The 72,089-nt window shown below is 28.8% G+C and overlaps 1 protein-coding gene across 10 annotated transcripts; it reads left to right on the top strand.

The window, feature by feature from the left end:
* The first annotated feature begins 20,943 nt into the window (after window positions 1-20,943).
* Window positions 20,944-56,063, top strand: LOC147800859 (serine/threonine-protein kinase mig-15-like). 10 transcript variants are annotated; one of them, XM_087156310.1, is made up of 8 exons: window positions 21,000-21,212; window positions 22,253-22,359; window positions 24,252-24,502; window positions 35,152-35,230; window positions 38,167-38,267; window positions 39,674-39,765; window positions 45,340-45,522; window positions 55,497-56,063. In XM_087156310.1, the coding sequence occupies exons 3-5, from the start codon at window positions 24,341-24,343 to the stop codon at window positions 38,211-38,213; spliced, it is 288 nt and encodes a 95-aa protein (XP_087012436.1). In that variant the 5' UTR covers window positions 21,000-21,212; window positions 22,253-22,359; window positions 24,252-24,340; the 3' UTR covers window positions 38,214-38,267; window positions 39,674-39,765; window positions 45,340-45,522; window positions 55,497-56,063. The 10 variants fall into 10 exon arrangements, with proteins under 10 accessions (XP_087012432.1, XP_087012430.1, XP_087012436.1 ...); XM_087156311.1 differs by having other exon boundaries at window positions 21,000-21,709; XM_087156306.1 differs by lacking the exons at window positions 21,000-21,212; window positions 38,167-38,267 and adding an exon at window positions 20,944-20,968.
* Window positions 56,064-72,089: the final 16,026 nt, after the last annotated feature.

Below are 72,089 nucleotides of genomic sequence, written 5' to 3'. Positions count from 1 at the left end.
AAATATCAGAGTGAAGAGTTCCCTAAAACATAAAAAGAATAAATTAATTTTATTTTTTTTAAAATATTTTGTTTTTATTTTCTATATTCGTAGGCCAGCTGTCTCAAAAATACCTGATAATACATATATGATATGAGAAAGATTAAAAATTCTGAAAAAAACTGGTATTTAATGTAAGTTATTGCCTATTTGGGTAAAAGGAATTGCTCTTCTATTGCTAATAATTATTATTAATCATTTGACGGTCATTTTAACGATTTTTTTATATTCTTTTGGTTCTCAAGAGAACTTTGGTATTAATTTCAAGTCATTAGATAGGTGTGAAAATTTCTAAAAATATATACATACGCTTAAAAATATTTATTAGACATCTTTAAAAAAAAATTTATCTTGTCAGTGTCACCATAAATTATTAGCACAGGGTGTCGCTCAAATCGATAATGACACAAATATGATATGAGAAGGGCGAGGAAAATTCTTTCTTGCCTACTTTTTAAGTACACTATTGTCTATTTCAGTTATAGACATTGCTCTCCTTTGCTTTCTAATTAATATTAAAGACTGCGTCTGAGGGGATCATTTGGCGGATACTTAAATGATTTTTGATAATATTTAGGCTAACGCGAGAAATTTGTTATAAATTTTAAGTTATTGCACAGGTGTCAAAATTTCTAAATATATATACATATGCAGGAAAATATTTATTTGACATCTTTAAAAAAAATTTTCTTGTCAGTGTCACTCTAGATTATTAGCACAGGTGTCGCGAAAATCGGTAGTGATGCAAATATGATATGAGTAGGGTTGAGAAAATTATTTTTGGCCTACTTTTAAGGTACACTAATGTCTATTTCTGTTACAGACAATGTTCTAAGTTGCTTTCTAATTAATATTAAATGCCGCATTTGAGGGGGTCATTTGGCGGACACTTTAATGATTTTTTATAATTCTCCGGTTCACAAAAGAACTTTGTTATTAATTTCATGTCTTTGAATAGGTGTCAAATTTTCAAAAAATAAATACATATACTATAAAATATTGATTAATAATCATTAAACATTTTTTTTAATTTGTCCCAGCAATACAGATTATTTCCGTTACAGGCAATATTCTCCTTTGCTTTCTAATCAATATTGAATGTTGCATTAGGTGGACACTTTAATGATTTTTTATAAATTTTTGGTTCAGCGAAGAGCTTTGGTTATAATTTCAAGTCTTACCAAAGGTGTCAAAGTTTCTAAAAATATATACATATACTAAGAAATATTGTTATACAACTTTAAAGTTATTTTTTATTTGTCCATGTGAACCTACATTATTAGCACAGATGTCGCCAAAATCGATAGTAATGCAAACATGATAGGAGTAGGGTTGAGAAAAATTCTCTTTTGCCTACTTTTAAAGTTCACTGCCGTCTATTTCCGTTACAGGCAATGTTCTCCTTTGCTTTCTAATTAATATAAATTCTGAATTCAGGGTGTCATTAGGACGACATTTTAATGATTTTTTTATAATTTTTTGGTTGAGAAAAGAACTTTGGTTATAATTTCAAGTCTTTCCAAAGGTGTCAAAGTTTCTAAAAATATATACATATGCTACGAAATATTGATTAAACATCTTAAAATGTTTTTCTTATTTGTCCATGTGAACCTAGATTATTAGCACAGATGTCGCCAAAATCGATAGTAATGCAAATATGATAGGAGTAAGGTTGGGAAAATTCTCTTTTGCCTACTCTTAACACTAGATTGCCTAAGGAAGTCATTTTGACTGCTTTTAATTTCAATTGGAAAAACAATGATGTCTATAATAACACAATTTCCTAGAATTTTGTGACTTTTTGTACAACATATTTTTTTTTTACTGTTAATATTTACTAATGGCTTGTTAATTAACTGTAAATAATATAAAAAATGTTAAAAATTAATTTTAAACAAATTTATTTACGCATTCATAATCCTGTCTTTTTGACTGCTTTTAGGCAATATAGGTATATACTAATTTTCCGTCTTTCTAGTGTTAAGGTTCACTGCCGTCTATTTCAGTTACAGGCAATATTCTCCTTTGCTTTCAAATCAATAATAAATGCTGCATTTGAGAGGGTCATTAGGTGGACACTTTAATGATTTTTTACAATTTTTTGGTTCAGCGAAGAGCTTTGGTTATAATTTCAAGTCTTACCACAGGTGTCAAAGTTCCTAAAAATATATACATATGGTAATAAATATTGTTAAACATCTTTAAAAATTTTTTTTATTGGTCCGTCTCAACCTAGATAAATAGCTTAGGCAGGGCCGGCTTATGCATGTCGCGGCCCCTAGACAATGCTCGTCTCGCCACCCCCCCCCCTACCGTCTTCTAACTTCCTAATATATTTTTTCGCTAACACAACACTTTATTCATAATTACGCTGTTTTTTACTACATAGGTATATTATCACATTATTTAATAAAAATATTGAATCAAACGAAAAGAATATAAGTAATTAATATATGCATTTAAAAAAAATCATACAATAAGCTTAAATATTAACTCTTCTAACTTTTTTTGTTACAAAATCGTTCAAGACATCCTGAAAGTTAACCTTTTCCAATACATCACTGTTTATAATTACTGTTTAAGAAACATAGTCAATTTTTTTCTCTGTAGCACTGGGCCCCTGAACGTGGCGGGGCCCCTAGGCAGTTGCCTACAGTGCCTAATGGATAAAACGGCCCTGAGCTTAGGTGTTGCTAAAATCGATAGTGATGCAAATATGATATGAGTAGGGTTGAGAATATTCTCCTTGGCCTACTCGTAAGGTTAACTGCCGTCTATTTCCGTTACAGGCAATATTCTCCTTTGCTTTCAAATCAATAATAAATGCTGCATTTGAGGGGGTCATTTCGTGGACACTTTAACGATTTTTTATAATTTTTTGGTTCAGAAAAGAACTTTGGTCATAATTTCAAGTCTTTCCAAAGGTGTCAAAGTTTCTATAAATATATACATATGCTAAGAAATATTGATTAAACATCTTCAAAAAAAATTTTTATTTGTCCGTGTCAACCAAGATTAATAGCACAGGTGTCGCTAAAATCGATAGTGATGCAAATATGACATGAGTAGGATTGAGAAAATTCTCGTTAGCCTACTTTTAAGGATCAGTATCGTCTATTTCCGTTATAGGCAATGTTCTCCTTTGCTTTCTAATTAATATTATATACTGCATTTGAGGGGATCATTTGGTGGCCAATTTAATGATTTTTTATAATTTTTTGGTTCAGCAAAGATCTTTGGTTATGATTTCAAGTCTTTCGAAAGGTGTCAAAGTTTCTAAACATGCTAAGAAATATGCTAAGAAATATTGATTAAGCATGTGTAAGAGTTTTTTTTTTATTTGTCCGTGCGAACCTAGATTATTAGCAGAGGTGTCGCTAAATTCGATAGTGATGCAAATGTGATAAGAGTTGAGAAAATTCTCTTTTGCCTACTTTTAAGGTTCACTGCCGTCTATTTCCGTTAAAGGCAAGGTTCTCCTTTGCTTTCTAATCAATATTAAATGCTGCATTAGGTGGACACTTTAATGATTTTTTATAATTTTTTGGTTCAGTGAAGAGCTTTGGGTATACTTTCATGTCATTTCAAAGGTGTCAAAGTTTCTAAAAATATATATATATGCTAAAAAATATTTATTAAACATGTTTAAAATTTTTTTAATTGTCCGTGCGAACCTAGATTATTAGCACAGATGTCGCTAAAATCGATAGTGATGCAAATATGATAAGAGTTGACAAAATTCTCTTCTGCCTACTTTAAAGTTTCTCTGCCGTCTATTTCCGTTAAAGGCAAAATGTTCTCCTTTGCTTTCTAATTAAAATTACATATTGCATTTGAGGGGTCATTTGATGGACAGTTTAACGATTTTTTATAATTTTTAGGTTCAGAAAAGGGCTTTGGTTATAATTTCTAGTCTTTCCAAAGGTGTCAAAGTTTCTAAAAATATATACTCATGCTAAGAAATATTGCTAAACAACTTTAAAAAATATTTTTTTTGTCCATGTGAACCTAGATTAATAGCACCGATGTCGCTAAAATCAATAGTGATGCAAATATGTTAAGATTAGGGTTGAGAAAAATTCTCTTTTGCCTACTTTTACGGTTCACTGTCGTCTACTTTCGTTACAGGCAATGTTCTCCTTTGCTTTCTAATTAAAATTACATACTGCATTTGAGGGGGTCATTTGGTGGACAGTTTAATGACTTTTTATAATATTTTGGATCAGAAAAGAATTTTGATTACGATTTCAAGTCTTTCCATAAGTGTCAAAATTTCTAAAAATATATACTCATGCTAAGTATATTGATTACACTTCTTTAACAAAATTTTTTTATTTGTCCGCGTCAGCCTGGAATAATAGCACAGGTGTCGCTAAAATCGCTAGAGATGCAAATATTATATGAGTAGGGTTGAAAATATTTTCTTTGGCCTACTTTTATGGATCACTATCGTCTATTTCCGTTATAGGCAATGTTCTCCTTTGCTTTCTAATCTACTTAATACTAAATATTGCTTTGAGGATGTCATTTGGTGGACACTTAAATGATTTTTTATAATTTTATAGTTCAGCGAAGAGCTTTGGTTATAATTTCAAGTCTTTCCAAAGGTGTCAAAGTTCCTAAAAATACATACATATGCTAAGAAATATAGTTAAAAAACCTAAAAATTTTTTTTGTCCGTGTCAGCCTAGAATAATAGCACAGGTGTCGTTAAAATCGCTAGTGATGCAAATATTATATGAGTAGGGTTGAGAATATTCTCTTTGGCCTACTTTTAAGGATCACTATCGTCTATTTCCGTTACAGGCAATGTTCTCCTTTGCTTTCTAATCTACTTAATATTAAATACTGCTTTGAGGATGTCATTTGGTGGACACTTTAATGATTTTTTATAATTTTATAGTTCAGCGAAGAGCTTTGGTTATAATTTCAAGTCTTTCCAAAGGAGTCTAAGTTTCTAAAAATACATACATATGCTAAGAAATATAGTTAAAAAAACTAAAAATTGTTTTTGTCCGTGTCAGCCTAGAATAATAGCACAGGTGTCGCTAAAATCGATAGTGATGCAAATATGATATGAGTAGGGGTGAGAATATTGTCTTTGGCCTACTTTTAAGGATCACTATCGTCTATTTCCGTTATAGGCAATGTTCTCCTTCGCTTTTTAATCTACTTAATATTAAATACTGCTTTGAGGATTCAGATAAAATTCAGAGACAAACTGTTGTACTAATTAAATCTCTCTCTCTCTCTCTCTCTCTCTCTCTCTCTCTCTCTCTCTCTCTCCTGCAGAGGATGGCATGTCATCGGAATTGTGATGGCATGTCATCGGATCATCCTCCGGGATGTTTCCCAGACCGTCGCCAGTAGCTCATTGTGCAGCTCTAGTGCGACGTAAATTAACAACAACAATATAACTATTTAAATTGATTATTTTCTAAAATTTTCGAAACTTTAAATTATTTTTTAAAGTGAGTAAGTACATTTAACATTTTACTAGAGTTGAATTTTTTTTAATACAATATGCATTAAATCTTAAATGAAATGTTCTGTTAGCAAATGCTTTTTCTGTTCAAACGATAACTTTATTTGATCCTTATTTTGATCTTTTTTGAAATTTACAGTTTAAAACTTTTGTGAAAATTGTAGTTAAAATTTGTAGTTATCGTTAAAAACAAAGCAGAAATTTAAGTTCAAAAATTGATCTTTCATGGAATTTCCGGCAAGTTAATAGTTACTGAGTATCAGTATAGAATTTTTGCAAAATTAACGCAAATTTATACAAACTGATCTTCTAATCTAAGCAAATCTGTAAGAATATTCCTCAATAATTTAGTTTTATAAAAAAAATATATCTACGCATGCCAACTATTACGCTTTTTGCAAAATATTTTATAGAGCGGTGAACATCTAAAAACCAAATTTTTCATCATTTAATCAACATAAAATCAACATTTTAAGTGCTGCATATGATTTTCTCATTTACATGTATTTTTGCGGAAAATAAGAATAAAAAAATAAATAAAAAATAATGTATTCAAACATAAATAAAACTACCACTAGAATAAATTTTTACAAAAAGCGTAGGAAGATAGTAGCCCTGTTCATATAGTGACCTTTTATTGTTTTCTTGTTCGGTAATTAGAATGCATCCGAAAATCATATTTCTATCTGTTTAATTAATAAATAATTAAATCTTAGTTTAAGCTTTTTTTCTATCAGTGTAGTATCAAAACTTAACATATCTTTCTTACAGTTTCCTAAATTTAGTTTTTTTTAAGCCCCACTTATTTTCTGTATGGAATTTTCGCAATCTTTATAAAATCCGAAATTTAGATATTAATCTATTTAGACGTTGAAGAGTCGAAAAGTAATAACATATGAATTTTAGTTGAATCAAATTTTTATTAGAAGCTATGAAATATTTGAGGTCCACTTTTTTATTAGTACTCTGAGATCCACTTTTCTTCGAAGAAGAAAAAGATCTCAAAGTAAGTATCGAATTTTTTACGTTAAAAAAGTGAAGGTAAATTTCGCCTTTTCATAAGCTTCTTACAGACGCGATTCAGTAGATCAGCTTGCGAAGGAACAGAGGGCGCACCGTTCTACCCTAAAGTGCTCGACTTCAAATATAGGCTATCAAAAAGAGAGTCGTCTTTTCTGCATAGGATCAAAATTGTGGTTATTTTTCCTAGAATGTTGGCCATTGTGAAGCAACTAAATAAAGTTTTTTTTTTACATTTAAACTTGGATAGTTGGCGTGCGTTTCTACAAAAAATTTTAATAAAAGCCTTAAATGAGATTGCATTTAAATCGTGAATTTTCACTTCAATTGTGAAATTCCAGAATTGAAAACAGTTGAAATAATGGGAAAGCTTAAAAGAGACTCCAATGAATACATTTCTCAAAGGAGTGGGAAAATAGAATTGCGATAAAGCAAACTTTTAAACTGACCTCGCATTTTTATCACTTTTTGCAGGAAAAAAGCTTGTAGAACTGTTTCATCGTTATGTTTGATTTCAGTGGTTTGTTTCAGCGCAACCAAATTCATTCCCCTAAGTTAATTAAAGAAAGATAATGAAAATGAATAGAAAGTTTCATTTGTAATAATTTTCTCAATTCCAATATATTCACCAATGAATTCCTTTGAATATTTAGGTATATAATATGTTTAGGTAAACTCATACAAGAAATTTAAATTTTTCTCTTTTTCTGCAACGGTTTTTCGTAATTTAAATAGAATAATCTCTAAAGCACCTTGCTTGGAAATTTCGATTAAAGTATAAAAATCCAATCATGACTATAAATATAATTTCTATAAATTTGATTTTAGTTTTTATTTCTATGAAATCCTCATATAAATGAAGTGAACAACATGAGACGAGCCTTTTTAAATCCAGTAGCCCATAGTCAAGCACACGTGATTTCACTTTGGAAAGTTCTATTTAAATTTTCATAATGGCTGTTGAAGTTTCGTTTAATCTCTCACAGGCGTTGACATTCAATCTTTTGATTTATTACTATTCTATCCGGTTTAATTAAGCATGAAAATATCTGCACGTTTTTGGCTTTTTTGACAGAATATCGCTGATGAATAACTGAGCTCTGGGGTTTTGTTTATGTATTTTGATGGAATGGAAAAGAATGGGATGCTTATTGCTTTTTTGGGGTGTAGATTTGGGATTTGCTAAGTAGTATTTTGGGTTCGAATCCCAGTCGATACGAATTCCGCATCCGGATTGCACCGACCACAGTGCTTACGTAAAATATCCTCAGTGGTAGACGGATCATGGGTTAGAGTCCCCTTTCCGTCAGGCTAACCTTGGGAGGTTCTCATGGTCTCCATGTACCGCAAATGTGGGTTAGCTCCACCAAAGTGTCCTCTAAGAAGGCATATTTCTCCCAAAACTTGATCCAGGAGTTCCCTTGTCTTCTGGATTGGGTTTAAAAGGACAAGGCTACGGAGTTGCACATCAGTAGTCGTAAACCCATAAAATTGGATCAGCTGTTTAACGACGGTTATAAAAGTAGTATTTTGCATGTTTTGGGTCAGTATGGCAGTTTCGTTTTCTTTCTTTTGCGAACATTTTAATACAGCAGATGATTTGAGATGAATTTTTAAATAAAATTAGGTTTAACGTTTAAAAAAAAACGAAAACTAGATTTGTCAGGTATATTTTTCGAGTTTAGGCAAAGTGCTTCTTCCTTCTCCATTCGCTAAGGAAAAATAGGAAATAAAATTTCAATTATTTCACAGAGTTCAATATTCATATCTTTTTGCTTAATTTTTCTATTCTAGAAAAAAAATTAAAATAACATGTTTTTGATATTTTTTTTAACGAAACTTTATTATTTTTCAGAGAAATTCACTTTTTTATGATAATTTTTTCTCTCAAATCGATGAAGATAGTTTTGTTTTAATTTCATCAAACAGAGAGTTCTGAATTTTCTGGAATTGAGAATTTTATAAATTTCTGAAGATATTTAACCTCTATATAATAAACGTCGTAGAGTTGTACAAAACTAATGCTTTATGGAGAATTCATTATAAGTCTAACTCTTTAATATTTATAATCATCACTAATAAATACCAATGTTAAAGCTATTAGCTAAATAAACTAAATAACGAATAAGTTATTTAAGTTATATCTAGTAACTAAAAATATGCAATAAAAATGCAGTAAATCAAATTCCTATTTAAGTTACTACTATTTGTAAACTGAAATTGTTTTTACAAAAGAAATTTTTAAAAAAAATCGATTAATTCAAGCAATAAGTAATATTAAAAAATAATGATAAATAAGAATTCATAATATTGTAGACAGAAAAAATAATTGTGGAATGGATAAACTAGAAAGAAAAAGAATTATTGTGAAAATCTTCTTGAATTAAACCCAGTGTTTCGTTGATAAGTAAGTAATATACCTCTAGGAAGCAGTATCATTAACGATGATTTTACTACTATTCAAATTGCTCCTTCAATTCACAAAATTGACTTTTATTATTTTAAGGGAAAAACATTCTTAAGGTGTACTTCTAATATATAAGTAGCCTTGTACTTTTGAACCCAATCCAGAAAGAAAGGAAACTCCTTGATCCTTCGTGGGGGACGTTTTGTTGAAATTAGCTCACATTTGAGTTACAGAGTGGAAAACCACGAAAACCTCTCACGATTAGCCTGACTGCTAGGGGACTCTAACCCATGATCCGTCTACCACTGAGGGTATTTCACTTCAGCGCTGTGGTTTGTGTGAGTTGATGCGTATCGACTAGCCCTCGCTGGTATTCGAATCACCTCATTTTGAGTCGAGCACTCTATCCTCTTATGTGCGGCAATTTTGTTTTATAATCATCGTTGAACAGCCGACCCAATTTTGATTTACGACTACTTATTTTCAACTTCATAGAGTTGCAATTTTATACCTAGTCTCGAAGACACGGGAACTGCGGGATAAAGTATTGGGAGGAATTCGCTTTAATGTAGGACTCATCGATAGAACTAATCCCAATTTTACTTTACATGAGGAGAAAAACTACCACGGTTAGCCCGATGGCAAAGGGACTTTAACCCACGAACTGAAGATACTCTAAGTTAGCACTGTGGTCGGTGCCAGCTGGGTGAAAAATTCGTATCGATCCGATATCGCTTGGATTCGAACTCGTTTTACTTCATTGGAAAACGACGACGCATCGGGTCCATGAGGCAGCAATTGATGATTTCTCATATTCCTGATAATGTCTGTCGAGTACTTTCAATCAAGTCTTAAAGCGTTTGTACAGTAAGGAATGTGCCTTCAACTATTATCAAAACTGATGGAATGTTTTAGAGACCTATCAAACCTCAAAATGAACCAAAACTGGAGAGGATCGAAGCAATTTTATAACAAACTGTAAAAAAACGGCGAAGTAAATTCTGTAAAGTAACAAACTTCGTAGGGTTAAGTAACAAGCCTTGAAAATAGAAGCCTATTTTTGAAACATGTCGACGGTTATTTTCAGTCTGTATATTTTCTAAAGAGAATAAAGTTTTTTTATTCATATATATTTCCGTTTTAGTTTATTTAATCATAATAAAGTTGTATTTATAGTTATTATAGTTTTCTATAATATTTGTAGAAGGACAATTCCATATGTGACGGAATGACATTTTGACTTGCATGATGACAATTAATTGAAGTTTCTATGCATCTAATTTCAAATAAACATGATTTTTTCTCATGCATATCATTATTATTGGTATAATGTGATTCATAAACTAAAAAAAAAGAATTTTGTATTTTTTTTATTTTTAATTTTATGAACTTTTTACTTGTGTGACGGAATGACATTTTGGCAACCAAGCTTTCGGCATGCCGCTTAGAACTGGTAGTTTTTGTGAATTTTGTAACTATTATTTTCCTGAACTATTTTTTACTTTTAGTATAATGTGTGTAGCAATGTAAAATGTGAATTTGGAAAATTAATCTCAGGTTGGCTAGCAGTTATTAACATCTATTTGCTGTGACGGAATGACCGTGACGGAATGACAAAAAGTTTAGTGGAAGAAAGTCTTCATTTAAAATTTTTTTTATTAATATGTAAATGATAAACAGAATGTAACAGATAAACAGAATTAATATTTACGTAAGAATCAGTTAAAATTTCAACAATTTGAAAATTGGGTTGCTTTAGAAGAGGTTTTATATCTAACTTGCCAATGTCACATCTTATCTTCGTTCTCAGGAAATTTATGCATAAATCAATTTTTGTCCCATGTTCTTTAAATACTTTAACATATAAATCGTCTTTGTTTATCAAAGTAATTTGCGCTGCATATAAATGTGCCTTCTTTTTTTTTCGCAGTATGGGACAATGATTAAAGAGCCGACCGCATACTCCTCAATCATATTTTCCATTTCCTCTTCAAAACAGTGGCTTTTCAAATCATACACTTGGTTTTGGTTAAAATTAGAAAGCATTCCAATTTTGATGATTCGCTTCTCAACTACATGAGCATCTAGTGCAGGTCTCTTGTTCCTGGCAATACTAATGTAGCAAGTGTCTAGCTGAAGTCATTCTCTTTTGCCCTCTCTTACATAGAATAGCTGGACAAAAACAAAACTTCAACGATTTGTTGCTTCGACTTTATGAAATCATAAAATTCTTTTACATATTATGTGCCGTTTTACAGCAGCCAACATCTTGTTTGGCCTTTTAGAGCAACATCACAATTACATGGTATTTATAGGTGCATGTGCTGTGAGGTATTAATGAAAAACACTTAACAAAAATGAGAATAAGAACGAAAATGAGATAAGACACACAATCATGCTTCACGATCAATATATGCTTCTTTATGAAAAGCCTCTTTTAAGGCCATAAGTATATATTGCATCTGCACTCTTCGTTACTCTGTCAGAGTTTGTATTATGAATGAATCCTTCATACTTGGGGGCTTGTAACTAACATCATCTTGACAGTAAAATTTTTTTAACCAAATTAAACAGCTCATCAACATTACTTTTCTCACTTAGTTTCTTTTGAGTTCGATGTTAAATACTTCTCACATAAAGACTGAATTAATTTTTTTACCTCTATTGGTGATTTTGGAAGTGAGTGTACAATTTTTTTTATGGTGAGTGTACAATTTTTTTTTTATGGCTTTACCAAGACTCTGCAGGAATTTGTATAGGGAATTTAAATTATTTGTATGTGAAGAGATTGGTAGAATTTCATTTTTTCTTTGTTTACACAATCTCTGCACAACAGCGTTTGCACTTCTGAGTATTTTAAGTCCAACTTTTGTCGTGGAAGCTTTCTTCTCTGCCTTTCTTTCTCTGTTTTTTTTTCTTCATCATATCATGGGGATCTTGGTCTTTTTCAACATTTTATCTGTCTTTCAACAGCTGTTTTAGCCATTAGGTTAATTGAAAAAAAAAATAATTCCCTAGTTTTTGACTAAGCTTCTCAAGGACTTGTTTTGTCATTCCATCGCCGAAGATGTGTCATTCCGTCACGCTAATTATTGGAAGTTAATAATCAAATGCATAGAATTTTACAATTCCTCATTGATTCTTATGCCACATCTGCTTTATATTCCAAAATATACACATTTTCATTCAAAAACGCAGTTGCTATTTAAAAAAATATACTAAAACATGTGACGGAATGACACAAAAAAAAGTTACTTTTATTTAATATATTAAACTTAAAATGACTTAAAGGCTATGTTTTAAATGTTTAAATTTTGTACTATATGCATATTTTTATCAAAATATAGCAAAAGAAAGATACATTTCTTTTATTTTATAAGTATTTTTCAAGAAAACAATTTGAGCACAAATGTGAAGAATTCACTTGTCAGCCATGTGATTACTTTAGAATGCTGCCAGATTCAAAAAACTTAAAATTATCAAAAATTAAACAGTAATATGTAGACTTTGGCTATTTTTGAACATATTTTTAAAATTAAAATTAAAATTCATAAAAAAAAAATTTCACTTAAAAGTTAACACTTTCGTGGAATTGCCCAGAAATGAATTTCATGAAGAAGATAGCTGCTTCCTGTCTGACAGGATTCAGGTAAATGTTCGATTATAAATTCATTTATTTATTGTTCGTTCAATTCTTCAATAAATGTATTCATACAAATGGAATGCAGTAAAAGAAAGTAGCTCTACGAAGGAGAATTTAGAAGGGAAGAAATTTAATTTCTACAAACCTTTATAAAGTATTAAAAAGCTAGTAAATTATTTTTCAGATAAGAATATATATTTTTCATAGATGATAACAAAGGACAATTCTTTCTGCGTGTTATACATAAAATAATATGAAAGAGAGTATTTAAAGATGAGGCAATTTTCGGCATCACGAGAAGGATAAAGTAAAATTTCTTGTAAAAAGAGTTGTAAAAATGTATTGAAATTAATTTTTTTAATGTGATGACGTTTTGCTGAATAATTTTTAAAATCATTTTCCTTTCAATGTCGGTTTATATTCTTGGTTATGTTATGTATATAAGGGGCATTCAAATGAAACCTGGTGACTAGTGTAAAGTAACGATTTCATTAACTTACAAGTGTAGTTATGCACAGTACACATACTCAAAAATAGTCGCCAAAACTGTTGGCACACATTTATCCCATTGCGACACTAGCTGGTCTATTCCATCTTTGAAGAAGCTAGTAGGCTGCTGTCGGATCCAGGCCTGGACCCAGTCACACACTTCGTCGTCCGTTGTGAATTGATATCCTTGAATAGCTTGTTTTAGAGGTCCGAAAACGTGAAAGGTGAAAGGTCTGGCCAGTACGGTGGATGTTCCAGCGTTTCCCACCGAAACTCGTTGTTCCTGCTTACTCGCCTGCATGTTCCGTAGCGCACGATAACTTGTTATAATATTGATTTTAGATAAATAATAAGCAGCCATTGTGTAAGCATCTAATAACTTGTTTCTAACAATTAAAGTTTTTGAGTAAAAGCTGAACACACTTAAAAACAATATTGAGTCTTCCCGATGAAATTATGAATCATATGAAAAGCTATGAAAGTAAAATTGGTTATTTAAATTCAATAAATAAAAAAAACTATAGAATATAAACTATTGATTTCATTTTATTTCTGGAGTATTTTTTTAATGGAGACAGTTGTGTAGATGTTTTAATGCTAGATATTTTGTTATCTGAGCAATTTTAAAATATTGCTTATTTTTGCTATTTCAAATTTGTATCAAAACAGTGAAAAACTCGCTACGTATTTTTAAATTCCAGTTTTTATCCTATTATCTCATTTGATTTGTGATCTAAAAATCTTCTTTCTAAATAATAAGGAAAAGAGGAAGAAAAATTCTTTCGAAAATGTCATTTAAAGCATTTCAAAAAGTGAAGTATTTTAAAAAGTTATATATATTAAAAAGAGGATCTGGAATTACAAACATCTCGATAAATTACGACTGCTTTTTTTACGATATTTCTTCAATGATTCATTTATTGTACAATTTCACAACTGTCTTCCCCTTTAGTAATAAATTTCTTGAAACTGGTAACTTAGTGTAATATTATATTATTCCATTGTAAAAGGTAAAGCTAGGAGAGAAAGAATATTAATACTATTCCAGTAGTTTCACAACAGAACTCTTTCATTTAATGAGCAAATTGATTGTTCAGATATAAAGCTATTTTAATTTATTTTACTAAAATCTCTGACAGATCTACGAACTACTTTTAAATGAAACTATTTCTGAGAAGCTTCGCCAACAAACCTACGCTTTTTTTTTTCTCTCTAAAAGCGATTAGTGTTTAAACAAAAAGACTACATAATCACAAAATAGGAGATAGTCGTCTGTTACTTAGAAGACTATTTAATTTTAAGAGTTAACTTTTTCTGCTTTTTTGACTTTTTGTTGGAAAAATTTTTTTACTCAAATCTTACACTTCTATAATGTTTTAATTGCAATCAAAATTAAATCCTTTTCCAGTTTTATGCTGCCGAAATCCTTTTATAGCTTGCTCATAGCTTTCCTTACTCTTGAATTTAATTAGTTTTATACCTAAAGTTCATGACAAACTGGATCATAAATAATTGTTATTCATTTAAATTTAAGTTTTGAATCCTGGGCTATTTTTAATTTCTTTTTATTTAGAAAATAAACTTTTTTTGTTCAGCTGTTTTTGTACACGATTGTATGATAAGTTCTTACTGCTGATTGCACATGCTGGTGATTGTATGAACTGGTGATTGTATACAAGTGATATACTCAGAAGTGTCAAACATTTCGAGTTTTCCATGATTATTATTGTTTTATATTGAAAATTAAGTAACAAAAATTGCAGTTTTTGACAATTTCGTAACAATCTCTTTCTGTATGACAGCACATAATGTTTTGCTAACTTACTATTATTTTTAATTAAATAATACTTTAATGATTTATAAAACCTTCAAAAGGATGATTTCATTCACTGATGTTGTAAATTGTTTCGTAATTTGGTATCTTTACATAAGTGTTACTTATTTTATTCAATAGTAAATTAATGCATAATTTAATTTATTTTATATATTTATATCGAATTAAAGAATAAATACACTTTAAATGTGAGTAAATTTAAATTTCATAAAGGCTGACATATATATATTTCTGTTACGGTTTTTCTGATAAATGATAGCGAGATTGGAAAGTTCATAAGTCTGTATACTGATGGTAACTGATTTTATAATGGAATTTAGATTATAAACTGTATTTTTGACTTGTAAATAACAAAAAAACTTTAATTTTCACTTTAGGATAGAGTAGACTCCCAATTGAAAATTATTCTTAGTTGATTTTGACTCATTTTAAATAAATATTAAATAAATATTAAATAAATATAAAATTAATGATTTAAAATAGTTTAATTAATATATCCGTAAATACACCCATAGAATTCTTTATATATAAATAATTTATTGCACAAATAAATTTCTTGATAAAACTTTAAAAAACAATGCATTTAAAAAAAAAATTGTACAAATTGAAAATTTTAATTACAGAAACATTTATTAAGATATTTTAAGAGAAATGCTGACAACCTATTATGATTTTGTTCAAATGCTTCAATTTTTATATTCAGTTCATAGTTAAAGATAATTATTTTGGATTGCCTGCTGTAACCTGAATTTGTATGTTTTTCTAATATATTTTTATACTTTAAAATTTGAAAATATCGAATTATTTTAATTTGTGTCAAAAGTTTTGTCATTGTCCATTTAATAAAATGATAATGTTTGATTAAAAAATGATTCCTTCTTGTTTGTTATATAGTGCGGTGTCTTTATTTTCGAAGCTCAGTGGATTCATACTCAGAAACTATAGTAGACACTAGCCCGATTCAGAAATTAATGTAATGCCTAATTTAAATAACGACGTAAAATAACAATTGAGGAAACTTTAAAAAAATAACCGGAATATGCGTTACACGCAAAGGGAAACCGCTAAGACGATGTGCTCTATGACTTTCAACTTTTGCTGGATGAAATACTCAATTAGACTCAATTTTTGAAATAAGGTAAAAAAAAATACTTTTTTAATGGCTACACGAATAATTAAAAGTAGAAGAATAACAAAAAGAGTCAAATAATGGGACAACCTAGAACTTTATGAAACCAATTATGAGTTATCTACGCTAACCAAAGTCTTTTTAAACAATGGACTGTTCCGTCATATCAGTTTTAGAATGTTTGTAAAAAATGATAAGAATAAAAGTGACAATCAATGTGAAAAATCTTGTGTGCCGAATCATTATCGAGAATTAAAGCAAAGGTGCCTTGAAATCAATAAAAAGCAATCGGGATGCAGCTGAAATACAATTACTCACACTGGGCATCGTTTTCCTCATTTTGTATGTAAGTTCTAATAAATATATCCGGAACGCGTGCGATTTCCCAAAAAATAAATTTTAGAAATTTCATTTTAAATCAATGTAAAAGCAAAGTATTTTCTTGATATAGCATTGTGAAAGATATTAAGGACAAACTAATATCTCATTTATAAATACATCAGCGTTACAATTGATAATAAATAAGTTGTTTTATGTAATACTAATTCTCACAGAACAGAATTACATCCCTAGTGACGATTTTCCCCCTGCTCCATGAAACCCAACTGCAGTTGGGTTAAATACTGGCTTAACTTGTGATCCTATGAAAACATGCAATATTGGTCCAAGAATGGCCTATATAGAACCTATATTGTCTGTTGTTGCCTTTAATTCAAGGGCTGGGATTGTTCTTGTTTTCCATTTGACCCATTTATGGCCAAGAATTCGACTTCTGCAACACCCATACGTCACACCCATTTATAAGGTGGAACCATTCTTCCATCCACCCAATCATTCATCGACTGATCGTAATTTTGACCTGAATCAGAGAACGATCAATCCCCAATTCAGTACCACAAGAGACATAATTTGTTATGGTAATATGAAGGATTTTGTAAAACGAAAGATTTAATGTGCACCAGTTACCATTTATTACACAGGGAGTCTTCGGCCGGTAGGATTCGAATTCCCGTTCCCACGAGCGGAAGTCCAGCGCTCTGCTCGGCCTGATGCCTATATTAGCTAAATAATGCATGCAAAATATTAGGTGAATCTGACAATTCTATATAGGCCGATATTCGTAGCAAGGTGGCTGTAAAAAAAATCGAGTGAATCGGAGCCAAGATAATATTGGTCCAATAATTTCCAAGTTATTTTGCTACTAGGGATGGTCCAGTTAAAGTGTACCATTTTTATTTTGATAAGGAGTATTTTAGCACTGGTAGATAATTTTAAAAATCTGCTACATCAACATTTAAAATATGCTTATGTAAGAATAAGACAATAATTACAATTACAGTAATCTCCCTAAAAATTAAAAAGGGTAGTGTGACAAAAAAAGAGCACCTTCAAAGGGCATTAATCTTGCAAATTATCATTTCAATCATATTTAGCTAGCAATAACAATTATATTTATCTAATTGTATTTAGATCGGTTGTACTTAGTTAGACTAGAGCCTCTCAAAACAGAATCAAAAATATTCAAATATGAGAAATAATATTTTATGCACATTAACTTCTAGTTGAAAATAATTTGCAGTAAGTTATTGTATTCTGAAGCTACTTCAATCTCTTTTCTTATAATATACGATTCCTGGCCAAACTATTGGACGCACTCTAAGATTCTATGTAAAATATTAATCATCAGATGATACTAAACAATTTTATTGTTTTTACGGGACTAAAACCCGTTTGCACTTGTTTACGTCAGTGTATCCATTGGTTAAATTAGGCGATATATAGCGCAAATTGAACGATTGGATAAATTAGACGATATATTAGATAAATATAGAATATTTATTACATCAGGTATTATATAAGTATATTAAAATAATTATACGAAATTATGTAGTATAAGTACTATAATAAATATATTATAAGTATAAGTATATTATAATAAATATACGCACTGTAATTTTTTAATAATTACATATTTTCCACGAGTTCATAGGCAATATTTTTGTATTTAAACATTCATGTAATGGGTTTTTATTCAGGAGATTTTCTATAAACTTCCTATTTATATTCATTTTTAACGTATTACAACATTAACCAATTGATACACGAACATAAACAAATGCAAATCGGCTTTAGTCACATAAAAACAATAAAGCTGTATAGTATCACTTGATAATTAAGATTTTACATAGAACCTTATAGTGAGTTTAATAATTTGTGAGACAAATCACATAAAAGTATCAATGTGACTTTAGTAACACAACGATGTGAAAGGGATCCCATGTGACTTTAAAGGTAACAAATTTGCGACAACGTTTCTCATTGACTTTAGTCCTAGTTATGTATGGTTGTGACTGCAAAGTATCAGTAATTAAATAGCCACTGAGGTCTCTTATGAGATGTCGCAAAATAAAATAACACCAAAGTCACATTAAGACCTATTAGGAGTAGTATAAAGCGGTTATTTAGTGTGACTTTGACTACTGTAACAGTTTTTGACTTTATTGTGACGTCACTCTGACAGTCTGTGCTATCTGGGCACTCACATAAGCATATATATATATATATATATAATATTTTAGTATCATAATTTGGAATTAAAATGCGGCTTGGACGAACAAGAATAGTTATGTTTAAAATTACCAGTGACGGGGATATACTTTATTCCTTCAATAACTTACGTAAGCCTGCATTTATCACTCTTTACTTCTGTACTTAAACAATAAGGGCAGAGAGCTTTAAGAATTTTTAATTTCTTCGTGTGGTTTTGCGTAGATCATCTTAAATACCTCATAAAAGTGATGACCCTATGATAGCACACGTTTTAATCAATAACAATGGTTTTCATAAATGAAATATCGTATTTTCGATATTCTGCCCGAACCACATAACGCAGAAATGCGGTGATTGTACACTGTGTCACCACAGTATCCGCATATCTTACTTTCCCCTACCCCCGTAATTATAATAATATACAGTTATGAGTTATAGATACTCCTTAATTGCGGCTTGAATAAAAATAGTGGACTTGTTGCTAGTCACATTTTTACCATAGCGACGAAGGAAGTAAATGTGACCTTGAATCCACAATTTTAACTACAAGAGAGGACCCAAAATCGGATATAAAATAAAATTACAAGAGAGGGCTAGGATAGCCTAGTTCGTAGAGCTGACTCCTGTTGTAGTAAATAGTGACTGATGAACGATAAATCTGTCAGATCACAAAGTCCTCCATGTTCCCATAACAAATCAATACCTCTGGGGGTACTGATCCAGGAGCTCTCTTGTCTTCTGGATTGTGATCAAAATTACAAGGATAAAGAATTGAACATTGGTAATCGAAACCCAGAATTAGGTCGGCTGTTCAACGACGATCATAAAATAAAAATGATAGTATTGAGCAGTGGTGGGTCAGGGGATAGAGAGCTCGCCTCCCGATCAGCTAAACCTGGTAGGATACAATGGCTGGTCGATACGAATTCCGCACCCGGCTCTCGCCGACCACAGTGCTGATATCCTCAGTAAAATATCCTCAGTGGTAGACGGATCATGGGTTAAAGTCCCATTGCCGTCAGACTAACCGAGATAGGTTTTTCGTCGTTTTCCTCTCCAATGTTACGCAAATGTGGGATAGCTGCACCAAAGAGTTCTCTACGAAAGCACATTTCTCTCAAAACCTGATCCAGGAAGTTTCCTTGTTTTCTAGATTATGTCCAAAACCCCTAATTTGGATTAACCCTAAATTGGATCGGCTGTTCAAGTGAAGGTTATAAAGGGAATTTACAAGGATTATAGATGAGAGATAATTATGCACTCTTATTAGTAGAATACTTAGAGCAGATAACTAAAAAAGGGGCTTTTAGTATTAGATTAGCAATTTTTATTATCAGATGAATGCTGATAACGTTTCAAAGACGATAATCAAAGGTGATATCTTAGCAACTAATATTTTTCTGGGAATCGGCGAAAATTTTATTTCAGTCAAAATTGTTTACGAGTTGCTTAGGAAAATTGGAGTTATATTCGAACATTTGAACTATCAACTCCACTGCAATTTAGGCATTAAAAGATTTCTGTACAGTGATCTGTAGCCGAATAATTGCCAAGTCTTGGCAACTTCTGGGCAGAGGGCAGCGAGAAACCAAAAGAAATGTCCCAGAAATAAACCTACTCGAAATTTAAATCTTGCAGCCAATTCCGGGAAAACATCTACACGTTTTTTAAATTTTTTTTTTTATTTTTCCTGTTGAAAATCAATTTGGTGCCACTGCGATTGTAGTTGGCGTGTCAGATCACATTACGGTAGTATCCCTTTTAACAGAGAAGGACGCCACTTAATAATATCCAGGGTTTTCGCGTTCACTGTATAATAAAAAATATATACCAGGTTGTTGTAGTAGTTCATTTTACGTCGCACAATGGGCTATTGGCGACTGTCTGGGAAACATCCCTGAGGATGATCCGAAGACATGCCATCACAATTTCGATCCTCTGCAGAGGGGATGGCACCCCCGCTTCGGTAGCCCGATGACCTGCACTCAAAGTCGAACACTTTACGGTGGAACAGTTTAACGACAGGACCAATACCGCACACCCTCGGTCCCTACGCAGACTGATCCAAGTGGTCACCCACCCGCGCACTGACCGCAACCAGTGATGCCTGACTTCGGTTATCTGCTGGGAACCGTGTCTTTACGATCCGTTCATTGCGGGACTTATATATACCAGGAAATAGGAATATTTGGAATAAAATCCGGTAAAAGTGGGATTCGACAAGCTACCTCTTCGCTTAGAATGGAATAAAGCGATTTATTCTTATTTCTGCTTCCTTTCAAGATGTTTACTTAATAGTTTGCTGCGCGGTTTTATCTTACCCCTTATAAAATTTGAATTCCAAGGAAAACTAAAAACGTCATAGAAAACAAGTAAGCTAAAAGCGTAAAAATATTTTCTCACATTCTTTGGAAATTGGTTTTAAACCAATACTTTATCTTTACCATTTAAATTTGCTATTAGTTTGGATTTTTAAATTAAAGAATTCAATTAAAATAGAAATGTATTTTTTTAATAGTATCCCCTACCTATTTCAGGGTGCACAATCTTTTTTTAAATTCACGGCTACTTGTATTTCTGGTTAACTAATGAAAGTTCGCATGTTCGAGTATTTAGGCATGTTGACGACATTTATTGTAATTTTTATATAAATAATATTGTTTTTGGCACTAAATTCTTCACATGAGTTGACTTAGTTACATATTTGCATATTATTTGGCTGCCTCTTTTGCTTGATCTATTGAATGTGCCTTGTGAATGAATAAATTTAACTGAATTGTAATTGCCCTGTTAATGTTAATTTGTGTGGAAGTTCTGCTGTTTGTTCTGTTGAATGTGCCTTTTGAATGAATCGTAACTGGTGTGAAAGCCCTTGTGCCTGTTCTGCTCGATGTTCCTTGTAGATGAATTGTTGAAGTTGAATTATTATTACACCAATGAATTTATTTGCTTGTTTATGCAATTATGTAAACACGTCAATTAAATCCAACGAAATTAGTTATAAGCGTTTTCAATTTATTATTAAATTTGATATATTATTTCGAGTAGCCGTTTTAATTTAAATCGTCATACTAACTGTTTGATTACTTTTAAGGAGGAGTCTGTAGTAAAAGGTATGTGTACAAAAATTGTATATGGATATCATCAGATCGAAAAACTTATGGATTTGTGTTTTTTTTTAGGTGGATTCTGCACTTGTTATTTTTGAGCTAGTTTTAGTTTCAAATTTATTATAAATGTCCATCCAAATTTATTATAAATGTCTCATGGACCCTTAAGGGGTCCATGAACCACAGGTTAAGAAACCCTGTTCTAGACCTCAAAACTACTCTAGTTTATTTTCCGTCTGGGGTCCTCATGATAGCAACAGTTCTTTTGTCTCCAGTCATTATTTCTAAAATAATAAATACAAGTAGTATTCAAATTCATTATTCATTTAAAGACGACTGCTAACTAAAAGCAGTGCAGCAAATTTGTAATACCAGTTTCTTCTAAATGATTATAAAATCTCTAAAATTTACTTTTTCTAGAATGTTATATAAATGACTTGAGAATTGGTATGAAATTTACACTTTTATAAAATCCTCGGATTGTTATTTTCATGTTGGTAACTGTGCCTATTTATGCACTTAATTTAAAATGTTTTTTCTTTCCAGATGACAAAAATATTGAACATCTTTTTGGAGGCTGAGATTACAAATATAAAAAAATTGATGGTGGTATCACTGGTAGTCAAAAACAAATCAGATTAGCTGATTTGATGGTTAGTTATTATTTAAACTACCTTTCTATTTTTAAAATTTTCTATCTTTGCATTGCATTTAAAAAAAAAAAAATTTTCTTCACTTCCAAAATTACTTTGCTATTACACATTGCTAACCTTTTTACATTTCTTTTTTAGTGCAATAATGTATCATTTTATTTAACATTAATTTTATGCATTGTTTATCATTTTAATGCAGTATTGTTATATGTACTAAGTATTTATAGTTATTTAAAGTATTTATTCAGAAAATGATATATAAGTTTCAAGTTTATTTGTGAAAATTAAAAATAATATTATCCTCAAAACTATAAGTAAGACAAATCTTGTTTAATAGAGTAGCACTTAAATAGAGTAGCAGATAGCTCTTAGGGAACAGTTTTAGTAGTCATTTTTGTTACTGTCAGTTGTTTTAAGGATGTCAAATTTTTGTGGCATGGTTTGTTACTCTAATTCATGTATTAACAATTTTAAAAAAATTACATAATATTACTTGTATTCCTAGCTGAAAAAATGCTATTTGTTTGGAATAAAGAGTGTTCCAAAAGTCACCCAATGTTTGAGCTTTATGTCATTTGATTAATAAAATGCGGATATTGAAATTAAAATGCCAGTGTTGTGGGAAGTTCTGGGTTTAGACTATTAAAATTTCACACGCGCTATCACACATGCAATTCTAGGTTGTTTTTTTGTTGGTTTTTTTTTTAAATCACAATTTTTGATTTAAAACTTGTGTTTTCAATTAAAATTATTTCCTGCTTGAATTATGGAACACACCGTAGTAAAACAGTATTACTCTTGTAATAGCAATAAAATCTGCATAAACGTGTAACTCGATAACAAAGCATTTAAAAAACTCTTAGAACTGTGAATGATTAGTTTTCTTACCTGTTCAAGGGGAACTGAATTTTTTGTTCACATTTAAAGTACATTTTAATCCAAGGGCAATGAAATTCAAGTACATCTTAAAAGATGTTTCATGTTAAAAATACTTCAAAGTATTATGTGCGTATTCAATTGTGCAGAGAATAAAAAATTAGTTCATGTTAAACAGGGTGCGTAGCATTTTTAAAAAGTGCTTAAAGTTGCTTAGTTTTTTGTTTGCGTTTTTTAAATGCCCTTAAAGGTGGTTTTTTTTTTACTTCGGGTTTGTAAAAAGTGCTTAATTTTCTATATTTTAAAATGAGATTTTTCTTTTCTTTGCCTTGTCGATTCTTGTTCTAAATTACAAAAAAAGACACGATTTTTAAATTTTTTAAATTGAATTTTTTAAATTAATTTTGATTCTTTTGAATTTTATTATGTTTATAAAGTAAGAACTTTAAACAATAGAAAAAAATATTTTTATTACTGCAAAGATCCTAATTAGAGTGCTTAAAAAGTATATAAAAGGTACTTATTTTTTGTTGAAAAATCTGGCTAAACACCCTGTTAAAAAAATTATGTTAAACATGTTCATGTTAACCAGGTACCACTGTGTATTTATAAGTGTGTTTTTTCTTTAAAAAAAACAGCTTGCAGTGTTTATATTTAGATTATTCATTTTAATGACTCAAACAGTGATGAATTCTTGTAAAGTATCTACTTTTGACAAAAGTATGATTTCTTTGTTTAGTGATAACATTTAAAACTTCATTTTGAATTTTATATTTACATCAATTCTAATATGTATAACCTTAAACGTAAATCCATTTCAAAGCATAACAAATATTATTTATAAACCTGTTTGTAGGTTTTTCATTAGACTACTTATCACAGCATTGTAATGATGATTAATTCTAATTAAGAGTTCTTACCAGAATTTGATTTCTTTATTTTATAATTTTAAGAACTTTATGAGTAATATATCACTACTATACCAAAGAGTGACTGTTTTTATAATTTTTTCCCAGTCGAATTTGAAAGAATAAAGCTCCTTTTGATCGCCTTGAAAGAAAGCATAGAAATTTATTAATGGGCACCAATACCGTATCACAAATTCATGGCCTTCAAGTCTTTTGCAGACTTAGCTCACTGGCCTGCTCTAATAGATATGATGATTGAAGAGGGTGTTTGGCTCAAAGTAGTGTACTGTTCTACTGAAGGTTTTCATGCTCTAGATTTGGATTCTGGTGCAGTCTACGATATTTATATACCCGCTCATGTGAGTAAATTATTTTGATATCCTTCTGAGTTTTAATGAATTTTTTTGTAACTGATGTTTGAGTTTTCTGTGGATCTCTAAACTATGATCTGGTGATAGATCTTCATATCTGACTCGCTACCGTTTAATATGATTCTATGGTATTTATTTGAATTGAAGCTGTACTCCAAATTTTGAACACAGATTTGTGAAAAATAAAAAGTAGCGTAAAAAGGTTTATTGATAACAGATATTTCTGAAATTAATAATAGGAAGTAATAATAAGTGAATGATTGATTAAATTAATTGTTCACTTCTTAAATTTTCACAATAAAAAGCTTTTGAATAGATTAAATACACACATGAAACTATAATTGTTCTAACTGTATCATGCTCCGAAAATGATTGGTCACTCCCACTGTTGCAACTGACTTTGGAATTGGTGCTGGTGTTGCTGTTTTCCTACAAAGAGTTGTCTATTATGAAATCCTATGCATTTGTTATGCAGGCAATCATGTTCAGGGTGGATTGAACACTAAAGATATACCTATGGAACGTGACTAGTGCAGTGACCAGAATGGATCGTGACATTTTTCCATTTGAAAGGGGTAACTAAATTTCTCCCATTCAACAAATATTTACACCTTCGACTCTAAGCTGCATTCGATTTTCAGTATCATTGAAAAGGAAAGGGTGGCTTATATTGCTATAAATATGGTATTTTAAAAATTGCAACTTTAGTAAACTTAAGAAAATAATAATCCAAAGAAACACAATGACTAATATGTTGGTTAAATAAAAAGAAGTTTTTTTTTCTAAGTTAATAACATATAATAGATTTAAAAGTAACAAAAGTTTTCTCTTTGCTTTATTTAGGACTTGTTTTATTGATGTTAAATTTAGTTCTCAAGCATGTAGTTATCAAGACTTCATTGAATTGTGTGTTGTTTGTCTTTGCTTTCTTAGTAGTTTACCTTATTCTTTTTCTGATGTAACTAGAGTAAAAGTATAGTTAAGTGAGTAAAGTTTGTACTCTTTTTGTTAGAGTACTAGACTACATGCTATTTTTACTAGACTAATAGTTTTAATATAATATTTAGCCACAGGAATCTGTTTCTGTGTTCTTGAAGATCACTTTAGTTCATATCTTGACATTTTGTGGCTGATTGTCATGATGTACATAATAATGTGGAAGATATTTATTATAAATTATGCGAAATTAGTCTTAAAAACTTACAATAAGTGGCATACTGCAACGCAAATATCCCTCACTCCATGGTTTGTTTGAAAATTTGTGCATAGTTTAAAATTACAGAGTTATAAGAGATAAGCTGACACACATGCTCTACAACTTTAATGCTTAGCAAAATATCAGTACCAGACTTTCAAATGAGTTTGAAAACTTTATTGCCTGTAATATAATAACAAATTTTCAAAGTGAAGACCTTTGCATTTAATGCAGAGTTGTATGCAGGTCACTGAATTTTATATGTATGCATGGCACAGTTGACCTAATATTTTGTCCCATTCCTTATGCAAGGATCTTTTTAGACATGCCAAAATTTTGAGGTGTCACACAAATTCTTATCACCAAGATAAATCATAGGAAAAATTCATTGGAGTTAATTTCGTGGGATTTGATGACAATTTTCAATCTGTAAGAGATTCAAGGAAATGTAAATTTTATGCATAAAGTTTTGTATTTTATTTTTGCTGATAGTTTGCACTTCAATAACTAAATTTTTATTTTGCATAAAATTAAATTATTTTAAATCTTTTATTTAGTTTATTTCAAAGCTCTTTTCTTTAAATTAAATGATAGTTTTACATTTTGAAGGCCTTATAATCACTGTTAAACATTTTCTGCATCTATTTCGACTTCATTAGGCACCTTGATGATTTCTTAATTGAAGAATAATATTTTCGTTGATCTTTTTCTTGCGCTCCTTTTGGATAGTTTCGCAATTGGGTATGTTTTAAATATGAATACATTATTTAGCTTTTAGTAGGCTTCATGCGCTCTAATCCTAATTTTTGATACAGATAAAAATATCATTGCTGCTTGCTTTTAATATATTTCTTCTCACATTCATGAACTGGCCACCGCATTCTCCACATTTGACATGCTTGTATTTCTTCATGTGGGGTCAAATATAAAACAAGTAACCTGTACAATCAATAGTCTTGAAGCATCTAAAGATCTGGTTGCCACTGAAAATGTGCTGACTGTTTTTGCTCATGTACACCAATTCATGCGCCACTTCTTTGAATCTTGTTGATACTCGCTCTATCAAGTAATTCTATAATTTGATTCTAAACTGGTTGCAAGCTATTAGGAACTGTTAATAAATCTGTTAATATTAGGAACTGCTAATAAATCTTTTATCTAACTTGTTTTTCAATTACTTAGGAGTAATACTGCATTACATGCTAGCACTTTTAACACTGCATTTGAGCATATATTGTACATTCCTATACAAAATCAGTTTATTTAGGTCACCTTTAGCTGCCTTCACATTTTTGACTTCATAGTTTTGAACCACCCTGTAATCTTATGACTTCCCCTAAATAAACTGATAATTTTCTGATCAAATACTAGTTTTCTTACCAAAAAGTTATTCTTGATAGAGAACTTTGTGAATTAGCTAAAAATAAGCTTTAGTTCTTATATTTAAAGAGCTGACTCAGTTATTCAATAATTTAAGCAACTTGGGGTGTAAATATGTATCCTTTGACTAAAAAGTAATGAAATGATGGTTTTGAAGCAGAATAAGAATGGAAACTTCATTAAGTGTTGCAATTTATTTTGCCACATTTTTCTACTACGACCCTAATCTATACAATTGTGAAGCTATTTGTTGTAAAACTCTTTAAGTATAAACCTCTAATATAGATAGTTCAGCTTTAACCTTTTTCTGGGGGAAGGGGTGGCTGTGGGATGTGTTTTATTGTTTCATGCAACACTTTCTCATAAGGGTAGAAAATGTTTTCTACATTTCCCACCTACTTTCAAATATCAATTATAAGTTTGGGTATACATCTACTGTTTTTTTTCCTGCTTTTTCTGTAGTTAATTTAAATTTTGTAAATTTTTTTGTTTAAAAAAATATTTTAAAGTTATTTTTCAAAGATAATTTCTTTATTGCTATTTTAATTTAACGAATAGCAATTTTGATTATACATAAAAATATCAAGTCATCATAACCGTCAAAGTAAATTATCTCAAATTGAAATAAATATCGAAGTAAAATATTTCAAATAAACTCAAATAAATAATATTTTTTGGGTTTCTATTCTATTTTTGGTATAAATATGGTGCTAATTGGATTTTTAAAATTTTGATTATAATTGTTGCAGACAAGAAGTAATTATTTTTCTATGAATTTTAATAAAGATATTTATTTTGTAGGAAAAATTCATGTATATATTTACAGTTTTTAGCTGTAACTTCATTCATGATTTTGGCTATATAAGGATTTCAAAGATTGCAGATTTTGAAATTGTAATTTATAATACTGTATTTTTTATGCTTTTTTTGTAATGAAATCATAAATAGTATTTTTTTCTTCCTAATCTTTTTTCTTTTGTGACAATTTTCATGTTCCTCCCCTCTCATTATGCTAGATACAGTTTAATTTTAAGTTAGTTTTTATGAAGTCTAATAATATCTCGTTGGTTAATCTTCATAAGATCGAACTGAATTTTTGAGAACGTTAAAATTTCATAAATCTATTACCTGAATTTAAAAAAATATATAATTTCTATTATAGTTTCTACATAGTTTCAGTAAGATGCATTCTTTTATGAAATTTGGTACAAAAGGAAAATGACATGATGTTTTGAATATGAATATTTTATATGAATTATTTGCAACTGAAGCACAATAATTGAAATATTTGTGTATTACTTGTTGGGGAACTATTTTAAAAGAAAATTCTTTGGAAACCAAAGCACATATTTGATTCGAACTAAGAGATTAGAGGAATAAAGTTCTGAGTGATATGTTGTTATAAATAAATTTAGAAACTGGCTAAAGCATTTTTTTTTAGAGTTAGTGATTTAAATTACAATATATGCTATTTAGAAAATTAAATTAAATTAAAAATGTTGTATTAATTTTTGTCAATGATTAACCAAGTTATTGTAATAATAGTTTTTTTTATGTATTACACAATTTATTTAATATAATATTGTAAATAAGATTAAGGGAATTTATTTGATTAAATAATTTTCAATAGTAATGATCATTCTTACTGAGAAGAACAGATCAATTAAATTAGCCAGGAATTATAGTAGAATTATCTTCGTTTCCCCCTCTTGTTTTTATTGTTATTATCATTAATAGTGAAAACATAAAACCGGCAAATAAAGTGGTAAAAACTATTTATCATTGATTGAAGTGACGTATTTTCATAAATTGAAAAGATTTAACAATTCTAAAGATAAAAAATACATTCAAATAGTTATATTCGTAGTTAAATTACATCTCTTTTAGTGCATCAGAAATGATTTAAATTTCTTCTATTTTTACTTAGACTTATTGTAGAACAGTGACAAATTGTTTAAAGTTTGTTTTAATATAAATATGTTAAAAAATAGCTTGTAAAAGTTTTTTGATAGAAATTAAATGTGAAATGCTTAATAAACCTACTAAAATTACAAATATTAATTGTAATGTATTAAATAGTTATTATTATTATAGGTACTGATAATTATAGCTATTAAAACTTTTGTATGTTATTGTAAACTAAGACTTGATTCTTTAAATTTTGCTTTTGCAAAAATTGTTGTGAATGAGGGATTGATATAATAGCAAAAAAGAAAAAGCTGATTCTATTATTTTTTCCATTCATTAATTTTTTAAACATAAATGTACCTATAGACATTGAAATATTATTTATTGAGATTCTGCATTAATAATGTTCAAAACAAAAAGATTGACAAAGTGTTACATGGTGCTAATGAATGCTTGAAGGTGCATAAGTTATAATAACATAGGACAGGCTGATAATTTATTATAGAAAACAGTATGTGAAATGCTATTTGTTCAATTTTTATGCTGAATCTAATAAAACCACTGAAAAAAGTTTTCTGCACTTTTAAAGTTATACAAAAGCACAAGAGTCCGTCTCTGGTGGTCCTTGTACTATCCCTAAATATGATAGTCAAAAAAGTAGTAAACGGTGTTTAAGAAAAACAGTGGGAGTATTCTTTCATTCCCGTCACCATTTTTTTACGAACAGAGGCTACCTCTTACAATTTCCTCCCCCAGTGCCAGAAAGATACACCAACAGACCTAGATGTCTTGTCAATCCCTCTCTCTTCTTCCTCTCTTCCATATCCCCAAAGTTAGCAGAGCTAAACAATGTCCATGAAATTCATGACCCGGAGGAAGTCGACCACCAAAAGTGGTTTATTCAGAATGTCCCCTTAATCCAGACAAACTAAGCGGTAGGATATCCAGCTAGGATCCTAAAGCGGTTGGATATCCAGCTCGCGCTTAAAAAACGGAAGCAGCTCTTTTTCACCCTCCCAAACAACTTTGTACCTAGCTACAGAACTCCGCCTAACGGCCAGAGTAAAAGTTCTGTCAGAAGCAAGTTCTGGGTGGGGGGGGGGGAGAGGAGTCTCCGTCTCTCTCCTCATCACGAGATGATAAATAATTTTAAGTACTGTAAAAACGTTTAAAGAAATAGTCCGTTTCATTTAAATAATAGATAATCTGTTGTTTTTCTTTTTTGACGTAATTGATTCTATTGATTTTTCAGTGATTTCAAAAAATTTACGTAAGATAAAGCAGGCTAATATATTTTTTAAGATACATTTTTTGATGATTATTTTATTGAAATTTTTCGAAACAAACCTATAAAATTATCTGCCAATTTCATTTTTATTATTTCAGACAAGTCAAAATTATTATTAAATATTGCTTGGTTCTTATTTTTGAGACTTTGTTTTATAGTGATGTTGTAGTATTTTCTCAGGGCTAAACATACATAATGCAAAAACAAACATTTATTAATTTAGTTTTTTGGTAAAAGAGAAGTTATCTTTCAGACATTATTGCCTTTTTTTACATTTTTCTAAAATAAATTCACAAAGTTAAATGCTATTTTAGTAGTTCAAAAATTAATCAAACGTAAAATAAAAATTTTCAAATGCAATTGGATAGCTATTGATTTCAATTAATTGAATGTTAAACTTTGAAAGAACTGTATTAAAACTGTTTTTCTCTTAATACTTTTTAAATAAAAATTATGCTTTTATTGTCCTTTTTGATGCAATTTTTTAGTAAACTCTGCCTCTGTTCAAATAGTTAAATTTAGAAACTTTAACAACTGTTAATAAACTACATTGTCAAAAAAATAATAATAAATTTCTGTATAAAAAAAGGCAAGCATAAAAAGTTTAGGAAAACATGACTGAAACAAATAAATACTTTTAACATTAAAAAAAAAAAAAAGAAAAAAGAAATATCAATCTTTAAATTTGGACTAATATGCTGGATAACTACAAATTAATAGAAAAAAAATGTCATACCATGGCAATTATCATCAGAAGAACACTCTTGCTTCTGCTTCATTAACTCTTGGCCAAATATGACTGACCCCAAAGAGCTGCATAGTTTTACTAACATCAGCTTCAATGGAGTCAATTATTTAGCAATTCATTTTTTGACGACTTAAAGGATGATACTTCACACACTATTCATAAGGAAAAAACGCTCTAGGATCCAAAACATTTAAAGTAATTTCAAATAAACTTAATTATGTATTTTAAACTAAGTCAAAGAGCAAGCTTTGGGTTATATAATTATACCTCACAGTTATATAAGTACAATTTACAAATTCTAGCCCAAGAAAGAATTAATTAATTCACCACACTATAATTTCTTCATCTTTAGAGATCACTAGCTATAAAAATAATTAATACTTCAAACATGAAATCTATGTATGGCAAAAAATAGAAAATATTAAAGTTCCAGGGCAATGTCAGAAAAATCTAAAGAAGCAAAGAAAACTGCAGGTTAATATATCCTATTACAATTTATTCTTCACCTTTAGGAAGCACTGGCTATAAAAATAAACAATTATATTTATTTAATTTAAGAAATATAAGTTAATCACTAAAATATATCTTTAGAGAATTAATTAATAAGTCAAACATGACATGTAAGAAAATAAGAAAAAAAAAAAGATCCTGATAAAAGCCGAAAAAGAAATCACCTGTAAAGACCCCCAGGTGCAAACGAAAATTGATTAATACTTGAAACATAAAATTCATAAAAGGCAAAAAATAATAATAATAAATAAATTACTTATGCCAGAAAAAAATTTATACACCCTATTACAATCTCAACTTTATCTTAAGAGTAGATATAAATTAAAACCAGTAAATATGTTAAACAAGAAATTTATGAAGTTCAAAATAATCATGAAATGTAAAATGTCCAGGCAAATGCCAGGAATTTTTTTTAACAGATTACATTACAATTTCTTTTTCATGTTTAGAAACCATTAGCTATAAATTAAAATTAATAAACACTTCAATTAATAAACACCCAAAAAGATGAAATAACACATTGTTTCTATTATCACAGAAGCAGAATACATGAATTGACATGAAACATTCATATTATATCCTAACGATTGACATATCATTACATAGCCCAAAATAAAACTAACATGAAACTTACCCAGCCAGGTAATGAAACTTGATAATGAGCCTCAATTTAATCTTCACCAAAATGCAAAGCACAAACACGATCAGTGAGCTTAAGCATCCTATCGGCACGAGGAATTGCTTTTTGCCACTTTTTTGTTTTAAGAAAATAAATATCCTTAAAAAAACTAATACAAATAAAGTGAGGTATTTATATCTACACAACTCAGAAAATATGTATTATGAAATCTCTTTCAATAGGTCATACAATGGCAAACAAATACTTTGTCATTCAAACAAGTAAAATTATATCTGATATGAGTTAATAATAATATTACTTTGAAGAAAGAATGATAATGTCAAGTAAATATTGCTACACAGATATTTCATTAAATTATATAGAACATCAACTATATCTTTAATTACTAAAATTCTTAATAATCAGTAATAATCTCTGCTATAACAGAAACTCTAAAAGTAATACACAATAGATGAAAAAGATATAGTTCTTATAACAAACATACAATGTAGTATTCTTTAATGAATAACATTATCACATATTATTGAACAATTATTCTTTTAACTTTTATTCACTATATCTGATCTTATTCATTATATCTGATTCATCATCGTAAATTAGAATCTTTAATTCTTAAATAAAACAGAATTAATTAAAATCAATGTCATTTACTTAAATAATACAAAAAAAACTTGTTTAAAAAAATTATGATCAAATTATTCTAAATAGTGATATCACACTTTAATTTTGTATCAAAACTTATGTGAACACTTTCTTAAAATATTAATCAGAGTCATCTGAATTATTGCATTTAATTATAAAGCAGATAAGAACATAAATTTCAAAATAGAAATTATCAAAAACAATTTGATTTTTGATTAATTTTGATCAAAAATAATCTGATTTGAACTGACTGATTTTTTCTGTTTAAAAAATAAAAACAATCAAACATTCAAAAGGGCGATGAATTCTATCACAATTGAGTTGATTAAATATAGTAACCTCACTCAATAAAATATAAATTATTAAACATTCAGCACAATAAATTCTTTCCAGATGATCTCATGTACCTAACTTTTTGGTGTATAAACAATATACATGAAGTGTGTTGATATTTACAAATATTTTTTAATAAAATAGATGAAATGTTAAGAGATAGTACAATTAGATTCTATAGTACAATTAGAAACTATAACAATAAATTTTACCATAACATAAGGAGAATCCAAAACCTATTACCATAATTAATACTATCACAGTATGTTTGTCTGATTCAGTTCATTTATTATTAAGTGAAAGCCATACAAATTAAAATAAATGAATGTTCCTTACAATTCAAATTAATGTGTAAAATTATTCTATTTTAAGCAATGTGTTTCATAAATTTCAGTCTGTTAACTAGATGTTCTAATAAAAATCTGCAAGCATTTAGAATTCCTTTTTATAATCTTTAATTGTTTGGAAATTACCAATCACTTTAACGATTAAGTAATAAGTTTATTAAAACAATTGATAAACAAATTAAATAGACAAGAAGGAAAGAATGCACTTGTGGATCAAATTGGAAGATTTAAAACAAAATTTATTTACATTGATGTTTAAAAAACAATTCTAGAAGAGAATATCCTTACGATGTTATTGAGAGCATAAAATAAGTAAAAGTTTCATAGCAAAATAGTCAAACAAACGAAATCATAAATAAAAACTTACATTTAGAGCTTTAAACAAGCTGATACTAGGAAGCTGCTAAAAAACAATATTAATATTAGCGATTAAACAATAAATTTATAATTAACACGTGCAGTAATAACATGCACGTGTATTAATAACAAGTGAAAAATTCCAACGTCTACTGATAGAGATGCCATCTAGCGGCAGTTTTGCATCCATTATCCATTAAAGTCTGACGAATCACATTGTGGGGGAAATTTTACATTAAGCTGGGTCTCCATAAGATACTCTAGACTCCATGGTCCAGACCAAGACAGTCCAGAATATGTTGGGGAGAAGTCTGCATGTTGTGGCATGTCGATCCCTCTTGAAAAGGTTAATAAATAAGTATGATATGATAAGGAGTTAATGTTGTAGTAAACAATGCACAAAAATCATAAGGACGTTTGGAATTGAAGTAGCTCCCTGATTAAGTGTTTTCATGATTTGTATTTCATTGCAATTATGTTAAATAATCTGAAATGTTTGCTAGTGTGCATGTGTGCATAGAGAATAATAAATGTCAGTTAATATATACTTTTTAAAATTCTGGTTTTAATATACGAAGTTCCTATGTTTAATCCCTGTATTCTTGGGTTATTTAAGGTTATATCAAACTTTGTAAAATATAATTAAAATCTGTTTTATAATAAAAAATTGCATTCATAATTTTTTAAAAATTTTTTTTAATTGTCTTTAAAAGACTTAAAATACTAACATTAAACACTAAATTTTAAGGCAATCTGCTGCAGTGGTAACAAAAAACTTTTTTTATCAGGAAATTGAAACTAATTTGGAATACATGTGATTTTTCACTTGAAATATATATTAAAATGAACTAATTTTGGTTTTTTAAATATATGTGACAATTAAAAAGAATTGTTAGTATCATTGAAACATTTATTGGGCCCTAAATTAGAAAAGCATTTATGCAAGTATTTTTTTTTATTATTATTATTATTTAATTTTCTTTATACTTGCTGCATCTTACACATTTGTATTGTATTATTATTTTATTTTATATTATTTATTTATTTTTTGCCAATGGGCCTTTTTTTACACAATATTTTTTCTGCTAGATTATGCAGAATCTTTTTTTTTTATGTGTATGATTTTTTATAGATATAATTAGTTTTTTTTGTAATTTTATGTCAGCATTTCTTTTTTTTAAGTACCCTTTATATATATATATATATATCTGCTCCTTTGTTTAGTTCATTTTAATCATTGTCCAAAACATTTCAAAAGTTTTTAATATTCATGTTTATATTTCTTTTAGTCTCAGGACTCCATTACACCTCACACTATAGTCACTCTTCCTAATTCCAATGGCTTGCAACTCCTTCTTTGTTATGATAGTGAGTATAATTTCAATGCTTAAAATTTATAACTGAACATAAATTGTTTTACATTTGATTCCAGTTATTTACTGCTCATTTTAAGAATTTATCAAATTGAAAAGTATTTTCTAACTATATAAACTGTAATTTATTGTTAGAGATTTAAAATTACTGATTATAGTTTTATTGTAATTATTGCTAATCATATGTTGCATTATCAGTTTAAAAATGTACCCAAACAACTAGTTCTCCATTATTAAGAAGACTTTCTGTTTTCTATAATATTTGTGTAGGTTAATTTGGTTAAAAATGATAGCTTTCTTAATTTTAATAATTTTTCACACAATGCGACAAAATGTGCTATGTCGAGCAGATACTAAAAAGTAACTGAATATTTAATATATGATTGAGTTTAATCTGTGCATTATACATCAAACATATAAGAATTTAGTATTTCTTTCAAATATTTCAGTGTACATTAAATTGTTCTGTGGAATCTTCATTATTATAAAATCAGAACTTTTTGATTGTTTTAATTGTATTGTATTATCTGCAGAACAGTTTTAGCAGTGGGAAGTTAATGGCTATTTTATAAAGGTAAAAACATTGTAATAAAACTTGAACTGTTCTTGAGTTTTATATTAATGTTTTAGGCAATTGTAAACAAATAATCTATTTAAATAATTTGATTTCTGCACAAATGCCAAAGTTATTAAGAAAAACATATTAATGATTTATGAAGAGGAGGATTAAATGAATTCTTAATCAATTGAAGGAAATATTTTTGCATGATAATACAGACGAAAAAGGAATGAAGCTATTATAATCAAAGATATGCTTGCTTTTTATTTAGATTATGCTTTTACAGTGTTCTTAACTACCAAACAAGAGTAGTAGCTACAGTTTCTGAGTGTAAAGTTTAAAAAATTGCTTTTTATTAGATTATGCTTAAAATACGCAGCTCCTCAGAGCTTCAACTAAATTTAGTAGAAAAGTTTGCAGATCAAGTCAATTGAGCATCTGTAGTCTTTTTTTATCGTTAATGAGATCCTTACTGGATGATTTTATTTATTTTTTTAAATTTTTTTACTATTCATATTAAGTATGGTCATTTACATAAAAGTTAGTTAAATGAACACAACATGACATCTCTTTTACTAATAGTTTTTGCATTTAGCATTATGGAATGATACACATATATTATGAAGATTTTGAAGCATTTTTTTAAAAAATTGGCATCTTTAACTGAGTTAAAGCTAAATATTTGAAGGAATTTATTTACAATAAATAAACCTTTAAAATAATAATTAATTGCAGATTTTTGTTCTTAAAAACTATGTTATTGATTGTTAGTATGGCCTGTTTTTACTTGAAATAGGACTTAATTAAACATGACATTGTAAGAAAACTACTCTCATGCATAACTCTAATTTAACTTTTTGTTTTAATTCCTGTATAAATGAAACATTTTATTAATAGAAAAGAAAGAATATTTTTGGGCGTAACTGAATATTTAGCAAACTTTGCCCACAACTGAATATGTGATCCCTATCTAGTAGCAAAGTATTGTTGTAATAATATTTTCATTGTTTCTCCTAAATTTTTTTATTTACTCTTTTCTTTTTAACATATGGAAAGAATTGCAAGTCTTAATTTTGACACTTAATTTTACAATTCAATTTAATGAAGTTATTAAAATTGGATTACGAATATTCGATAGATCTCTTCAATCGGGAAAAAAAAAAATTTAAAGAGGAAAAAAATTACCCGAGTTTGCAAAAATTGCTTACTCCTACTTTGGCAAGCCCTGTTAGTTAATACAATTATTTCATTACTTACATCATAGTAAAATTGTTTTCTGTTTTTTTTTCCTTCCATTTATTGAATTTTGTTTTTAAGAAAGTTAAATGATTCGCCTCGTCACTGGTGGGATATGAATATTCAATAATAAACAATACTATTTTTAAGGTTCTTAATTTTTCAGAAAATTCTTTAATTTTTTTAAAAAGAAGTCCTTAAAAGTGCTTAATTTTTGCTTTGTTAAAGGAGTGGGAACCCTGAATTATATAGTGAACATATAATGGAATTATTATTAATGGAATGAAAATATATATTGTAGATATTGATAGTACATGATATCTTAATTCATACATAATTATTAGTTATAATGAACATCTCTGCATGTTCATTAAAATCTTTAACTATTTACTTAAAATGCTTCGAAACAAACATTTAAAATTTATTATGTTTTTTCTTTGTTTTAAAAGCATTATAATGGTTTAATAAAAATTAAAGTTATTTTTTTTTCTACTTTCTAAAACATATAAGAAACTCACACATTAATAAATAGAAATGAACATACCACATGCCTCAACAGATATGTATATTTAATTTCATGAATGTATACATTGCATCTAGAAATTCCATTCATTAACTATAAAGCAAATTATATTGTTTATTAAGCTTTGCATTTTACAAAGAGTTATTTTAGCAATTTCATAATTATGCTATTGTACATTTAAATGGCAGAAATATGACTGAAATAGTTATTCTCATCATAATCATTTAATTTATTAATACCTTTGATAATAATCTAGCAATAATTTTTTACTTTTAAGCCATATTTTTTGTTTCGTACATATAAGAATGCATGTAGAATATATTTAAAAAATGCACTCATCTTTGGGCGAAATTAGATCATTTCGTGAAAAAACCTGTAAAAAAATCCCCAATTAGCCGCAAACATAATAAGGTTTTTTCATATAAAAAAAACCCACATAGACTGGGTTGTGAACCCAGCCAACTTCCATCCTCTTAAAGGATTTTGTACTTTTAAACTCGTAGCCCAGTTTAGATATGAATTGTTTGACATTTGAATTTTATTATTCCTATCTTTTTATTTCTGATTACTATAGCTATTGAAACTATGTTTTTAATGTTTTTGAATTTGCTAGAGGCAGTATCAAAAAAAAAGCTAAACAAGAAATTGCTGCTGAAATGAACCTTTCTGAAGCTGCATTTCTTACAGGATTGGGAGAAGATACTTTTGATAATTGTAAATAATTATTTGTGCAACATGATTTTTTTGTTTTGTTTATTGCTTGATAAAAACTGTTGGTAAATTTTGTGGTTTTTAAAAAAATTCTATTTCTTTCGTCCTCCTTGGTAAAAAAATATTTTTTTACTCCAGATATTTACAATACTTACAATATTTACACTTGTTCAAATTTTCAATCGTTACTAAAATACTTTTTATTCCTTCATTCAATTTCAAATACATTTTTTTAAACTTGTAGTGAATGGCACTTGATTTTTATACAGTTTTTTTCAAATATGAATTTCTTAATTAAATTAATGAATTAATTTTAGTTTTATATGAGAATTTTTTCCCCCTATATTCTTTATTTTGAGCAGTATAATTTAATGACAGTAATTTGTATTTAAACGTAGTGCAGTGGCTTATTACATTTATTCTTTTTTTTTTTTTTATTTATGCAAATTTATTTTTTAATGCTTGTATACTTTTTTTAAAAATTTTTACTGTTATAAACCGATAAATTTGAAGCTGTTTTTATTTTTAAGAAACTTAGATAAAGCTTAAATTTGATTATTTTTTTAATTTTTAGGATTTGGCCATTAGTTAAGTTAAAGATGGTTGGAAGATATTGAAGAGGATGTTAAAAAATTAAAAACTGGAAGTTTTAAAATCCAGAGCCGTTATTAATGATTAACCATCGTGAAGCAGACTTTCAAGGGTCTAAGTTAAACTAATGAGTATAATTCTAGAGTAATTGACAACCTTTAATTTTAAGCCCTGATTACAGAATAAAGTCAAAATAAAATAATATATAATGAACTGATAAAATAAATATGAAGGTACAATAGTACTAAGTCGTTCATTAAAACGATTTTCTATACATGTTTAATCAATGTCGTGTGAGCCGTGATGGCTCAGGGGTTAGTGTTTGCCTTCCAGCAGCAGCTGGTCAATGCAAATTCCGCATATGGCTTGCACTGACCACAGTACCAACGTAAAATATCCTCTGTGGTAGACAGCAAAGGGTTGAGTGTCCACTTTCCCTCAGGCTAACCGTTGGTGGTTTTTCTCTCCATGAAAGCAAATGCTGGTGAGTTCCACCAAAAAGCTCTCCACAAAGAAGACAAATTTCTCCCAAAACTTGATCCAGGAGTTCCCTTGTCTTCTGGATTGCGTTCAAAATTACAAGGCTTCGGAGTTGAACATTAGTAGTCATAAACCCCAAAAATTGGGTCAGCTGTTCAGCGCCGGGTTATAAATCACTGTAGTGCACCTTATTCCTTGCATAAATAGATCTTATTTCTTGACATATTAATGGAAGTACCTATGCTGAATGATAATTTATAATGATATTTAAATTTTAAAAAGTGTTAAATTCATATTATTTATTCTTCTAGAATTTATTTATTTTTTTTTATCTTTAGGCAATAAGTGTGGTCTGGAATGGTTTATTCCAACCTGTAAAGTTAACCTTTGTGGGCATGCAACTCTTCAGCCTTTTTATTCTTTGCTTTAAGTATGTCAATTTCATTTTTTGTTTTTTTTTGCATAAAAGTTTAAATATTTTTTTCCTTCTAATTAGCAATAAATATATTTTTTAAAATAATATTTATTTATTATTTGTTTAATTATTTCTTTTTTTATATATAGTGTGCTAGTTTAACTTCATTATAACCTGATATCAGTTACTAACCATGAGCTGTGGATTGCTAAATGTATTTATGTTGGTCAAATTTGAAGACAATTTATTAAATTGTCCGTGCGTAAATTTATATATAATTTATGTAATTGCAAATTTATGTGTGTGTGTGTGTTTTAAATGCACTCTTTCTTATAGAAATATCAGAGTTTGTACGTACTGGGAATATCGGGAAAACGCGATTTGAAAAACGGAATGTTGTCAAATGGATGTCTGAGTTAGGGAACTGAAAATTTCTGTCTTAGAAGTATTTTTTTAAATCCACTTTTGTTTCTGAATTTCCTTTATTCATGGTGACAAACTATTATAATTTTGTATAATACATTATTACGAACAAAAAGTTTTTTAGCGTCTTCATTGCTTATTCATATCTGTCAAGTCTCCTGTTTTTTAACGAAAACTTCTTTAGAAAAGCATTTAAAATTGCTATAATTTTTCAACAAATTGGAATTTTGAAGAAAAGAAACTACTCAAAACTCGACTCATGAAAAAAACTCAAGTTCATAAATAAATTGCCTCTTTCAGCATGTCAAAATTCAATTCTTTAGTTGCATACCTGAGGGTTGCAAAGAAACTTGAAGGGTATCTTTTTACTCAAATATAGCAATAACTGATTTTCAAACTAAGCATCAAATGTAAAATTCCTTGTTAACCTTGTACATTTTTTACACACCTCTGCAAATTCAATTTTCTAAATCTTATAGATTTTGTACAAGAAAACAAAATATAAGTTGAACACCTAAAACAGCTGAAACTGGGTCTCTTGTAATTTTTTAATTGAAAGAATATCTTTTTATTTTGTAATATTGACTGCTGTAAATCGTAAATTTATTTTACTCAAAATAGACTAAATTTTTAAATTAAAAACCGTGTTTCAGACACTGAAATAATGTTAATTTAAATGCAAAGTTTTACTTACATTTTCTGTTAGACAAATAAAATCTTTGAGTCTTGAAGGCAATTAATGAAATGCTAAAAATCGGAAATTTTGTTTTTAGCACCATGCTAAGTCGTGAGAATCAATCCTTAGAGCCAGGCATGTGATTCTATTGCTAATTCACGGAATTCTGTGAATCCATAATTTATATTCTGGCAAAATGGTAGTTCTGCTAATCTAAAATTTACATTTCGTTTCTTGCGCATACATGCCAAGTCAGTTTTTTAGCAAAGGGTCTTGTATTTTACAACTACCTCCTGTTTACTTGTATATTCTCAAAATTTTTCCTTATTTGTTGAAGAAATTAAAAAATAAAATTTTGGTGATAAAACATCCGCTGATGGTAAAAATTCTTTTCTTATTCCTGAACAAATAGTACTATTGCCTGTTCTGCAGTATGTTGAGTATTTATAGTTTTAGTTATTATTAATGGTTTTAAAAAATTTTTTCTTTAGATTAAGATTTATATACATATTTTTTACTTAGATAAATGTAAGTGCTTATATTATTTCCAATTTTGAATTTCTCTTTTTGACTTACATGATTATGCATGATGTATCAAAACGTTACTCTTAGCCTAAAAAATGTCACTAGTAAAATCTCTGTTATTTTATTTCTCCAATATTGACAGGTATGCTTTAAGTAAAATTATTCTGTTTTTATCAGTATCCTCTTTTGTTTTTCTTTAAAAGAACACGAGTGTGATAAAAAAATTCCATAATAACTTAGTCTCAAATTGGTGAGCTAGTGAGGCAAGCATTGAAATATAAAATTGATATTCAAAAAAGTAATTCCAAAATAGCAAACATTCAAAAGTCCTTTCTCATTGTTTTTAAAACTTCTATTTTAACGAGTACCAGTTATGTTGTGAATTCCGATTTGTAACAGAAGAATTGATCTATTCAATGGGATTTATTCGCCTACAATCAGATTGAATAAATTTTTAATATGATCACGCAACATGGAAATTTCCAATTGACATTCAATGCGAGCGATCCCCCAATAAATCTGTGTTTCGATCTTCTTTTTTTTTTTCCCTTCTTTTGCAATTCATGAAAGTTATTTCCTCATAGTTTTTTAAACTCCAATATTGTTATGACACGCAAAATTTAAATCACGCATTCAAGTAATAACTTTTTGATATGTTTGATTTATGTGAATACTATCATAAGCACTGTGATACTATAACATCCATGTGGTACTTCGATCATTTTATCGGCTATTAATGCTGCAAATTTTCTCAATGCTTTTTTTTAAAATCCCTTTATTGTTTATACATTGTTATGATATGCGAAGTTCTATTGGTGCATTTATTATTCCTTTATACAATTTATTTTACTGACTTTGTCATAGTTATTTCTACAGATTTCTTGTGTTTTTTTTAAATTCATATTAGGAAATTTACATGCAATACCATATAATTTTACATACAATATTATTTAGAATGCACATTTGAGTAATTACTTTCAAACGCATTGGATCATCACTAAATCCAAGCAACCTTTTAATATCTTTTTTTTAAATCAATGCTGTAGATTTTCAAGTTTTTTTTAAGATCACTACATTATTGCGGTATGCGAAATTTAAATCGCACATTTAAGTGTTTTCTATTTATAATTATATAATTTTTCAGCCAGTTATTTGGCATTTATCACTATTTATTTTTCTTATATTTTGTTAAAATTTCAGTATTTTTAATATGTTTTTAAATATATCAAAAATATCGAGATAATGTCTAAATCTCAAAACATAAATTTAATTAACCCCTTTTTCTCGTTCTCTATTCGTTATAAATACACTCTGGTTAATCATTCTTTTTTCAGTTATTCCTGTAAATTTAAAGTTTTTTTTTCATGCGTTGACGATTTGCAAAGTGCGAGAATGGAGTATTATGGGATTTTTCTCAATACATATATTTTTTATGTATCAATAAAAATGATTTTCCTTTATTTATCCTTGTAAAAAGAATTTAAATACAAAAAAAATATACATGGTGAATGAAAAATTTAAGATAATTTCTTCTAGCAATCATATGTCTGTTAAACTTGTTACTTGATCACCTAAGTTTAAAATATAACATAATCTAAGAATAGTAACTGAAATATTTAGGAAAATATTTTATTTCATTTATTTATTACATTTATTTTTTATTATTTTATTTATTATATTTATTCTAACTTCTTTTCCAGGTAAGCCTGCTAGATTTCATTAATAATTATTTTAATGCCTTTGGTTAAATTTTTAAAAATAATTTTCAATTATTTTGTTAATTTTGATACTTGTTTAATTAAATAAGAAAAAAATTCAACATTTTCAAAAAATTACTGTGTAGTAATTTTGGAAAGTATTGCATTACTGTGTAAATTTTACTTTGGTTGGAATGCGAAATGCATGGAAATGTTTCCTCTGGCTACAAAAAAAAGCACTACAGTAAATTGTACCTCAATTCTAACTATTCAATTCTAATCTCTATTCGATATATTCCATATTTACTATGATTTCTACTAAAACTGCAGGATATTTTGTTATAGTTTTAAACTTTTTATATGTATGTTAATATCACTTTTTTTAGTTTTAATTAAAATATAGGAAATAAAATTAACAATTAAATTAATTTATTAATAATTATTTAAAATTAATAAAAAAAGGGAAGTAAAATTAAAAAGGAATATAAAATTGCATACATTCCAAGTCTCCTGTTTTTTAACAAAGACTCCTATATTTTACGACTGTCTTCTGTTTACATGTATATTCTCAAATTTCTTCTTATTTGTTGAAGAAATTTTTTAAAAAATTGGCATTGAATTATCCGCTGACATACTCAATAATATAATAAATTGATCATCCTCATGATAAGTGAGCTGCAATAATTTTTTGAAATATTCTGTTTAACAGACTGTGTTAATTAGACAAAAAATAAGTTCTGTCTTGAAATTTTTTAGAGTGGCACCCATGAATATTATTTATTACAATACTTGAATCACACTGCATACATTTAATTAACCCCTTTTTAAAGGGAATCGGTTCATGTGATTTTGTAGTAAATACAAATGAATGGCTATATCATCAATCTCAGTTACTTCTTTAAATTTCACGATTTTTAAAATCCTCTTTTTTTTTTATCTTTCTTTTAATGCTTGAAGACTCATAAGTATGAAAAAGGAGTAATTATATAATTTTTTCAATATCTATATTCTTTTCTGTGTTGATAAGAAAAAAAATTGTATAAAAAATTTTATATCTCTTTAAATTTTGTAAATGTTACTTTTGTGCATTAAAATTACCATCTTTTAAATATCTTCTATGTACAGTGCGCAAAAAAAAGATATCACGCTAAATAACTTTTGTTCTAATGATCAAATTTTCTTTGTTTTAAGTGTCAATCTAAATGGTTTCTGGGCGTAACCTCAAATATTTTTATTATTAAGTGCTAACCATTAATTAAGTTACGAAATCAAACACAAAAATGTATTTTCTCTGCATTAACATAATTGTTTTTTTGCATCTTTGGATTCTTAACCTTCCAAATATGGGAGGTAACCGCAATCTGGCAGGGTTGCCACTCCACAGGAAAAACAGGGAAAACCTGGAAAATACAGGAAATTTAAAAATCACCAAAATAACAGGGAATTTTTATTTTTTCTTTATAAACTGGGAAAATACAGGGAATTTTGTTTCTTATTTTTATCTTTTAAAAAATGGTGACTACTCAAAGCGTAATGAATGGGATATTTAACCATGATATTTCAGCTGTACTAAACTATTTCATTTACTATAGCATTATTTAAGTATGCTCAGCTGTTTTGCCAGCAATTAAAACTAATAAATATAGTTTGCCTAATATAGCTCACATAAGAGTGCAGTAGTTCTTGTTTCCTCTTAATATATTGCTTATATGTAGAGGGGAAAACACATGAAAGTTTTTTTTCCTTCCAGATTTGAGTGGCAACCCTGTTTGGAAAATAGGGTCCCCATAGTTTGACCAGGAGAGCGTTCCAAAGTTTGGACCCCTTAATGTTAATTTCACTTTTTGTGTTTTTAATCAATTTTCTAAAACTACTAAGGAAATTTTAGAAAAAAAATTACACCCTCTCATAAAACCTGTTTACTCAAACATAATTTCACACAAAAAAAATTTGTAATAGTTAATTGTTTTTCTTATTTAATTGTAGATGAAATTTTTTTTAATTATGTGGTATGAATTTTTTTATACCATATTAATTTATTTTTTTTTCAAGAAAAATAAAATAGAGATCAAATTATTAAAGTAAAAATTTTGGTATCAATATTTTTAAATAGTAGTTCTATTTAAGCAATTTTGGTAGAGTCTTAAGAACAATTACAATTTACTAATGTTCTAAATTCAGAAGAAACATTCTGAAAATACTTATTTTGATATTCTCTGTAAGTTTTTATGATTCTGTTACAAATTAATGTTGTACTTAAATTTTCAGGCAAGAGTTAGAGTCATTCAAAAACAATGAAAGTGAATTATTATCTGCATCTTCAGAGGTAGTTGGTGTGATAGTGACTAGCAAGAGACAAAATCGATTGAAAAGATGATACTGGAAATCAGTATGACTTAATATCCCGTTACTTTGCACCGTGGTTGGGAGTAGCTGAGGACCCAGTTACTGGTATTTATCTTATCTTAATTATTTGATGTTAAATTTACAATTATGCAAAATGAAGTAAAAAGTTGAGATTTTGAAATTTTTGCTTTTTTGATGGTATATAGCCATACCTCAGTTGATCTATTTTTCTTTTAAAATAAATAATCTCAAGAAACAGAAGCTGGAAAATATATTTCATAATGAAAAACAAAAAATTTTATTACCTTTAAATATGAAGTAAGAAAAGTTGAAATTATTTTAGTACTCTTGTTATCAGCCTTTAGATAAATCAGATAATGTCCCATATCTATCTGTTTTGTCTCTTGTCGACAGTAAATTTTTTTTTTCTTTCACTTTAATTTCTTTTTTGGACATTTATTCCTTTAAAAAAATTTTTTTGGTTTCCTCATTTATTCTGGTGGTTCCTGAGAATGGGTGGCTATGTTTTGAGTGCTCAAAACATTTCACTTTTAATACTTTAACAATTTTTATTTGTGTTATGAGTTAGTGACAGCACACTGAATTAAATGTTTGGGAAAGTAAGAGAGTAGATGAGAGGCCGACATATAAGGTTGGTTTTTTCTGTAATAGTGTAAATTATTCAATTTTTCGCTAATTTTGGCTGCTGAGGGCCATTGTTTTCATTTCCGGTCATTATTCAGGGTGGCCACCCACCTGGAAAACCTTGAAAACCTGGAATTATCAGGGAATTTTTTTTATACTGGAAAAAACCTGGAAAAATCAGGGAAATATGGATAAAAACCTGGAAATTTTAAAGAAAAGCTGGAAATTTTTTCTTATATATTTTTTAAATTTCACTAATTTAAATTATTTGCTAATTTTCTTAATTTAAATTGTTTCATCCATTATACCCACATTTTTTAGACGGAAATGTATCACCAAACAGTTAAAATATCATCAACTTACTTTGCTTTCATCAAAATTTGCTCCATTATAACCCTGTTAAACTAGAATACAACATAAAATTCTCCCATGCAAATGTAGAAACCTTTGATCTCTATGCAGACTGTGCAATTTAGGAAAGGCAAAGATTATGGTGGATGTGAAAGACTGGGTTAGGATTCGGTTTTTAAATTCTGTCTGTGTTCACACAATGATTCAAGTTTGTTCGCAATTGAGAGTGGTAATTTTTTTCTATTTTGACAAAATGTTTTTGTATTTTTAACTTTATTAAATGCTCTAAAAATTAGTTGGTTATAATAATAGATTTCATATTGCACTCTTTTTCTGAAAGCTTTTGAACTCCCATTCAAAGAAATCTGTAAATTATTTTTTCTCAGCAAACCAACCAATCACGCATTTCCCCCCATCACTAACAGCAATGTTTGTCGACAAATTGTTACAATTCTTGCATTAATGCTAGTTTTTTCTATTTCATTTTAACCTTTTATATTATATTTTTATTTTGAAAAAAGTTTTTTTTTGGAACTAACTATAGATTAATATCAAATTTTATGGTTTTGTTGGTAAATATTAGTTTTTTGATTCAAAATTCGAATTGTATAGTTATCACAATATCGAAAGTTCGAAAATGTTGCTTGCATTCCAGAGATGATATTTCAAAACTATTCCTCTTTTTACCTAAAAAAGCTGACAATGACTAAGGAATGTATAGGAAACATATTAAATGATGTATATGCATAAAATATAATTTTTTTTATTCATATGTGTTTAGTCAGGAGAAGGAAAACGAAACTTAGTTCTACACTGTACAAGATTCCAGTTCAAACAAAAACAATTAACTATGCTAAACTAAAGAACTGTGTATTTAGATTGGAATTCTTTAAATGTTTTAGTTTCAAATAAGAAAAAAATCAAAAAAAGTATAAATTTTAAGGAATTTTATCTATTTTTTTTCTTCTATAGAGTATAGAACTACAAATTAGACAATTTTACATTTCTGACATTTATTTTTTTATACTGAATCTCTTAAAATAAAAATGCTATTTCAAAATACCATTATTTAAAAATTTGACTAGAGATATTGGTTTAAGGAAAATATGATCAGTGAATTTTATAAAAAGCACTGGTAAGATGAAATACAGTACAATGTAGTATACAGTACAGCTTTATATTGAAATGTAATTACAGTGATTCACAAAAGTGTTGATACACTTATGGCTTTCAATGAAATAAGACTATCCATTAATTAAAATGAGTGTTTGAGAATGTATATTTAATGATAAAAAATGTGTTCTAATCTTTACAAAACTGAAATATTTCAAATGACAATATGAAATATTTTAAAAACAAAGGAAAAGTTTATTTTTAAGGAATCAATCATTAAAAAGTGACAGAAACTTTATCCCACAAAAGTCGTCATACACTTTTAAAGAAAAAACACAAAAATTAGATTTACTAATAGACATTATAGTAAATCTAATTTTTTGTTTAATTACCATTTAGTGGAGTTTCCTTTAGCATCAACAATAGCTTTTAAAAGTTGAAAATACGGGTAACTAGTTTGTTTTTTGTCCGGTGAAATTCGTGCAGAATATTTTTTTTAAAAATTTTTACGGAAACTTTTACAACACTTATTTACAAATTTATGAATTTTTCCACAAAATATATAATTTTAGTCTCTGATATGAAGTCCTTCTTTTAAGCATTTTATCACATATTGCACAGTTCAATTGAATACAGTAAACTAATTTAACATATTCATTACTGATTTACCTCTTATGAAGACAAATAATCAAATTTGGTCAATTTTATTACGACCACAAGTCATTTTTAAATGATAAAATAAAATATTACAGAGTTAGCAAGCAAAAATTAAAATATAATTTTGCTATTATAGGTTTGATACTAAATTGCTAATAAAGATATAAAAAATTAAATGAAAAATAATTAAATAAAAAAAGCAATTGACGATAATTTTAATTCTGAGATCCAAAACATTTAAATGTACGATGACTTTCTTGGGGTAACATTTTTGTTTCTATTTGATTAAAAAATTCACTTTTGCTTTGTTTTTAAAATATTCTGTGCAGTTTTGCTAAGAATAGATTATACATCTTATTATCAAATACCCATTGTGAAATATTGATTTGAATTATTGAATTTTTATTTCCTATTTCAATATAAGTTATAAGTGAGTGAGCACTTTTGGGAGCCACTGTAATTATTAAAAATTATTGATATATAATCACCTGAAACGGTTTTCTTTTCCTTAATGAAAATATATTAAACAATACTTATCCAAGGTTTCATTGGTTATTCTGATTTTGTCGGTACACTTTGAGCAAATACTATTTAAAGTAACACATTAAATTCAATTAAAACAGTTAAAATTATTCAATAAAAACAATATGTTCTTCAAGCTAAACATATTATTTTCTCCACGTCTTAATTTTTTAAAAATTAATGTTGTACCAGAACATTAAAAAATAATAAAAAAAATATCTTGTAAAAAAAAAGTAATTTTTTTTCAAGATATGTTTAAAAGAATGACATTTTGAATAAGATATTTTATAATACAGACACTTTTCTTGTACACATCCTACACTTTATAAGAAAAAAGGAAAAAAACACAAACCTGGAAATTTTAAGAATTTTACCTGGAAAACCTGGAAAAATCAGGGAAATTTGAAATCTGTTTTGAGTGGCCACCCTGTTATTGTTATTTTTAGTCGTATAGCATATATTATTGCTTCTATTATGACTTGGATTTATTATAAAATGAGTGGTCACTGACAGGGTTTGTTGATTTAAATCAGCTTGATTTTATGGAAACTGTTATTCCTGTTAAAGAAAAAAAAATTTGTGGAGTAAAATTTCTTTATATGTAACATAACTTTTATAAGGGTAAGCTAAGTAAGCAAGATCCAAGCTAAAATACATCATGAATGTGCAAAAATAGTGTTTTATCCCTGTTAGGATGTTTGTATGTTATTTATAAAAGTTTAACCCTGTTCATAATTGATAAATTTGATTGCTTAATTTGATAAATTTCAGAAATGCTTCCAACAAATTTAAAGGGAAATCCTCATGCAGGACTTTTAGCTTTCTACTTTACATTGTAGCATTTGATCAATGTAAGAAAAAATGCATCCTAGACATTAACATGTTAATATTATTTTCTCAGTTTTTGAAATTACTTACTACTAATTATTTTATGCCATTCTAAAGTCGCTTAAGGAAAATACTGCATATATATATATACATATATTTACATACTGATATAAATATATACATATCACCTGACACCCCATAAAAAGTAAAAAGTGCATCCACCACCCTCCAGCAGTCCATCCCTGCTTTCATAATTCTATAAACAAACATTGATGGAAAACTTATCTTTAAAGACTCATTAAATTTTTAATATTGCCCATTACAATGTGTATTTTTATTACAAATCACAAAAGAGTTTAATTTAAAAAATATTTAATTAAAACTTAATGTTGTAAATTTAATTAAAAACTCAGAGCAATATTAATAATCAATATTTCAGATAAAACAGGAAACAAAATACAAGATCTTAATAAATTTGACTCAATCAATTTTGATTATTTTTAAGCAATAGCTACCTCTTGTTTAATTGACTAAGTTATCTTGTATTCTTAAGGTTCAGTAGTGTTTTGCTCATAATTAACAAAATAATTCATTAATACTGAAATTAAGTTATATAATTCACTATTATTTGAGAAAATGAAATTTTAAAATTATACTAAAATATCGATGACTTTAAAAAAAATCATTTTTATTGTTTCTAATAAGATGCAAAAAGAAAAAATACTTAAACAAATTGTAGAAGAATTTTAAACTTACATTTATGAAAAACTCATGTATTTTAAATAAAATAGTAATTTTTTTTAAAAAAAAATACATATGAAATCTAGTTTTAGTTTTATCACTTATATAAAATGTATAGAATTAATAGACCCTCCCTATGAATAAAAAGGGCACTCATTCAACACCATAAAAATTTATCAAAATGTGTAATAACGGAATTTGATTCTCAACAATTTTTAAATTATTCTCTATTTTATGTGTATATTTCAGAAAATAATTCTCTCTCATTATCAGAATAAGAGAAAAATTTATAGTTTATAAAAATAATTAAAGGCAAGCTAGACAATCTGTAAGCTTATATTTTTTTTAAAAAAAGTTATTAATTGATAACAACTTGTAAGTAGTTAGAATACAAAAGGGAAAACAAAATATATTGATCTAACTTCCAATAAAAATTATTAAAACAAATGTACATTTAAGCTTTAAAAAATATTGTTTTTTTTTTGTTTTTTTTTAGTTTTGATAGTTTTTTTAAAGCAAAATTATCTGTTTGACGCAAAACAAATTAACAGTAATAAATTTGTTCTTTCATTTTAAAATTTTGTTCTCTTATATTTACCGACTATGTTCGTATTGTTAAACAATAGCATTCTTATTCCAAAATTGTTTGAAATCTGACAAAATAGAAACAACATATGTAATTACATTATTAAAATTAAAAGTTCACATAAACTGTTCAAGCAGAATGAGCAAAAAAAAAAAGAAATTTTCTAATTGGTTAAGCATTACCCATTGTTTTAAATTTAACTTTTGATAATTCAATTTTTCAAATATTTTAAAGCTGACATCGGTAGTGATATTTGTTAGCCTATAGGTTTAATAGTTAAAAAAAAAAGAAAATTAATTGCTCTCTCGCTAGTACATTAATATTCAATTATTTTTTTAATTGCTTTGTCAGATAAATTCAATGAACAATAATGGTAGCATTTTATTTATTTTTTATTTTACAACTTGATAACTATTCCAATTTTATTGTTTCGTGATATTAGTTAAGTTTCTTTTTTTAAGGTAGAAAAAACACTATACATTTGAATACAAATAGTTTGAATAACAGAGGGAGAATTAAACTCTCGGGGATGTTTAACACTCATCACTTGACTTGTTCTAGGGATCAGCGGTTCCCTTTCTTGAATTCATCCCCCAGTCTCAAAAAGAGCCCACCAGAGGATCTCGATTTCGTATTTTTGCGCCCACGTAAAAAGGTTAAGTGAAACTTTTCTATGTTTCCATTCTCATTCAATGTTTTTGCTCACAAAGTCTAATTTTTGACGTAGCAAAAATAAAAAAAATAAAAAAACTAAGTTTTCTGATAAAAAATCGCATGGTATAAATAAAATATGAGATGAATTTCCATTTAAATTTACCTAATATACCTGGAAAAGTCAGGGAATTTTTTATGAAATTCAGTGGGAACTAGGATGTCCTAACAGTTGTTGCAAACTCACAGCAGTTATAAAAATAGCTTGTTATTCAGAAAAAAAGAGCTTTATTTCATTTGACGACAGAGTCTTTTAAAAATACCCTAAAACTTAATCAGGGCTGATTGTGCTCCGGAAAAAATCCGGATTTCCGGATATTTCTCTAACCGTGATTCGGAAATTTCCGGAGATCGCAGGTTCAGATGTTTAAAAAAATCGTTGATCACAAAAGTTTTCGGAAATCAAATTTTCAAAGCTGGAACTTAAAAACGCAGTTTACTTTATTTGTTTGTAAGGAGAGCTACTTTATAAGCTTATATTCAAGATTAATATTAATTTTTTATCAGTAAATAGTTATTATAATCATAAACTCAAGAAAGAAAGACATATTTGTAAATTTCAATTACTTCTCTAAGTCCTCATAGGTATGTGTAAAATTTTAAATATATTTTATGTAAACTAAATTAAGTATAACTTAAGTAAACTAAGTACAAAAGCACCTTGATTAAATTTTTTTCTAATGTTTCGATTTAAACTTTATTTTTTTTTTTACTTGAGAAATTTTCCGGAATTTTGACTTGGGCTCACAATTACCCCTGTGGTCAATGACTTTTTAAGATGAATACAAAAATTATTTATCCCTGATGGTTACAAATTATTGTAGCGATTTTAAAAAATAAAATGATACAAAATGCAAAGGTATTAAAAATACTTAAGTACATTTTTAATGAATTTCCATTTAACATTAAATAAATTATAATTCATAACATTAAAATTCAAAATTATTACACAAAAAACGGCCAAAATTTTAGCATCTAAAATTGCATATACAATTCAATATACTAAATTTAAATTAAGATTGTAAAATAAATAAAAATTACATTGAATTATTCTATTCTCATTTCTGTCATTAGGAATCACAAGCTGTCATTACAATTCTTTTACAAATTTTAAGATGTATGCGCTTAAGATGTATTTTCATATGTTTACAAATTTTAAGATGAATGGTAATAGTATAGTTTAAGATGTATGAACATTTTTTTTATTTTACCCTGCAGCATAGCGGCCAACTCTACTGGATCTACCAGCAGACTACTGGATTTTGCCATTTTCTTCTGGCTTTTCTCCTGATTTTTGTACATTTTAGATCTATAATTTAGTTTTCTAAAAATCGCCCATTAAAATAGAGATTTTACTCAATTTATTGCTGGGTTGAATATTTTAAAAAGTGTTACTAATGCATAATGAAATGGACCTCGCAGGAATCAGTTTAAGGCTTTTCTTTTTCTTTGCTCTAAAAATTTTTTTCTTTTTTTCAGAACTCCCTTTTTAAATTAAATCTTTTAACTATCAATAATTATTTACTTGTCTACTACTATTTAAAATTATGAGTTAACATAAAAAAATTTTGAATTCATTTAATGCCAATCGTAAAGAAAAAATATTGCAGACCATTTATAGACATTATGGTAATAAAGTTTTTGTATTTTGATGGCAATAAAAATCCCTAAAATTCTCTATATGTAAAATATTTAGTATATTATGCAGCAGTTAACGTGAAATTTATAATATTTCTTATCCATCTTGATTGCTGTTCTGCTGGAAGCAAAATATTGTTACTGTTGTAAAAACTTTTATATATTTTGTACAAAGACTTATCTAATATAAACTAATCAAGAACAAAAATTTTCAATAATGTTAAAATCAACTCATAAGGGGTCAGGATGGTAATGACAGCAATAAAAATAGTTCAACTTACTTTATTCAATATACCTAAGCAGGATTGCTAAATATTTCCATACAAATATTCGTTTTTCGTTCTAAATCAGCTGCTACTGAGAATAAGTGTTATATGAGTTACTAGTGGCCATGAAACTGTTGAAAAGGCTAGGAAGTCAAATTCAGTGCAAAAATATTTTTAAAATGTAGTGAAACATAAGGAAGAGACTTAAAATTTTTAATATTTGTGGTAATCATAGTTTTTTTTCCTTCATGATCAATTTTAATTTTTATTTAAAAAATGGATAGAGCATGAAAGACCTTTTAGTATTTATATTTAACCTGATTAAAGGAAGGTAGCATGTAGCTCTGTAAAGTGCATGCAAATGACGAATAAATACAAACAGAAATTAGATGAAAATGCTTCCTTCTGTGTCTTCTGTTAACAGGACATTAAATAGTCGGAAAAAGAAAAGTCGTTCCCAATTTTTATTTTGGCTATGAAGCCCTAAATGATTAAATAGTCCGGTAATAATTAGGGTAAAAAACTTTATTTTTATTTTAAACTTTTAATATTTAAAAGGAGAAATAAATTTTTTTCATCCTTTTATATTTAATAATCTTAATTTAGGTTTTACTCGTATGTTTAACAGTTGAATATACACTGTCTTAGAGATAAATCTAGTCTAATTGAAGATTTGTTTGTATATTGCTATTAAAAACTGTTTTTAAATGTTGAAAATAGTTGTTAGGGAAACATATTTCTTTATTAAAAAAAATTCTGTTATTTTATTTTGATTTGAAAAACGCAATGTTAAATACTATTTCAAATTCTTATAAATGCATGTTTTTTTTCATACTTTTATAAAATTTTTGTTAGAAAAATTATATATTCTTTTTTTAAATTTTCATTTCCCATTTTTTGGCATATTACTTTAAATATAATTACAGATTTCAAAAACTGTTCAAAAAGTCTCAACTGTCAGAACTCTCACGGAACCCCTAACATCATTTGGAAACCGTTGTTCTAGAGTGTGATCCATATATATATATTTGAATTTGCAAACTATTTTTAATGTATTTTAAGATATTTTAATTGAACTCCAGCCAATTGAATCCATGAATTTTATCATTAAGACTGAGCCATAATTACGTTATTAAATAATATTAATTAATTAAAATAACTTTCATCTTGAATCGAAGCAAAGATATCTCACTTGTACAATAGCCATCCTTGTACATGAAAATATTCATTTTTATTTTATTTTATTTATTTATTTATTTCAAATGATTGACTGTGAACAATTTTGGTTATAGATAACTTGAGCTGAGATCCTAAAGTATTTGTACTCAGTTAAAACTTTTCATAGTACTGCCCTGATATCTTGTGTCCGGTCATTCTAGACTAGCTCTCTGTCAATTTACATAAAGGAAAGTCTGGCATTTACATATTGAACAAAATTAGTCATGAAATGTCATGATTTTAACTATTTAAAAGAAAAAAATCATGGAAAGTTCATAGATTTAGGTGGCCAAAAAATCGTATTTTTTAAAACGGAATCCCCTTTCCCCAATTTCACAGATTTCATATGCTCCAAATATCTGAATTAGTAACAAAATCCCCACTCACAGTCAGATTTCAATAAGATATAAAAAAAATTTTTTTTCCTTTCCTGTTCTTTATTAAATTATGGTGTTCTTTCAAAAAATGAAAGAAAGAACATTTCTAGAAGGAATTATCTTTTAAACTCCAGTGATTCAAAAGGGCTTAAGGATTTTGAACTATAATTTCTTTTCAATAAGAAATAATTAGGAAAAAATAAAATTATTACTTGAGAGTGGTTATAAATGAAATATTTTTCAACTCTTGCGCAGTGATACTGAGATTTTTTGGTTTTGGTATTGTTACAGAAATCTACCTATTAAATTTTAGACCTATTAAAAATTTTTTAAATGATTTAAGTCTTAAAGAAATATTCAATGCTAATAGTTTTCAATTTCGTGTTTTCAATGTAAAGTTTAACTTTTTCTCTCTTATAATTTTAGCTTTGTCTGGGCTGCTGGATAATGCAAATGGAAAATGACATTCTGGTAGAATACGAGGGCCCGTAAGTTCAATCCTGACAGAAAACAAAACAACTGATGTGTATATGCTGTTAGATTTTCTTTAAATCTGCCGGAGCTGAAAGTCCTCTTGTTGTTGTGCAGAAGTTTGAAGAAAGGCGTATCTCTGTGTGATTCATCCCTGCTGTGTGTTTGTGTGGTTGCTGACAATTTTATAAAATCTTTCAATAAAGCAGATTCATCAGTTTATTGCTCTGATATATAGTTGCACATAAACAAAAAATTGCAATTGAAGGGAAAAGAACTGCATGAAATAAATTACTGTAAAGTTTTGGAATTCTTTTTATTAGAAAATAATAATAAAAATGATAACACATAGTCCAACTGTTGCTTTTTGCAATAAAAATTATTTTATTTAGTAACAAATATGTGTTCTTAAGGATTATATGTTTATATTAAACAATGACGGTAAGAATATATTGCTTTTATAGTTGAGTGAAGTTTATATTGTGTTTTGTTTTTAAATAAAATAATTAAATTGTGAAATAATGTTTGTCATGATTTGGTTTGATTAATTTTTTTTTCTTAACTACTGCATTCGGTAATTTATACAGCAACTTTATAATAAATCTTCAAAATTTTAGAAAATGGAGTAGGCAGATATGTGTTCATTAATAAAACTTAATGAGATATAATGTTGGAAATTTTTTTATAGTCATGATAGTAATGTTTAAGTATTTTGAAATTAGATGAAGTTAAAATTCGGTTTCTTTAAAATTTGCAGTATATCGGAAGCAATTTAATTTTAACATCATTGTTAAACATTAACTCCAGCCAGCTTATGAGCATTTATACTACTAGCATTGTATTTTTCACTTAATTTTGAATTTTTTAGTTCTAAGTTAAGATAAGAAGTAAATATTTTTATGATGTTTAAAATAATGATAATAGTAAAAATTTCTTTGGCTTAATATTTAAAATTTAGCTGAACATTTATTTACATTATTGTTAAAGCAAAAAATTTAAACCAACGTAGAGTAGAATCTTGTTTGTTTAAGTTTTCATCAGTAAGGTTCTTTGCAAAGCAAGTTTTTAAATGCATAATGTAGTTTTTTTTATGGCTAATTGATCAATACCAGAAAATTGACTCTAGCATCTGCTTAATTTTTTTAAAATTTATTTTCTGAAAAGCTCTGTTTACACATTACACCTGCTTTTTTCTAAACCTATTTATGTCATAACGCATAATCTATAATCAGCGAAATAAAAGCAATGGAATTGTTTCAAACAAAAATCTGAATTTTTTTTTAATTTGAATTTTCAAACAAAAATCTGAAGTTTTTTATAGCAATGTTCTCAAAAGAGTAATGGATTGTAGTCAAATTTTGATCATTGAAGCTGAAAGCAACTTTTAAAAAATAATGTAGAAAATGTTATTATATTTTCGTCTCATTCTTGTATGCAAGTATATGTTAGTGCAAATTTAATTTAGATAAAACATAATATTTACTGACAGTTTTGAAATTAAATTGTTATGTAAGTTTTTTGCAAAAATTGTTGGTTTCGTACATAACACCTTTAAATAATTATCAAATTGATGAAAATTTCTGAAGTGAACATAAAAGTTATTTTTACATTATAAAAAAATAATTCCAATTTTCATAGTATTAGTTGCTTTCCTTGTTTCTCTCCGAGGAAAAATTTCTAGATTGCGTTTGGGTTTTGTTTCAGGTGTTTTGTTAAATAAAATTTCAGATACTGAAAGAATAAAGCTATGTAAGTATTTCTACATTTAATTTCTGTAAAAGAAGAAGGGGCAGAAAATGTGTAAATTTGTTGAGGTAAGTAATTTGAATATTTTTAAATTTTGTTCTTTATTGTGTCAATTATTACAAGAAATGACCACTTAAAAATTGAACAATTTTATTTTAATATTATAAGAAGAAAAAAATTTTAAGTTTAAATTTCCACTCAGTTCAAATGTAAATATATAACTTTATAATTATGTAGTGTGGTTTTTATTACATAATTTCAGAATATAAATAATTAATGTTAATTGTGAGATTAAAAATGGCTTAAGTTACAGCTTTTATAAACAAGTTTTACAAACTAACAAATTCAATTAAAATTTTGATAAGAATCTAAAAAAATCATTTCATGATCATTTCCAAAAAAAAAATTAAGAATGCATTTTTAAATTAACGATTTTAAAATTATTAATGATACAAAATTCATCATTGTATGAAGAAAAGGAAAAAAATAGCAATAAAAGTTGCAATATAATATTTCTTAATTAAATTTGAAATATTTAAAAAAATCAGCTGAACATATATACTTTGGAGTAAGAAGGAGAAAAATGGATGGTTAGCAGAATTCGCTACAATTATTTTATTTATTATTTCTGTATCGCTAAGAAAATAATTCATGGAATGACATTATAAAACTATTGTTCTATGCTTTACTGCTTCACAGCAATACAGAAAATTAAGTAAAATTATATCTCCCAATTATTCTACTACCCAAGGGCGGGGTGCAAGAGGGTGCGCTTGCACCCCCTAGCTTTTTTTTTAAAAAAATACTTAAAGAGATACAGAAAAACAATTTTGTTATAAAAATGTTTTATTAAAAATATTTTTATTGAAAAGCAAATAATTAAGTAATTATTGATACGTAACAGTTAAAAAATTTTTTAATCAAGCAAGAATTGAAATCGTCTTGTTTGCTGTCCAAACCTGTTTATAACTTTTTCAATGAATTCTGAGTCATCTTTGATTCTTTTCTTATGCACACTGAACATGCACAAACTTGGCAGATATCTAAGCTATAATTTTAAATTTCATTTAATGAAGTATAAATAATGTTATATTTTCTATTAGTTATTTAGTGTAACAAAGGTGTATAACACAAACTGACTTATCACAACTGTAAAACTTCATCAGCACAATAAATACCAATGTTAAGCGTGCACAAACAAACACGTTAGTATACGAAACTACTGTTTGTAGTTATTTGTGTTTCAAACTCAGTAGCTATGCCAGCGCAATCAATACAGTTTTTCGCGGCAAAATTTGCAAGTACAAGAAATTCGTACTTTTATTTTAAATATCTTGTTAACAATGAAGAAATTTATCTTGAAAAAAATTAACAGATTAAAGTATATGTAATAACAAAACAGAATGTAATAACAGAGTATTTTAAATTTTTTTTGGGGGGGGTTAGTTTGTTAGAGGGTTGCATCCCCTTTTATATTATTCTGCCGGATCCCTTGCTACTACCTCTTACTTACCCCAAAAAATAAAAAGCGACGCAAGATAATATCAGAAAATATATATTCTAATATTATATAGCATCAAAACTAATGAAAAATAATATTATGGCGAACGCTAGATAATATTAGTTCGCGTAGAATCTAACATTATAAGGCAGAGTTAACAGCGACCTCTTGTATCTTTCTAATATTAGAAGTTGTACAAGATAACGTTAGATTTTTACCGATTTTTCTGATATTATCTAATATTAGGTGCTACTTGGGTTGTGATGTCAAAATGATCGATGGCTTCAATTCTAGAAGTCAAAGTTTTTCGCGATAAGCTTACAGCCTCAAAATTATTTTTCATATCTGGACATAAAACGTCACTAACTTGGAGCATACATTGTTTAACAAACTCCCCATCACCTAGAGATTTATTATTTTTAGCAACATTGTATGTTACAATACAACTTACATGCGTAGCTACTTCTTGGACAGAGTTTATCTTCGAAAAAATTTTGTCCGCCTGATAATTCTCTAAGTAGACTTTCCGTATTTTGTCGTCATTCACATTCAGATATTGCTTCGTAATTGGCATTCTTCTGCTTGACTGTAATATGCCGGCCAATGTTGTATTCGTTAAAAACAGCTACATCTTCATTGCAGACAAGAGATACTGGTTTATCTTTTGCAACTGTAGAAAAATATTTCCAAGTTCCATCATTGAACTCACAGCACTCTGAATCAACCTTGCGTTTTTTCACAGCCATTTTGGAGTTAAAAATGTTTGCAAATAACTCAAACAAGCACTATTGTTTATATATTTAATAATTTCACCATAATTAACAATAACGTTATATGTGTTTAATCCTTCCACATGTAGTAGTTAATGTAGTAATGTTGTAGTTAATTTACGTCGCACTAGAGCTGTACGATGGGCTTTTGGCGACGGTCTGGGAAGCACCCCTGAGGATAATGCGAAGACATGCCATCACAATTTGGATCCTCTGCAGAGGGGATGGCACCCCCGCTTCGGTAGCTCGACGACCTGCACACGAAGTCGAGCACTATACGGTAGAACAGTTTAACGAGTTAACATACCACACACCGTCGGTCCCTACGCAGACTGATCCAAAGGGGCATTAACTGCGTAGTCTGCCACATCTGAAGTGCGATTCACATATATTAGAAACCCTATGTTTTCTCTTCGATAAAAACAAAAAAAATTCAAAAAATTTTCATATTTTTTTTAGTTTATTTTAAATTACATTATTTTTTTAATGTGTTTTTCGATATTCAGGAGGGTCCTGAATATTCCCCGAAGAGAGTTTTTAAAGGCCAATAAGGGGGGGGGGGGTCACAGTGGGCCCCTAAAGGTATATTGCGAAGATGAGAGGAGAGAGCTTGTGACGAGAAACTGTAGAAGGCTTCACGTATCACCGTGGACTGGAAGGTAGGCCACCGGACCAGCAAGTTCGCTGTTGGAGGGAGGGGTCCGGGGTGCGAATCCCAAGGTAGGACAATTTTTCTATAAATTTTCTTTCTTTCTTTTAAATTATATTATTACACTTTATTCGCTTTAAAATATAGAAAAGAAGTTGACACTTTATTCGCTTTAAAATATTGAAAAGAAGTTAAAATATAATATAAATTTAAATAAATTTTTCCGTTTATTAGCAATTATTCGCTATTTCCCACAGAAAAAATTTTTTTTTATATACAGAACACTTGATTCACGATGAAATATAAAAAAAATATATTTAAAAAAAATAATATATAAAAAAAAGAAAAGATTTGAATGTCGACCGTCGCAGGGTTTCGAACCCATAGCCCCTGGGACACCAAATCTGACTTGCCACACAGCTTTACCAACTGCGTCATGATTCACATGCCTGGCCACAAATATTTAGCTAAAAACGCCTCCTCCCGGTCAGTAAACAAAACTTATTTCGGCAGATTGTGGGCCCACTAATTGGTATATAAAAAAATCCTTCGGTACATATGTTCCATACATTAAATTCTAATTTTAGGCGGAGTTTGAAATTTACAGGTTAATATTATAGGGAGCTACGGGGTGTTATGTGTGCGTGCCTCCTGATATGACTTTTGTCCCTTTTTCAGCCATTATTCGCTCTTTAACAAAGAAAAATATTTCTTTTGTCATATAGAACACTTTACTCGCTTTAAAATATTAAAAAGAAGCAAAGAAAATAATATAAATTAAAATAAATAAATAAATAAAAACTATCCGAAATGTATCCGGTTATTAGCTATTATTCGCTATTTCCCAAAGAAAAAATAGTTATTTTTTATATACAGAACACTAGATTCAGGTTAAAATATAAGAAAATATATTTAAAAAAATAATATAAAGAAAAGAAAAAATTTGAATGTCGGGCCTCGCAGGGCTACGAACCCATAGCCCCCGGGACACCAAACCTGACTTGCCACACAGCTTTACCAACTGCGCCATGATTCACATGCCTGCCCGCGAATATTTAGCTTAAAACGCCTCCTCCCGGTCAGTAAACAAAACTTATTTTGGCAGATTGTGGGCCCACTAATTGGTATATAAAAAAATCCTTCGGTACATATGTTCCATACATTAAATTCTAATTTTAGACGGAGTTTGAAATTTATAGGTTAATATTATAGGGAGTTACGGGGTGTTATGTGTGCGTGCCTCCTGATATGACTTTTGTCCCTTTTTCAGCCATTATTCGCTCTTTAACAAAGAAAAATATTTCTTTCCTCATATAGAACACTTTATTCGCTTTAAAATATTGAAAAAAAGTTAAATAAACTATTTAAATTAAAATAAATAAATGAATAAAATTTATCAGAAATTTATCCGATTATTAGCTATTATTCGCTATTTAACAAAGAAAAAATAGTTTTTTTTAATACACAGAACACTTGATTCACATTAAAATATAAAAAAATTTATAAAAAAAAATAATATAAAAAAAAGAAAAGATTTGAATGTCGACCGTCGCAGGGTTTCGAACCCATAGCCCCTGGGACAACAAATCTGACTTGCCACACAGCTTTACCAACTGCGCCATGATTCACATGCCTGCCAGCAAATATTTAGCTAAAAACGCCTCCTCCCGGTCAGTAAACAAAACTTATTTTGGCAGATTGTGGGCCCACTAATTGGTATATAAAAAAATCCTTCGGTACATATGTTCCATACATTAAATTCTAATTTTAGGTGGAGTTTGAAATTTATAGGTTAATATTATAGGGAGTTACGGGGTGTTATGTGTGCGTGCCTCCTGATATGACTTTTGTCCCTTTTTCAGCCATTATTCGCTCTTTAACAAAGAAAAATATTTCTTTTGTCATATAGAACACTTTATTCGCTTTAAAATATTAAAAAGAAGCTAAAAAAATAATATAAATTAAAATAAATAAATAAATAAAAACTATCCGAAATGTATCCGTTTATTAGCTATTATTCGCTATTTCCCAAAGAAAAAATAGTTATTTTTTATATACAGAACACTTGATTCAGGTTAAAATATAAGAAAATATATTAAAAAAAATAATATAAAGATAGAAAAAATATGAATGTCTGCCCTCGCAGGGCTTCGAACCCATAGCCCCCGGGACACCAAACCTGACTTGCCACACAGCTTTACCAACTGCGCCATGATTCACTTGCCTGCCCGCGAATATTTAGCTTAAAACGCCTCATCCCGGTCAGTAAACAAAACTTATTTTGGCAGATTGTGGGCCCACTAATTGGTATATAAAAAACTCCTTCGGTACATATGTTCCATACATTAAATTCTAATTTTAGGCGGAGTTTGAAATTTATAGGTTAATATTATAGGGAGTTACGGGGTGTTATGTGTGCGTGCCTCCTGATATGACTTTTGTCCCTTTTTCAGCCATTATTCGCTCTTTAACAAAGAAAAATATTTCTTTCCTCATATAGAACACTTTATTCGCTTTAAAATATTGAAAAAAAGTTAAATAAACAATTTAAATTAAAATAAATAAATGAATAAAATTTATCAGAAATTTATCCGATTATTAGCTATTATTCGCTATTTAACAAAGAAAAAATAGTTTTTTTTAATACACAGAACACTTGATTCACATTAAAATATAAAAAAATTTATAAAAAAAAAATAATATAAAAAAAGAAAAGATTTGAATGTCGACCGTCGCAGGGTTTCGAACCCATAGCCCCTGGGACACCAAATCTGACTTGCCACACAGCTTTACCACCTGCGCCATGATTCACATGCCTGCCAGCAAATATTTAGCTAAAAACGCCTCCTCCCGGTCAGTAAACAAAACTTATTTTGGCAGATTGTGGGCCCACTAATTGGTATATAAAAAAATCCTTCGGTACATATGTTCCATACATTAAATTCTAATTTTAGGCGGAGTTTGAAATTTATGGGTTAATATTATAGGGAGTTACGGGGTGTTATGTGCGCGTGCCTTCTGATATGACTTTTGTCCCTTTTTTAGCCATTATTCGCTCTTTAACAAAGAAAAATATTTCTTTTGTCATATAGAACACTTTATTCGCTTTAAAATATTAAAAAGAAGCTAAAAAAATAATATAAATTAAAATAAATAAATAAATAAAAACTATCCGAAATGTATCCGTTTATTAGCTATTATTCGCTATTTCCCAAAGAAAAAATAGTTATTTTTTATATACAGAACACTTGATTCAGGTTAAAATATAAGAAAATATATTAAAAAAAATAATATAAAGATTGAAAAAATATGAATGTCGGCCCTCGCAGGGCTACGAACCCATAGCCCCCGGGACACCAAACCTGACTTGCCACACAGCTTTACCAACTGCGCCATGATTCACATGCCTGCCCGCGAATATTTAGCTTAAAACGCCTCCTCCCGGTCTGTAAACAAAACTTATTTTGGCAGATTGTTGGCCCACTAATTGGTATATAAAAAAATCCTTCGGTACGAATGTTCCATACATTAAATTCTAATTTTAGGCGGAGTTTGAAATTTATAGGTTAATATTATAGGGAGTTACGGGGTGTTATGTGTACGTGCCTCCTGATATGACTTTTGTCCCTTTTTCAGCCATTATTCGCTCTTTAACAAAGAAAAATACTTCTTTTGTCATATAGAACACTTTATTCGCTTTAAAATATTGAAAAGAAGCTAAAAAAATAATATAAATTAAAATAAATAAATAAATAAAAACTATCCGAAATGTATCCGTTTATTAGCTATTATTCGCTATTTCCCAAAGAAAAAATAGTTATTTTTTATATACAGAACACTTGATTCAGGTTAAAATATAAGAAAATATATTAAAAAAAATAATATAAAGAAAAGAAAAAATTTGAATGTCGGCCCTCGCGGGGCTACGAATCCATAGCCCCCGGGACACCAAACCTGACTTGCCACACAGCTTTACCAACTGCGCCATGATTCACATGCCTGCCCGCGAATATTTAGCTTAAAACGCCTCCTCCCGGTCAGTAAACAAAACTTATTTTGGCAGATTGTGGGCCCACTAATTGGTATATAAAAAAATCCTTCGGTACATATGTTCCATACATTAAATTCCAATTTTTGGCGGAGTTTGAAATTTATAGGTTAATATTATAGGGAGTTACGGGGTGTTATGTGTGCGTGCCTCCTGATATGACTTTTGTCCCTTTTTCAGCCATTATTCGCTCTTTAACAAAGAAAAATATTTCTTTCCTCATATAGAACACTTTATTCGCTTCAAAATATTGAAAAAAAGTTAAATAAACAATTTAAATTAAAATAAATAAATGAATAAAATTTATCAGAAATTTATCCGATTATTAGCTATTATTCGCTATTTAACAAAGAAAAAATAGTTTTTTTTAATACACAGAACACTTGATTCACATTAAAATATAAAAAAATTTATAAAAAAAAAATAATATAAAAAAAAGAAAAGATTTGAATGTCGACCGTCGCAGGGTTTCGAACCCATAGCCCCTGGGACACCAAATCTGACTTGCCACACAGCTTTACCAACTGCGCCATGATTCACATGCCTGCCCGCGAATATTTAGCTTAAAACGCCTCCTCCCGGTCTGTAAACAAAACTTATTTTGGCAGATTGTGGGCCCACTAATTGGTATATAAAAAAATCCTTCGGTACAAATGTTCCATACATTAAATTCTAATTTTAGGCGGAGTTTGAAATTTATAGGTTAATATTATAGGGAGTTACGGGGTGTTATGTGTACGTGCCTCCTGATATGACTTTTGTCCCTTTTTCAGCCATTATTCGCTCTTTAACAAAGAAAAATACTTCTTTTGTCATATAGAACACTTTATTCGCTTTAAAATATTGAAAAGAAGCTAAAAAAATAATATAAATTAAAATAAATAAATAAATAAAAACTATCCGAAATGTATCCGTTTATTAGCTATTATTCGCTATTTCCCAAAGAAAAAATAGTTATTTTTTATATACAGAACACTTGATTTAGGTTAAAATATAAGAAAATATATTAAAAAAAAATAATATAAAGAAAAGAAAAAATTTGAATGTCGGCCCTCGCCGGGCTACGAACCCATAGCCCCCGGGACACCAAACCTGACTTGCCACACAGCTTTACCAACTGCGCCATGATTCACATGCCTGCCCGCGAATATTTAGCTTAAAACGCCTCCTCCCGGTCAGTAAACAAAACTTATTTTGGCAGATTGTGGGCCCACTAATTGGTATATAAAAAAATCCTTCGGTACATATGTTCCATACATTAAATTCTAATTTTAGGCGGAGTTTGAAATTTATAGGTTAATATTATAGGGAGTTACGGGGTGTTATGTGTGCGTGCCTCCTGATATGACTTTTGTCCCTTTTTCAGCCATTATTCGCTCTTTAACAAAGAAAAATATTTCTTTCCTCATATAGAACACTTTATTCGCTTTAAAATATTGAAAAAAAGTTAAATAAACAATTTAAATTAAAATAAATAAATGAATAAAATTTATCAGAAATTTATCCGATTATTAGCTATTATTCGCTATTTAACAAAGAAAAAATAGTTTTTTTTAATACACAGAACACTTGATTCACATTAAAATATAAAAAAATTTATAAAAAAAAAATAATATAAAAAAAAGAAAAGATTTGAATGTCGACCGTCGCAGGGTTTCGAACCCATAGCCCCTGGGACACCAAATCTGACTTGCCACACAGCTTTACCAACTGCGCCATGATTCACATGCCTGCCAGCAAATATTTAGCTAAAAACGCCTCCTCCCGGTCAGTAAACAAAACTTATTTTGGCAGATTGTGGGCCCACTAATTGGTATATAAAAAAATCCTTCGGTACATATGTTCCATACATTAAATTCTAATTTTAGGCGGAGTTTGAAATTTATAGGTTAATATTATAGGGAGTTACGGGGTGTTATGTGCGCGTGCCTTCTGATATGACTTTTGTCCCTTTTTTAGCCATTATTCGCTCTTTAACAAAGAAAAATATTTCTTTTGTCATATAGAACACTTTATTCGCTTTAAAATATTAAAAAGAAGCTAAAAAAATAATATAAATTAAAATAAATAAATAAATAAAAACTATCCGAAATGTATCTGTTTATTAGCTATTATTCGCTATTTCCCAAAGAAAAAATACTTATTTTTTATATACAGAACACTTGATTCAGGTTAAAATATAAGAAAATATATTAAAAAAAATAATATAAAGATTGAAAAAATATGAATGTCGGCCCTCGCAGGGCTACGAACCCATAGCCCCGGGACACCAAACCTGACTTGCCACACAGCTTTACCAACTGCGCCATGATTCACATGCCTGCCCGCGAATATTTAGCTTAAAACGCCTCCTCCCGGTCTGTAAACAAAACTTATTTTGGCAGATTGTGGGCCCACTAATTGGTATATAAAAAAATCCTTCGGTACAAATGTTCCATACATTAAATTCTAATTTTAGGCGGAGTTTGAAATTTATAGGTTAATATTATAGGGAGTTACGGGGTGTTATGTGTACGTGCCTCCTGATATGACTTTTGTCCCTTTTTCAGCCATTATTCGCTCTTTAACAAAGAAAAATACTTCTTTTGTCATATAGAACACTTTATTCGCTTTAAAATATTGAAAAGAAGCTAAAAAAATAATATAAATTAAAATAAATAAATAAATAAAAACTATCCGAAATGTATCCGTTTATTAGCTATTATTCGCTATTTCCCAAAGAAAAAATAGTTATTTTTTATATACAGAACACTTGATTCAGGTTAAAATATAAGAAAATATATTAAAAAAAATAATATAAAGAAAAGAAAAAATTTGAATGTCGGCCCTCGCGGGGCTACGAATCCATAGCCCCCGGGACACCAAACCTGACTTGCCACACAGCTTTACCAACTGCGCCATGATTCACATGCCTGCCCGCGAATATTTAGCTTAAAACGCCTCCTCCCGGTCAGTAAACAAAACTTATTTTGGCAGATTGTGGGCCCACTAATTGGTATATAAAAAAATCCTTCGGTACATATGTTCCATACATTAAATTCCAATGTTTGGCGGAGTTTGAAATTTATAGGTTAATATTATAGGGAGTTACGGGGTGTTATGTGTGCGTGCCTCCTGATATGACTTTTGTCCCTTTTTCAGCCATTATTCGCTCTTTAACAAAGAAAAATATTTCTTTCCTCATATAGAACACTTTATTCGCTTTAAAATATTGAAAAAAAGTTAAATAAACAATTTAAATTAAAATAAATAAATGAATAAAATTTATCAGAAATTTATCCGATTATTAGCTATTATTCGCTATTTAACAAAGAAAAAATAGTTTTTTTTAATACACAGAACACTTGATTCACATTAAAATATAAAAAAATTTATAAAAAAAAAATAATATAAAAAAAAGAAAAGATTTGAATGTCGACCGTCGCAGGGTTTCGAACCCATAGCCCCTGGGACACCAAATCTGACTTGCCACACAGCTTTACCAACTGCGCCATGATTCACATGCCTGCCAGCAAATATTTAGCTAAAATCGCCTCCTCCCGGTCAGTAAACAAAACTTATTTTGGCAGATTGTGGGCCCACTAATTGGTATATAAAAAAATCCTTCGGTACATATGTTCCATACATTAAATTCTAATTTTAGGCGGAGTTTGAAATTTATAGGTTAATATTATAGGGAGTTACGGGGTGTTATGTGCGCGTGCCTTCTGATATGACTTTTGTCCCTTTTTTAGCCATTATTCGCTCTTTAACAAAGAAAAATATTTCTTTTGTCATATAGAACACTTTATTCGCTTTAAAATATTAAAAAGAAGCTAAAAAAATAATATAAATTAAAATAAATAAATAAATAAAAACTATCCGAAATGTATCTGTTTATTAGCTATTATTCGCTATTTCCCAAAGAAAAAATACTTATTTTTTATATACAGAACACTTGATTCAGGTTAAAATATAAGAAAATATATTAAAAAAAATAATATAAAGATTGAAAAAATATGAATGTCGGCCCTCGCAGGGCTACGAACCCATAGCCCCCGGGACACCAAACCTGACTTGCCACACAGCTTTACCAACTGCGCCATGATTCACATGCCTGCCCGCGAATATTTAGCTTAAAACGCCTCCTCCCGGTCTGTAAACAAAACTTATTTTGGCAGATTGTGGGCCCACTAATTGGTATATAAAAAAATCCTTCGGTACAAATGTTCCATACATTAAATTCTAATTTTAGGCGGAGTTTGAAATTTATAGGTTAATATTATAGGGAGTTACGGGGTGTTATGTGTACGTGCCTCCTGATATGACTTTTGTCCCTTTTTCAGCCATTATTCGCTCTTTAACAAAGAAAAATACTTCTTTTGTCATATAGAACACTTTATTCGCTTTAAAATATTGAAAAGAAGCTAAAAAAATAATATAAATTAAAATAAATAAATAAATAAAAACTATCCGAAATGTATCCGTTTATTAGCTATTATTCGCTATTTCCCAAAGAAAAAATAGTTATTTTTTATATACAGAACACTTGATTCAGGCTAAAATATAAGAAAATATATTAAAAAAAATAATATAAAGAAAAGAAAAAATTTGAATGTCGGCCCTCGCAGGGCTACGAACCCATAGCCCCCGGGACACCAAACCTGACTTGCCACACAGCTTTACCAACTGCGCAATGATTCACATGCCTGCCCGCGAATATTTAGCTTAAAACGCCTCCTCCCGGTCAGTAAACAAAACTTATTTTGGCAGATTGTGGGCCCACTAATTGGTATATAAAAAAATCCTTCGGTACATATGTTCCATACATTAAATTCTAATTTTAGGCGGAGTTTGAAATTTATAGGTTAATATTATAGGGAGTTACGGGGTGTTATGTGTGCGTGCCTCCTGATATGACTTTTGTCCCTTTTTCAGCCATTATTCGCTCTTTAACAAAGAAAAATATTTCTTTTGTCATATAGAACACTTTATTCGCTTTAAAATATTGAAAAGAAGCTAAAAAAATAATATAAATTAAAATAAATAAATAAATAAAAACTATCCGAAATGTATTCGTTTATTAGCTATTATTCGCTATTTCCCAAAGAAAAAATAGTTATTTTTTACATACAGAACACTTGATTCAGGTTAAAATATAAGAAAATATATTAAAAAAAATAATATAAAGAAAAGAAAAAATTTGAATGTCGGCCCTCGCGGGGCTACGAATCCATAGCCCCCGGGACACCAAACCTGACTTGCCACACAGCTTTACCAACTGCGCCATGATTCACATGCCTGCCCGCGAATATTTAGCTTAAAACGCCTCCTCCCGGTCAGTAAACAAAACTTATTTTGGCAGATTGTGGGCCCACTAATTGGTATATAAAAAAATCCTTCGGTACATATGTTCCATGCATTAAATTCTAATTTTAGGCGGAGTTTGAAATTTATAGGTTAATATTATAGGGAGTTACGGGGTGTTATGTGTGCGCGCCTCCTGATATGACTTTTGTCCCTTTTTCAGCCATTATTCGCTCTTTAACAAAGAAAAATATTTCTTTTGTCATATAGAACACTTAATTCGCTTTAAAATATTAAAAAGAAGCTAAAAAAATAATATAAATTAAAATAAATAAATAAATAAAAACTATCCGAAATGTATCCGTTTATTAGCTATTATTCGCAATTTCCCAAAGAAAAAATAGTTATTTTTTATATACAGAACACTTGATTTAGGTTAAAATATAAGAAAATATATTAAAAAAAAATAATATAAAGAAAAGAAAAAATTTGAATGTCGGCCCTCGCCGGGCTACGAACCCATAGCCCCCGGGACACCAAACCTGACTTGCCACACAGCTTTACCAACTGCGCCATGATTCACATGCCTGCCCGCGAATATTTAGCTTAAAACGCCTCCTCCCGGTCAGTAAACAAAACTTATTTTGGCAGATTGTGGAACCATTAATTGGTATATAAAAAAATCCTTCGGTACATATGTTCCATACATTAAATTCTAATTTTAGGCGGAGTTTGAAATTTATAGGTTAATATTATAGGGAGTTACGGGGTGTTATGTGTGCGTGCCTCCTGATATGACTTTTGTCCCTTTTTCAGCCATTATTCGCTCTTTAACAAAGAAAAATATTTCTTTTGTCATATAGAACACTTTAATCGCTTTAAAATATTAAAAAGAAGCTAAAAAAATAATATAAATTAAAATAAATAAATAAATAAAAACTATCCGAAATGTATCCGTTTATTAGCTATTATTCGCTATTTCCCAAAGAAAAAATAGTTATTTTTTATATACAGAACACTTGATTTAGGTTAAAATATAAGAAAATATATTAAAAAAAATAATATAAAGAAAAGAAAAAATTTGAATGTCGGCCCTCGCCGGGCTACGAACCCATAGCCCCCGGGACACCAAACCTGACTTGCCACACAGCTTTACCAACTGCGCCATGATTCACATGCCTGCCCGCGAATATTTAGCTTAAAACGCCTCCTCCCGGTCAGTAAACAAAACTTATTTTGGCAGATTGTGGGCCCACTAATTGGTATATAAAAAAATCCTTCGGTACATATGTTCCATACATTAAATTCTAATTTTAGGCGGAGTTTGAAATTTATAGGTTAATATTATAGGGAGTTACGGGGTGTTATGTGTGCGTGCCTCCTGATATGACTTTTGTCCCTTTTTCAGCCATTATTCGCTCTTTAACAAAGAAAAATATTTCTTTTGTCATATAGAACACTTTATTCGCTTCAAAATATTAAAAAGAAGCTAAAAAAATAATATAAATTAAAATAAATAAATAAATAAAAACTATCCGAAATGTATCCGTTTATTAGCTATTATTCGCTATTTCCCAAAGAAAAAATAGTTAATTTTTATATACAGAACACTTGATTCAGGTTAAAATATAAGAAAATATATTAAAAAAAATAATATAAGGAAAAGAAAAAATTTGAATGTCGGCCCTCGCAGGGCTACGAACCCATAGCCCCCGGGACACCAAACCTGACTTGCCTCACAGCTTTACCAACTGCGCCATGATTCACATGCCTGCCCGCGAATATTTAGCTTAAAACGCCTCCTCCCGGTCAGTAAACAAAACTTATTTTGGCAGATTGTGGACCCACTAATTGGTATATAAAAAAATCCTTCGGTACATATGTTCCATACATTAAATTCTAATTTTAGGCGGAGTTTGAAATTTATAGGTTAATATTATAGGGAGTTACGGGGTGTTATGTGTGCGTGCCTCCTGATATGACTTTTGTCCCTTTTTCAGCCATTATTCGCTCTTTAACAAAGAAAAATATTTCTTTTGTCATATAGAACACTTTATTCGCTTCAAAATATTAAAAAGAAGCTAAAAAAATAATATAAATTAAAATAAATAAAAAAATAAAAACTATCCGAAATGTATCCGTTTATTAGCTATTATTCGCTATTTCCCAAAGAAAAAATAGTTATTTTTTATATACAGAACACTTGATTCAGGTTAAAATATAAGAAAATATATTAAAAAAAATAATATAAGGAAAAGAAAAAATTTGAATGTCGGCCCTCGCAGGGCTACGAACCCATAGCCCCCGGGACACCAAACCTGACTTGCCTCACAGCTTTACCAACTGCGCCATGATTCACATGCCTGCCCGCGAATATTTAGCTTAAAGCGCCTCCTCCCGGTCAGTAAACAAAACTTATTTTGGCAGATTGTGGACCCACTAATTGGTATATAAAAAAATCCTTCGGTACATATGTTCCATACATTAAATTCTAATTTTAGGCGGAGTTTGAAATTTATAGGTTAATATTATAGGGAGTTACGGGGTG

This window comes from Parasteatoda tepidariorum, unplaced genomic scaffold, assembly GCF_982258835.1.
Source record: "Parasteatoda tepidariorum strain Cologne lab strain unplaced genomic scaffold, Ptep-v5.0 scaffold_12, whole genome shotgun sequence".
NCBI lineage: Eukaryota > Metazoa > Arthropoda > Arachnida > Araneae > Theridiidae > Parasteatoda > Parasteatoda tepidariorum.
Note: the sequence above shows the minus strand (reverse complement) of the source record. Positions and strands in the feature narration are given on the sequence as shown.

Bases quoted from the DNA above. Each gene is read 5' to 3' on its own strand.
- LOC147800859 (XM_087156306.1), top strand. From the start codon at position 24,341: ATGGCCTTCAAGTCTTTTGCAGACTTAGCTCACTGGCCTGCTCTAATA. The intron at 24,503-35,151 runs GTGAGTAAATTA...TATTTCTTTTAG, and splicing joins ATATTTATATACCCGCTCAT to TCTCAGGACTCCATTACACC. The intron at 35,231-39,673 runs GTGAGTATAATT...TTTTATCTTTAG, and splicing joins ACTCCTTCTTTGTTATGATA to GCAATAAGTGTGGTCTGGAA.